Source organism: Uloborus diversus, chromosome 1 (assembly GCF_026930045.1).
Source record: "Uloborus diversus isolate 005 chromosome 1, Udiv.v.3.1, whole genome shotgun sequence".
NCBI classification, from domain to species: Eukaryota; Metazoa; Arthropoda; class Arachnida; order Araneae; family Uloboridae; genus Uloborus; species Uloborus diversus.
Genome location: NC_072731.1, coordinates 72,688,704 through 72,760,792, shown reverse-complemented (window position 1 = coordinate 72,760,792; position 72,089 = coordinate 72,688,704). Strand labels below are relative to the sequence as shown.

General features: G+C 33.7%; 1 protein-coding gene across 1 annotated transcript; it reads right to left on the bottom strand.

Annotated features, from left to right (window-relative positions):
* Positions 1 to 21,570: 21,570 nt before the first annotated feature.
* LOC129225947 (V-type proton ATPase 16 kDa proteolipid subunit c-like) lies at positions 21,571 to 22,050 on the bottom strand. The gene has a single exon (XM_054860543.1). It carries the CDS (start codon positions 22,045 to 22,047, stop codon positions 21,571 to 21,573), a length of 477 nt encoding a protein of 158 aa, XP_054716518.1. The 5' UTR covers positions 22,048 to 22,050.
* Positions 22,051 to 72,089: the final 50,039 nt, after the last annotated feature.

Below are 72,089 nucleotides of genomic sequence, written 5' to 3'. Positions count from 1 at the left end.
GTGTAAACTACTATATAGACATATTCCACAAAATGTCTGCACAAAAAATAAATAAATAAATAAATAAAAAATCAGAATCGCTGCTTGAAAGAAGTAAAAGATCTCTGTCTCAAATAAAAGTGTTCTGTAAAAGCTACATGTGATGATATTCAAATGTGTAATGTAACTAATTGTTATTTTCTTACTGCATGATTTCTAGTAATTTATAAACACTTTAAATCTGTTTTTTTTTTTTTTTTGGAAGCAACAAAATTCAATTTTCATCACTAATTTTATCAACATTTTCTAAAGCTGATGATTTTTATCATTGAAAGCATACTGTAGTAAAATGCATCAATACAGATTGAGGACTCATAATAAAGCAATTTTAAACTTTTTGCTTATAAAAAACCATTGAATCACTTTGAAGCAATTTTATATGAAGCAAGATTTGTGTTACGGATTTAGATTTTTGATAAATTGTTTTTTCTGGATGTAAAGTTTTGCTAACGGTTCTGAATGTTTCTATAAATTCTATAAATGTTGAAAACTTAACAAATCTTCAAAAGCATTGTGAATTTTCATAACTTATTTTTAAATCATAACTAAGTGAACAACTAAAAAAGATTTTATTAATAAATTATTGGAGGGGGGGGGGACATTTAAACATATTTCTCAAGTTATTTGATTTTGAGTTATTTATTTTTATACAATTTTAAGTACTTATTTATTGAGATGATATTTTAAAAATGTTTTTAAAAAGGTATCTATGACAATTTATTATGAAAATGTTGTACTGTATGTTTCTAGACATATTGAGTCAAAATATGAATGAATAAGTTAAAGAGTGTAATAATAAATTATTTTCATTAATTTACTTATAAGTTTTTCTTGTTTTTTGGAAAATTCAATTGTTTCTTATTTATATAAATATTTATTTTTAAATCAAATATCAGATTTTGTTTTAAAGTTTTGGAAGTTGTTGCAAGTTTTATTTATTTATTTTTTTTTACTGTTCAAATGCTATAATTTTGTTTTTAGTTTTTTTTCTTGAACATTTTTTAGAGTAAGTGTGCTATTTAATTTAACTGAACTTTCCTCGACTTAACTTAGTTTGTTGTTTTGTCATTTGTTTCTAACATCACATTTTATTTTCAATAAATAGTGCAATTTGTTTACATATTTAGGGAGAAAAATATTTTAGAAGTTATCTGCATTTATTCTCTGCATTTAGTATTTTAATCTCTTGGCAATACTGTAGAGGTAATTTTACGTAAATATCTCGAGTTTGACGTGCACCTGAAACCCTAATGTTCAAAAACACAATTTCAGTTGAATAGCAATTGTTTCTTTACTCAAAACCAGTTTAGGAAGAAATTTGGCTTTTTGAATCTGCATTCAGAGCTAAAATTTGTTCAATCAAGCATCTGATAATTAAAATTATGGTGTCAACAATATGGAAAGGAAATTAATTTTAATTCTCGGAAATTTTGTTGGCATGAGGCTGAGACACAAAAAAAAAAGGAGATCTGGCCTCCTAGAATGTTCTCAAGTTATTTATGTTAATATTATACAGTGTAGGAGCTGTCATATTTTTTTTTTAATTCTTTTTTTTTTAAGTGTCCTAAAATTTCAAATGTTTTCCACTTTGTCCTAAATATCTTAAATTTTGCATTATTTTACACCTCATTTTTTGTACAAATAGAGAAAATTACTATTAATTTGTACAGATGTTGTTCCTATAGAGTTGTATGTGGTAGAAATAACTTGTCTGTCAAGAAACTGCATCTGGTGGGATCTCAAATCAGTGGATTTGAAACCAGCATCTAAGTGTATGAAATGGTAGACCTGTTAATTCAAATTTTTATTTAGTGCTGGGTGATCGATTGATACTTCAAGCTACTTTATTGTTATTTATAGCCACTTCATCCATCGCTCTTTATAAAAACAATAACGCAATCTCAAGCCACTGTAGTGAAAGGGGTGATGTTGAGAAAAGTATTAGCATATGTAAACTGTTGCTACTACACATTATAAAATAGGAAAAGGAAATAACTTGAAATTTATTAATATTGAAGCAGGGGGGCTTAAGGGCATTTTTGAAAATATTTATTAAGAGAGAAATTTGGAGCAAAAATTCAAATTGTGAAATGTGCACTGTAATTTAACTGTGCAGTGAATACATGGAAAATACATATATAAACAAAATAGTTAAAAATTAATATATATATATATGTGTGTGTGTATGTATATATATATATCTAATTTGAATTCTGACACTTTGAATTCAAATTATGTTTTTTCCCAATCACGAGTTGCGACAGGACCCTACTCATTGGAGGCTATTGTTTCTAGAAACGGCTCATGTCCTCCCAAGCCTGCCCCTCCTCCTGGGCAGTTACGTGTGTGTGTACGTGTGTGAGGACTTGTTTGTGTGTAGACGTGTGGGTATGTAGGAGTGTGTGTATGCAGGACATGGACGCTACCGCCTAGGAGGAGGGGATTCCGGTGGACAGTGCTGCTAGTGGAGGCTAGGACCAGAGGAGCAGCTCCGTCCCCCGGTGGACGGCGGTGCTTCAGAGGCCTCTGGTCCATTCTGAAAAAGGAACCGGACATCAAGGACGGTCAAGTGAAAGCAATAAGCAATCGTGATTGCTCAAAATGTGTTAAGTTTTATATTCAAAGTATTCCTTCAAAATTTATTTTGTGACGGGGTAGAAAAACACAGATTTCCCCATCTTATAACAATTTGAAAAATATTGATTAAAATAACATTTTTTTTTTTTAAACTTTTTTTTGTTTTTTTGTTTCTTTTTTCTACAAAAAAGTGGGCTAAATAAAGTAATTTGCATGTGTCTAGTTTTAAGGAAGTTTTTCTCCACTAAGTACAAAAATAGATTTCTAACCCTGTGATAGCATTTCATAAAGTTTGAATTGTAGTGAGGAAGGGGGAAAAGGTAGATTGGATTCACAAAACTAGTGGTTGTTACTCTTGATTGATGCCCAAGAATTTCGATTTAACAATGCAAGACATATTGCAACATCACACTTATATTTTGCGATAATGTTATCTTAAGGATTGTTTGCTATTTTCTATTAAGAAAAAACGGGGAGGGGGATGGCAGTCCGTAACAAAGTTAGAAAAACAAAGCATCTGCTCAAAATAACTGTGTCTTTTTTTTTCGCTCTTGGCATTTGTTGTCCTAAAATTTTAATTGAAACAGTGTTCTCTTAAAAAATAAAAAAAAAATCTCCATCCAAACTTTGTATTATGCATACATGTAACAATTATGTGACCAAAACTCTCGCCTCTCCAAGTAAAAAAAACTATATTTTAATTTTTAATTAATTTTTACAAAATTCTATATTTTATCAAACTATGATGCTTCCAGGGACATTTAATGCTTGAGGTCATAACGTTACCAACTCAATATTGTCAAAGACCACCAATTGTGATTTCCTTAAAATTTATAACCTGCCCTACCAACAGGCTGTTCCTTCGAGACTGGATAAACCCCGCACAGCTGGATTCATTATTTAGAATACAGTTTAGTCTCAAAAATTCGAGGAATTGGGGCTCGCTCCACCTTGGATTACTGAAAACTTGGATTATCCAAAAAATTCTTTGGGCTACATAAGGTCATGCACTGTTTACTTCCTTACAATGTAAAAGGAAATATTGTCTCCTTGAAAAATTTATCACTCAAATATCAACATAAATTTATGTTTTAATTAACTCTAAACGAGTTTTGATTACTTTTTTCTTGATATCCGTACCTACTTGCATGCAAACTTGCAGGCAACCAAAAGATGCCCTTTTATCGTCCTCAAAGAAGTTTTGATGAGCTTTGTTGTGACATACACAGTTCGTACTGCATCAAGTTTTGCACTTTTTAATTGCAATTGGATATACCAAAAGAGCTGTTTATTCGTTCTTTGAGGCAAAACGATGTTTTAATTTCAAGTCATGTTTTGTGCCAACCTACTTCCTACTTTGTAAAAGTCATTTCTTAATCCATCTCTAACAGTCAATGAATATTTCATGCCTATTGCAAAATGTTATTAACTCAAAAATTCAATATATTTTTATTTCTTTATTGTATGTGTTAAAGAAGTTTTACATAGCAAAATATTTCAATTTCCAGATTAAAACTTTTTTTGTCTATAAATAGTATACCTTAAAAATATCAACAAAGCACCTTGAATTAAGTGGAACCTTGGACTTTTGAGACTAGATTTCTTTCCATGGGGCCTTCTGAGGAAATTGGCATAACAAAACCCAGTTACTCGAGATAGTATATACCCATTTGTTGCTCATGTTCTTTCTTGGACACTACACTGGAATGTGTACATTCAACCTCCTATGATGAGTGCATGCATACTTCAATACAATATATCTTCTGTGGGCATTGTATATGCACTTCAATCTACAAAATTTTTCACAGAGCCTGTTAAGGCTCTTGCGCCATAAAAACAATCAAACTACGAATCTGGATATAGAGTTTACCCAGTCTTGATGGGACAACCAGTGGTGTTCCCATAGGGTATAATACTCCATATGCGGATCGCATATACATATTTTGCATAACTGATTACTGCAAGTATACCCTCAGAAAATTTGATGGGAGCATTACTGGAGACAACTCATATACATGTAAGAAATGTTTCTCAGTCTGTGTTGAATTTCAGCTCTTTTGTTTTCAAATCTCTCATCAATATTGATCTTGTTTTAAGCTGTTATAAACTTTTATTGCATTTTTAGACAATATTGTCACTTACTTAATTTATATTCTTTGTGTTTATTCCTTGAACAAATTTTTAATGTTAGTTTGATATTGAGAGAAAACATGATGTAATCTTGGTAAATATTTTTATTACTCTTTTATTCTTAGTGTTAGATATAGATCTTTTGTTGACGTTTGATGCATTTTTTAAAATATTAATTAATCTGAACTATATGTTTATTTTCTGTATTTTAAAATTATTTTTAAAGATTAAAATTCATGTTCTCACAACGAAAATTGGTCAACATTACAAAAATAATTTCATCCAAGTAGGCGGCATATTTAAAAAAGACATTATCTGAAAAAAATATATCAATTTTGTTGTGTTTAAATATGCTACTTGCCAAGTTTCAGTGGGAGCTGATCAAAAGTTGTTTTGCTTTTTCTATCAAATTTTGAAATAATGACTTTTGATTACAAAAGTTTTCAGTATGCCTTTTCATATCTAAACAATAATTTTGTTTCATGAAAGATTGATCCTGAAGCTTAAAAACTAAACTTTGTTTCAAAAAAGTCTTGTTTTATACATTAAGTATAATAACAGGTTACTATTTTATGCTGTTTTAAAAAATTAGATATTTCTTCACAATTCAAGTGCATTGTGCACACTGTTTGAAATGATGATAAAACCTAAATGTTGAAGAAATTTTGCTGAAAAGTTTAAATTTCATTTAATATTGTTTGTTGTGTTTCTTTGTTAAAAGTATCTACAGTAGGGGCAAACCTAACTTGGCAGCCCCCTTGCTCTGGATTGGGTAAAGGTTTGTAGATCTTTATCACAGTGTTATAACGCTCCACCAGGTTAGGTTTTCCCCAACTGTAGTTTGGTAGTTTGATTGTAGAGATATAGTTTGGTTGAAATGATCTGTTCCTAATGAAAGTTTCTTGGTTGTTTTCAAGTCTCCATGCTTAAAACCATGAATACTTTAAAAATTTGAATTGAGTTTTACATGCAAAATTAATAATATCACTAATGTTATGCATGTTTGTGTGTTCAGCTTTGTACATAGCCCCGCTTAATGTAATCACTTTGGGACACAAATATTTTGATAATAACAACTGATTGATAACAATAAATGAATTACTAAATGGCACAATCTTACTAACAGGCCCAGATCTTTAAATTTTGGGCCCCCTGCAACAAAATCTGTTGTGCGTTTCCCGAGAGGCCCACAATGTATAATTGCAAGGTTAATAATTCTTAGTGCTAATTTTTCCCTTTTTTTTTTTCAATTTCTTGAGTTGTTGGGTCCCTTAAGGACGTGGGCCCCCCTGCACTGCGGGGTTTGTGGCTACGCAGATCAAGACCTGCTTACCAATTTAACCCACATATACTGAGTTTCAAAAGAAAATAAAAAGAAACATTTTTTTTATGTATGAATTGCATCTTTCATCAAAACATAAGCATTAAATTTTAAAAATAAATTATCAACTATTGAGTGTATCCTGTTATACAGAATTTTGCTTGTAAATTGCTCGGAACCATCGTTTTTTAGGTTGTCGGAGGAGTGTTGAACTTCATATTTTAACACTTCAATACATTCTTCGTTTTAGCATCTTACATGATTTGATCCAGCAACATGGCATTCATCATCTAATTTGTCTGTTTCAGTTCCATCCTCCATCTTTTTCCTATAACAATCTGGCACCTGAGCTAGATAATGTAGACGCACGCGCACACGCCGTGCGCGGATACATCCGCGGACGTGTGGATACATTCGCACCGGAGTTGCACGTCATCCGATAATCGTAAAAGTTCTTAAATAAAAGATAAAGATTAGGTTAATTAGTTCGTTTTAAATTGATATTATTCATTTAGATTGTAAAAATTATTAGAAGATAGTATGTACACCCGCGCGTTCGGTGGATGTATTCGCTACTGTGCGGATAAATTCACTCCAGGGACTTGCATCCTGTGATAATTGTTTAAATTCTTACTGCTTACTTCTAATTTGTTTTAAACTGATATTATTTAATTAATTTGTAAAAGTTATAAATAGATAGCATATACGCAAGCGCGTAAGGCGGATACATTCGCTGCTGTGGGGATACATTCCTTGCGAGCACGCGCATCTCGCGACAATCATTCAGGTTCTACTTCTTTACTTCTAATTTGTTTAAAATTTATATTGCTAATGTAAAACGTAGTAATCATAGCTAGATAATATAGTCGGACGCAGATACATTCGCTGTTGTAAGAAAATATTTGTTGCTTTACGGATATATTCATTGCGGACGTGCGCATCTCGCCATAATCGTAAGTAATATTTCTAAGTTTTCACCTGTCCTTTTTTTCCTTCTGTTAAAAAATTACTAAAATGTTAATCCTCCCTTTTTTCCTATGCATCAAGTGGTGACAACTGAGCTGTTCTTTTCATGTGGTTTTGTATTTTCTTGTTTCCTCTTTTTTTTTTTTTTTTTTTTTTTTTTTTTTTTTTTTTTTTTTTTTTTTGTGCTCATATCAAATCACAAGAGCGCCTCTGATTTTAAAGCTTATCATATGGGGCCAGCAAGTTCGCACTTGCCGCATTTTTGGAACTTTGCACCGCACTCGGCGTAAGCGCCGCGCTTTCAGTTTAACAAAAGGTGTGAAATAAAACTTGTTTCTGTGTTTTTTTTTTTTTTTTTTGAAATCTGGAACCCAGATAAAACAAATTAAAAAAAAAATCTTAACTACTTACTGATAGTTAATTACCCTAAATTCGAGAACTACGGACTTTGCCGAATTTTGGATCGCTGTCGGAAATTTTTGTATTGCGCATGAAAAAAAACTTTGAACGATCGCCTTTATGGATATTTAAAAAAGTTATGAACTTACTTTGAAATAATTACTGGAAAAACTCGCTTACATTTCAGCACCTTAGTCCAAAAAACGATGCTTCAAGCAGGAGATTCGGACTTTACAGCGAAATAAGAATTCCGCAAATGTTCCCGATCTTTACTCGAAAATTTGGACATTTTTCCGATTTTAGCTCAATCCTTTTAACTAAAAACTAAAGACATAAAACGCATTCTGGCATAATTTTATATTATCTTCCCGTTAATTAAAAAATACTTGAATTACAATAGAAGCTAGACTGTGCGAAAAAGACGGGCATATTATGAATTCATCAATTTTTTGCATAGTTGTTCGCTTGGGGGAAAAAAGCATGTTTAATAATGCTACCAGATATACCTTTTATGCTGTAGATAGAGTAAAACAACCAAGTAACGTTCATTTTACCTCCTTTTTTTTCGCTTAGGTAACGTTGTTGTATTTGTACTAAGAATGAAAAAAACGTTGTGTTAAGAGTTTTATGCATATCACTTTATATGAATATAGCTGTTAACTTTATTGTAATGTTACTGAAAAACACTTGATGTACTAAGTCTGCCTTGTGTTTTAAATAAGTAAATTAAATTTATTTAAACCTGAGATGCTTAGTAATATATCATTGAACCATTGTGAGGGTGCTTTTACCTATTTCTTTTTTTTTTTTATGTCATTTTTTTTCCTTATTATGTTAATAGATAAAATTAAATTAAGTAATGGAAATACATATTTCTTTGCTCAAATTTTTGTTTTGCAGTTAAGCTTCGTGCATGATAAAATTTATATTTGTACATTTTGGTTATATGTCGTATGTGTTGCTGGCTATTTTTCTGTTTGTTGCCTGTATGAACATTGCTATGGTTCTTGATTTCCCTGCAAAACATGGAAATTGAAATCTCAACTAAACAAAAACTACTACATTAATATTACAAAATAAATCAACATTGCAAAATTCCGAAAATGTTTTGAGTCATTATGAATAGGATTTGACATGGATTCTGCGTGTTGGCTTGTTTCATATCACGTTATGTTTTCCCAAATTGTGTCTGTATGATTATTTCATGCATTTTTACCTTTGAACCTGTTGCTAAAGTTTAGTAAATTTGTAAATCTAAAAGTCAATGAATGGAGCTTTTAATGTTTGTAATAATTTAAGGATTGCATTTGCATTGATCTTCTATGAAATATATGCTCCTGGGGGACCAAATAGTGAAAAGAAAGAGCTAAAACTAACCTTTCTTTCTAAGTTTTAGTGCCATAAAAATGTGTTACACTTGTCTTGAATTTTTAATTTATTGAACTGTGCAATAAAACTTTTCTGATTCATATGACTGGTTTTATTTGTTGAAAACTTCAGTCTGTTGTGTCTTAAATTCTAACTGCACCTTGTAAGCGAAGTGAACCCAGCCAAAACAAATCCAATGCTATTACATGTTACAAGATGTCCGCGCACCTGGAAATTCAGAGAGAGTCATGGATTCCGACTATGATCGAAAATTTTCAGTCATGATTTTCAGCAGAAAAATGCTCAAAAGGAATGGAAAATGCCAACAGGTTATGTATTTTGGGTTCAAAGGTATGTATATTTATCGAATTCTTCAGATAAGGTGCAAAATGAGCGCATCTCAGCCGATTGTTACGCTTTTATGCGTCAGACGTCAGTCTCGATTTTTCACACATTTCGAAATCCGATTGCATCCGCTTCTATAGTACTCGCTCGTTTTTCTTTACTATGTAGTTCTACCGTTTGGACATCTATAGTTTTTCGTTTAGTATTATTTTTAATCCTCCTTTTATCGTCGCCTCAGAGTAACAGCTAGATATCTTAGTGTTGAAAGACACCGCCAACTCAGTCATTCCAGCTGAGGACTGTAGTTTCGTGCTTATTAGGGCTGGGCGATATACCGATATATTGTCATATATCGATATATAACTATTACCGCGGTAACGATATTTAGATTTCTCTCCGTCCGATATATCGGTTGAAACGGAAATACGGGATATAATTACGGAGAAATTGAAATACTGACTCAAAAATATATAACTTTTTATGAGGGATGATTGCTTGAAATTTCAATAAATTAACTGCATTCTTCAATCAGTTATTTTATTTTTAATTATAGTACAAGGGGAAATTAAAAGGGCCGTCGAAGGTCTAGGTGGACCCATTGTCAAATTGGTCTCTAGATCCCATTTCTCTAAAAAATTTTCAAGAGCGGGGCCCTTCTAAGGACCGCGCCCCTAGTTTCCGACTAGGCTGATATGGCCTCTCGTGGGCCCTGAAAAGTGAATGCGTGTTGGTTAATAAAGCATCTTAATGCAACAATTAAAAATTAACCAACGGAGGTATCAACACGGTTCATAATTCTAATTAAACGTAAATCATTGATATAACGCTGAAGAAAAGGTTCGCGAAATATACTGAACAGAAATGTTTGTATTAAAAAAGAAATGAAAAACGAAAAAACCTAATGAGATGATATAAAATACACCGTCAGATCAATCATTTCCGTCCGAGCTGTCGTATCTCACTAAATGGAGCGCAACTCAATAGCTGAATGAAAATAGTTTATCTTCGATAATAAGAGGGAAAATTTTTATTCCGGTCAGAACACGAGCAACACTTGAAATGGTAATCCAATTTTAAAGCGTTATCGCCGGCAACCCTGAAACTAAAACTTTTGAACTTCTCGCCAGACATTACCGTTAATGCGCTGACATAGTGTTTTTTGTGAAAGTTGAACGCATTAACGTTAATGCGATGACATAGTGTTGTTTGTGAAAATTGTACGCATTAAAGATGGAATTGAGCTCTACCATGTACGGGCATGGGTTCTTTGTGAAAGTTCTACGCATTTTCGAAAGATTATCAAATACCATGATTGAAAAAGCTGAGCTTGTCGATTGATGGCATTTATTGGGTGGTTTACCAAGATTCTCTGAGACTGTCGGATGAAGGTAAAAAGTAAGTACAATTTTTAAGCATTTTTTTAAATTTACTAATGTAACATAAATGAATAATATACATTATTCGTGGATTTCAAAAATTATGAAAAATTTCATTGAAATAAAAAATGTTTTATAATTTATTTAAAAACGCCAAAAAAAGAAGTTCACTGCATTAATTTTGATAATATTCATATTTTTTCAAAAATAAAAAATAAATATTTTTTTTAATTTTAATTTTCCCCCGAAATTATTTAAGTTACATATCAAATTGCAGTGCATTTATAGCTGCATTCTTTAAAGATTTATTATTAGTATTTTACTTAATCTTACTGAACTAAAAAGTAAAAAGACTTAAAGCAAAAGCTATTAAATGACTAAAAACAAACTATTTAAGACAGCAAAACGAAATATAGTTCAAAGTACATTCATATTATTGAGACTGCTCAAATTGAAAGATTTAAACAAAATATTGAATTGAATATTTAAAACTTTTTCGTTACGAAGCACTTTTGTCATGCATTGAGCTATACCATTGAGCACGCCCTCCTCCAGGAAAGTTTTGAATTAGAGAAATAATGTTATATTTGGAAGTGTTTTTTTTTTTTCGATCCTTTGCACCCCTCCCCCCCCCCCCAAGAATAAATCGAAAATATCGATATTTGGAGAGCGATATATCGCGGTATTAAAATTCTGATATTGCCCACTCCTAGTGCTTATTAGCACTCATCAGCCCGGCTTAGGAATTGATTGAGCTGGAGGTGGAAAACCTCTTAAGGAAGCCAAGAGTGCCAAATAAACTGGTAGAATTAACACTGACCAGACCAGTGACCGAAGCAATGGTTCGGTTCAACTCGAAGATTGAAGGCAAGGCAGGGCATTTTCAGTAAGTTAGCGCCCTGTAGCCAGTGCTAAGGCAGAAATACATGAAAGACACCGCCGTCAGCGCCATACGCACCAGGTGTATGTCATCGCGAGCTGACGTCACATTCCGGGGTCCACTTCAGGATTTCCGAGCTGTCCAGCCCTCGTCCGTCCACTGCTTCCAAACACGCATGATTCTGCTGCTGTTACGCTGCACACGGGCGGCTACTGCACGATAAGACAATCCAGCTTCACGAAGGCCGACGATTCTGCTCCGTTCTAACTCAGAAATTTGCTCAAATTTTGCTTTCTTTCGTCGAAGAGGGCGCTAATCAGCATATGCATGCGCTACCGGTCTGCAATTCTAATCATTTGCATACCATGCCCTACTTTACATTTCCTGCAATTTTCAGCTCACTCGCGTAAGTCCTTCGTGGTGTTGCAATTTTCACAAACAGAAGTGTATGCGCAAACGATTTTTTTTTCTTTGATGATTAAAATTATTTCTTTAAGTTGAAATTTTGTTGTTTTTTATTTGTTTTGAAAGTTCATTTATTCATTTTTGAATAATTTTTTGGCAAGAAGGGAAACAAACGATTTTATTTATTTATTTATTTATTTATTTTTTGCATTTATAATGTATTTATTTTAATGATCTTATTATTTTTCTTTTTTTTTCTTCTTTTTGAAAGTGATTAAAGATTTTTTTTTAATGGAAAAAACATATTAGCTACTTTGTTTTAAAAAAAAGCTACTACTTCATTTGTTCGTTTATTTACTTTTTTTTTTACGCATCTATTTTCTCAGATGAGCGAAGCATATTTTTTTCTAGAAATCAGGTTAAAATGTTAAAGAGCTACGTTTGAAGTAATTTGATTTTAACTAATTTTGTGAATATTAATCAGATACAAGAAAGTCGATATTCGTATACGAGAAAGTAGGCTCGTTTAGCTCTGGACGAACTTCTTGTTTAAAAAGCAACAAATATTGTAGGATATTGATGAATAAAAAATATATTTTAAAAATCGTCTAACATTTTTTGCATTTTGTACCCTTCACATGCAGGCTATATACGAACAATTACATTTGAAGTTTTTGAAATTAATAGGAATTCGAAACCTCTCATCCAGTCGGGCTTTTATATTTGATCTATTCAATACGATGCTATTCATAATCGAAATCAAGTTTAATGTGAAGGACATAGTGTGTAATTTTCATAAGCTGATTGTAGTATTTGTATTCTCTAATGATAAACCCATCCACGCAATAGATCAATTCAGTTGCAGAAACGGACATCATTAGCAACGCACCCTAATCAGGAGAACCTGTGCAAAAGCATCGGTAGCGTGATGCAAAGTGCTTATGGGAATATCATAGATTTGACAGCTCAACTGTTTAACCCTCAGACGAATTCTGTGGGTGAAAAAAAAACACACACACAAAACAAAACCGACTTGCGTGCTTTCATTCAGCTGTACATTATCTTCGCATTTTTTGATACTCTGATATAAAATGCAATGGTAGAAAATGTATTCTTTTTGGTTAGGGTTTCATGTGGGTTATGAATAGGTGTGTTCACGTGATTTGTAACAATTGAAGGTAGTACTAATGATTACCAGCACACAGAAGTGAGATAAGTAGTCCATAAAAAATATTGATCATGAGAATGGGAGTATATTTTGTTTGATGCTACAGTGAAGGTATTGGCTGTTTTAAAGTGAAATATGTCCTGCTAATTCGGAAAAGCAATCACAATTACATAACCCTCCTGACTCACCTAAAGTAGGCTTTCCAGATTTCTGGAATGTTTGACTGGGACACTAGAATGTCCCCCCCCCCTCCCAGCGCCGCAAGTATTTAAAAGGTTACTCACCCTTGGCTAACTTTTAGGGTATTTTACAAGATAGTTCATTCTCAATGCTATATATAAATGGATACTAATTATGAACCTAAAACTAGGATAATAGAAAAAACACAAGGCAAATAAATTTAAAAAAAAAATTCTTGTATTTTAATATTTACAAGTTAATTTAGTATGAAGAAACCCTTTGAATGAGGAATAAGGAATAAAAAGTTGAACAATATTTACCTATACACCGCCAGCTCAGTCGTTCCAGCCGAGGACTGGAGTTTCGTGCTTATTAGCACTCATCAGCCCGGCTTAAGAAGTGACAGAGTTTAAGGGTGGAAAATCTCTTAAGGAAACCAAGAGTGCCAAACAAACTGGTAGATAATATGGAATCAGCACTGACCAGACAAGTGACCAGCCTTATCCCTGGCTATAGGGCGGTAACTTACGGAAAATATTTACCTGTACGTTTCATTGGCTAAGACTTTTTTAGAAATACTTATTCAATTTTAATCTGTTGTAAAAATCCTCATATGCTAATCCGATATTAATTTTGCAAGTCAATGTTACAAATGTTACAAAGTAATAATCCTAGATAATCCTTCCCAGGTAATTATTTTTAGACGTTTTTAGTCACCTGTAATCAAATTTAACTTTTCTCCGGACATGCAGTAAACCGGCTGGGACACCGTAATTCGGTCAGAAAACCGGGACGTCTAGCAAGCCAACCATCAAGTATGGTCCGGCTCTACTTTTTATTTCCTTTCACAAAAATGGAAGTATTGTAATCGCGAAAAAATGTTCACTCAAAAAACGACTTTAAGTTCGATTTTGCTCACTCCCGAATGAATGTTGAGTTTTTTTTTTTCGACTCGATCACACGTGGATATATTCATTTTGACGATTCCCGAGTTAGTTACGACTAAGGCCTCTATATATACGAGCCGACGCATCAGCTTAAGATCAGCCTTTTTGGATCGGAGCGCGTGTTTGAGTGGTTGTTCACTGCGAGCGATTATTAGCGGCACGTGAATTGTTTATTAAATAAAGTATTATTTTCGAGAAATTTGGCGAAATCTGAAACATTTGCAGTGGACCTTGGCAGTGCAACAATGAAAAATCTGATCCAAAAAGGCTAAACTTAAGCTGATGCGTCGGCCTGTCTATATAGCGGCTCTAGTTACGACGAGTTGTCTCGTGACGTCTCTATGTACGTATGTATGTATGTGCGGATGTGCGTATGTATGTCGCTAGCTCACGTACGGTATGTCCTAGAAAGTTGAAATTTGGTACGTAGACTCCTAGTGGGGTCTAGTTATGCAGATCCCCTTTTGGTTGCATTCGGGTGTTTCTAAAGGGGTCTTTTGCCCCTTTTTCGGAGGAAACCATTGTTAATTTCGATGTAAGCTCAAGTGGTGTTACAATTTGGCGGACACTTGGCGATAAATCGCCAATCTTTTGCTCGCTAAGTTTTGTCACCAACTTGGCGACAAATTTGGCGATTTTTTTAATTTTTTTTTTCTTTTTTTAAATCTGGTTTCAATTTGGTCATTGTTGGTGACATTTAGAGAGTAAACTATTGAATCACAGTAAAAAAAATTTTGAAAAAAAAAATAGAACCGACTTCAAAATTGCTCTAAAAAGTGAAAAATAATTTTATTTTTTAAACACCAGCGATAATACTTTTAAACATAATTTTTGAAGTTGGCGCAAAAACGATCGATAAAATCATTCACAGCCATAACTCAACTACAAGTATAAATTTAACCAGATCTAGTTTCTTCACTACCACATGCATTACGCATTGATGACAGCATATTTGAGTAACGATATAAATGTTTCGTTCCTAACTTTGGATGATTTTTTGATAAAAATATGAACGAAGCATGGTTACAATGGATTTTACTTTTTGTTTTTGCGCCAACTTCAAAAATTATGTTTAAAAGTATTATCGATGGTGTTTAAAGAATAAAATTATTTTTCACTTTTTAGAGCAATTTTGAAGTCGGTTCTATTTTTTTTTTCAAAATTTTTTTATTTCATTCTTTTTAGTGTAAATGCTTTAGAAAAGCCTTTATTCAAAATTATCATTACAATTACTATTAATGTTACTGTTATATGGCACCTAACTTTTATAACAATGAGTTTCATATTGTCGCGTAGATGAAGATAGCGAAGACAATGTGAAAGCCAAATGAAGCCATAGGCGGATTTACGGGGGTGCCAGGGGGTGCGCCGCACCCCCAAAATTTTTGGTTGGGTTTTGAAAAAAATAGTTTAGTATATTTCACTCGGAAACGCAGTTGGGGGAAAAAATTCATTGCTGCTATACTAGTAAATTTACTTGAATCCAGTGTATCACCACACGTCGCTGGTGCAAGAAAAACATATATGTGCTCGTATTAAGAATTAAAGTAATTTTATCAATTCGGAAAAAAAACCTAATAAATAATTTCATGCATTTCTCAAACAACTTATTGTTCAGTGCTGTGTTATTGTATAGAATAATTGCATGTTCTGTAATGGGGTATTTTTATTCGTATATCAATACCAATTCTTCTATTTTGAAACAACAATGGCAAATAAAGTTCAAAAAAAAAAAAAAAAAAACATGGCTACTGCAAGAAACTTTATCAATAAAATCTATAACGAAATCAACCGAAAACCAACATTTTCAAGGTAAATTTTCAAAAATTTTTGAAGGAGGACTCCCGAACATTTTGCTGCAGTGGTGTATCTAGGGGGGAGGGGGCTCAAGACTGGTGACCCTCCCCACAAAATGCTGAGTAGATGTTTTTTTTTAAAAATGTTATTTATTATTGAAGAGAAGAAAAGATCTCATTTTGGGATAACGCAGTTATTTTACGGAAACAAAAGAATGTTGGGGGAAAATCTTAATTTCTTTCAAAAAGAAATATTGACATTTAAATTTTTCAACAGTTTCAGATTATTGGCGGCGAATTGGATCACTCATGTGTTTAAGACTTTAATTTTGGAAAATATTCGAACAAGGACCTCCGACCACCTTTCTTAGTTGGTCGGTTATTTTGATTTTGAAATCCACTATTTCGAAATATTTAAGTGGGAGAATCCTTTTTTTTTTTTTTAATACCATGGAGTACTGCAGAAGAACTTCATTTTTAGGACTTCAATTTCGAAAATTTTCCAGGGTGAGAGCTCCAGAACACCCCGTCCGGTAACAGAATCAAAAATTGTCCTCCGTAGTATTTTTGAAACTTCAGTTATGAAAAGTTAAAGAGGTAGCGTGGGCGAGGTGAGGGGGGTACGTATTTCTATCTGCTTTTCAAAAAATCGATTGGAGACAGTCTATGAGTCTCATTCCTAACCCAAACTATAAATATGGACTATAATCACATTTATAAGACTAAAATTTCTAAAAATATCCTTGGAGCAACACGTACCTTTCTTGCCCCTAAAATATCACCAAGAATTGCAAAACTGCGTTTTCAAAACTACTATTTCAAATTTTTTCTGGGGCGTGAATCCCATTCCAAACCAGTAGCTGGATTCACCCGTTGCTTCTAATATCGACTTTCGTTTAAGAGTTTTTCTGCAGTTTGAAATGTTAAGAATTGCCCATCCCCTAATCTTACTAAATATGGTTTACATCGCGTTTTTTAGACTTAAAAGTGTGTCCTGTCCTAAAATTATTTATGATTTCGCCACTGCCTTGTTATTCCGGGTATACCACCCGCCCCAGATCTCTGTTATTGTTGCACCCCCAAATATTTCGGCCTAAATCCGTCTATGAATGAAGCGAATACTCGTTAGTCTCAACTCGAGATCTTTATTCAGAACCACGAATGAACGTTACATCTCCTTACATACAACTTGAGAAAGTGCTGGAACTTTCCAGACTTGGAAAGATACAGAAATTAATAGAAGATTCGAGAAAATACGGGAAACAGTAGAAACGAAATTTTAGTAAAATTCACTTTGTCCTAGTCGGGATTTGAACCCGGGTCGCTCGTGTGGGAGGCGAGAATTCCACCACTGAGCCACCGTTATCCACGGATGAAAAGTGCGAACTTCGCTACAATATCATTTTAATCATTTAATAGGGAAATTGCATAAAATTTACTGCTTTTTTGCCCATAACTTTTTTTTTAAAGAACAAATATGGTCAAACAATGTAATGGTACCTAAGTTGAGCCATTCCCTATCCATTAAAAAAAGAATCATCAAAATCGGTTCACTAGGTGAGACGCTATGAGTGGACAAACAAAAAAAAAAAAAAAAAAAAAAAAAAACATACATACGGTATGAATTGATAACCGCCTCCTTTTTGAAGTCGGTTAAAAGTTACCAATAATGGAAAAATGACATTGAATTGAAGTAAAAGGAAGTCATGTGAGACACACATCAGCTCGTTTGTTTTTCAAAACCATTCTTCAAACAAATGTATGTAACGTAAACACACCAGTGGTAGTCAGTGTTTCAGTAGTGGCCACTTCAAAGGTTACTTTTATACTTTGAAGAAATAAATGAACAATGATGATTTAATTAATGTATTGGTACTTAGTGTAACTATCATATTGAATCAATTTTATTCATCATTTTTTTAAATTTAAAGTAAGTAATGTAAATTCTTCGGATGGGAGAATGTCAAATGACCACTACTGAAATTTTCAGATTTTGGAGTGGTCACTTATGGACCAAATTTGAAGTTTGGGAAAAAAATGGATAAAAAATTGAACAAATTGAAATTCTGGCATTTTTAAGAAATGGGACGATTGAGGAAGAGTTGGATTTCAATTTGCGCCTTGAGGTTCAAGAAAGGTAATTAATATTGTAGACCCACAGTTTAAAAATTTACTTCACTGTGGCCACTACTAGTGCGTTTTAAATCTTGAAATGGACACTACTGGTGTTTACCTTACACAGTGTGATCTGAAAATAACCAAATCGTTTAGTAATAGAATAAAATAAGTGAGGTGTAATATATTTTAAAGCTAATATTTATTCAAAATACGATCCATTTAACTCAATACAGGGTCATTCTCCAGAAAATGTAGCTTTTGAACGCAAATATTTTTCTCAATTTCAAAACTTTTTTTTTTTTTTTTTTTCATTCTTAAATGAAAGTGTTACCCATTAGAAATAACCATAAACAATGGTCCAGCTAAATTCCAATTATTTTACTCATAAATGAAAAAATAATAATAATAATAATAATGCCTTGCTGAAATACTGGCAATTTATAATTTTGGTAGACTGTTTAAAATTGATGTATTTCCCCTCCATCATTTATTCTCGCCTCAAAAATAATGACATTGATAAGGTCTGTCATGGAGGTGAGGAATTTTCCATTAATATTGGGCTAATGAATACATTTTTCAGGGAATTTTTTTTTTTCTTCGTTGCTTCAGTCTGCACTCGTTAAGCATATGAAAACATGTTCACTTCTTTTTTTTTTTACTTTAATTTACATATCTGAAGTTCAAGTACACGGATGTGAGAAGTCACAATAACCACACTTAGTTTTTAAAGCAAAATCTATCTTCTTGTTTTACGACAAAAATATCACAACTTCTTTATGGCTGAAAATAAACAAGGGGGCTCCCTTGTATCATGGAAAGTAAAATTTAACGTCATTACAGCAACGTGTTAATGAGGAATGGCATTTTGGGTTTAGGTAACGAAGGTGAGAATTTATTATGTGACATGACTCCTTATCCTACTAAAATGAACTAAAACACAATATTAAAAAAATAAATATACTTAAACAATTAATTTTTGAGATACTTGTGAAAGGAATAATAAATAAGTATATACTTTTAATTAAACAAGTTATTAAGCAACATAAACAGTCACACGAGGGGTTTGACATGCCACGTACGTGAGAATTCGCATGCTGTGAACTAAATCTTCTATACATATAATAAAATAAGATGTTTGTGTGTGTGTGTGTGTGGCGCGCATCCCGGGAAAACGGTAAGGCCTAGAAAGATGAAATTTGGTATACTGTTGCAGTTTTTGCTGAAAGATGTGCACCTCGGGCTACGATTTTTGATATTTTTAATAGAAAAAAAGTTATTTAATGTTTTATGCGTTTTTTTGCACTTTTCACCTCACAGACCCCGAACCAATCGCACCACACAAATATTTTTTGTACTATGGTGTAAATTTAATTTTAAATATGATGAAGGAAAAATTTTTGAAGATGGAGCAATTTTTGTATTTTTTATAAATTTTTGAAAAAACTTTTATTTTGCATTTTTTTCTGGGTTTAGTTTTTTTCGAAACTCATCCTGCAAAAAGTATTGAGCCCTCAATTCCAAAATTTTAGTTAATAATAGTAAAAACATTCCACCCCCTTCAGAAGAAAAAAGTTTTTAAAATACGCAAAAGTTTTTTTTTTTTTTTTTACAGTTTTTTAAATGCAGAACACGACGCGATCTGTAAGCATTGCCGGCCGAGTTCCGCACTTCCTCATCACGTGACCTAACTGATATCGTTTGCTTTCTCTTCACTTTTTTTTTTTAACGTTCAGAGATTTCTCCCAGATCTTTATTTTTCTAACTTTTTTTTTTCTGGACTGTTTGCTATATTTATTTTTGGTCAAATATTTTTGCGCATTTTAATTCAATAAAAGCGGTGATTTTTTTAAACTTTTGCAAGCGCTGCTTTTTGGACACTACAGGTAACATAGAGCCTTTTTTTTGCGTGTAATTTTAAGTAAATAAATAAAGCCCGCGGTTTTTTGCATGATTTTTGTAGGGACTGGTGGTTATGTTTGGTAGATAGAGAGATGATAATTAAGTGGGCAAAAAATGTTTTTTTTTTATATATAAAAAGGATTGTTAATTACTATCAGAGGTAGATAGAGAGAAAGAAAGGTGGACAAATATAGAGGTGGATACAGTAAATCGACAGTAAGAAATAGAGGAACTTCAACGGGTGATCAATAGCCCCCCACCCCCCCACACACACCATGACTTTGAAAAAACAATGCTTTCACATAAAAGTGGAAATGCTTTTTGTTATTTTCCGACAAAAGATGCATGAAGAGTATGCCTTTTGTGCCTTCCCTCCCCCTCCCTGAAAAATATTCCAAAGGACATAACGGGAGATCTAGAAAATACTTTCTTCAACACAAAATTTTATTAAGCGGCCGCCGATGGCGGCAACCCTTGCGTAAAAAGGCAAATGTTAATATTGATGTATAGAGAAAAAGATTGATTAACACCATCGACAATTTTTTTTAAGCAGCCGCCGAAGAAGTCAACATTGGCGTAAAAAGCGAATGATAATATTGTTATATAGAGAAAAACATTGATTAATGTTTGTCTGATACATCTTAACGATCTGAATCTAAATTTCAACTAAAACATTAAAGTTAATATTTAAAAATAAATATTTTTTACCCAAAATTTTGGATACTCGTTACATTTTTACAATAACTCGAAAAGTTTTTGGCGTATAGTAATAAATAAGGTATCAAATTGTTCAGAATTAAACTGTGCATAACATATATTTTTTCCAGAAAATCGAAAATTTTGAAGTTTAAAGGTCCTTAGACCCCTTAAAAACCCCACGTTTCGTGGCCACTACCTTTGCCCCTCTTTTTCAGATTTCACACTTTAGTGGAAATATGAATATTCATTAATGGCTAATTGTATTTTCCGCGGATTATTTTAATCGAACTTTTTCGTTAGTTAGTGGCTTGTTTTTTCTTTCACGAGTTATTTTACATTTAATGGCTTAGTTTGATTTCTTGGTGGATTAATTTTCGTTTAATGGAAATTTTAATCTTGTAAAAATGCTTGTTTTGCTTAAAAATTCATTAAAAAAGACAAAGTAAAGTATGGTATCGCCAAACAAGTAGTATCTTTGCATTAACAATGGCGGCAGTGAATGAAATGAAAAATAATCCCTAAATACGGGAAATCAGAAAAGTACCAAACAACGATGAAATTAAAATTCAGTGACCTATCCTGCTTAGTAAACAGTCAGGAAATCGGTTTTTAATGGCAATGACTATAAAACGGTGATCGAAACTTTAAGGAGGTTTAGAGTATTGCAATAAATCCTTTTACTCGTTTTGGTTCGGAAGGTGTGAAGATTTCCGATGTTCTTCGAAATCATTCCAAATTTTCTGGCGATAGAAATTTCAATTTGGTTCTTAAATAGACTGGTATACGGTCTGGAAATCTGTTTCCTCTAACAACTGTTATAGTTGGCAAACGAAAGTTTAGCGAGATTCCGAATGTCGCCAACGACATTCACAAGTGAATGTCTCTAAATATGTATAATTTATAGTAATATATTACTATTAGAACAAAGAGATGAAAATAGTTGACCAAGAACAAGCATTATATAATCTTTGTTGTAAGAATAAGAGCTACAATCAGACCATATAGTCCCAGAACTTCTGCGAAGATGAGGATGAGTAAGAAACCTACATAAATACTGGATTCTTGAGCTACAGCTCTCACTCCTGCTTCTCCAGCAATACCAAGTGCATATCCAGCTCCAAGGCCTGTTACGCCGACTGTTAAACCAGATCCGAGATGGAGAAATCCAGTGTACATCGTATATCCTTCAACCGAAGGTTTAATGCCATCGATGATCAAAATTGAAGCAATGAGCCCATAAATAGCAATGATGCTGCTCATTACCACGGGAATCAGTGTTTTCATTATTACATGTGGGGCTATTACCGTGGCAGCTGAAATTGCTGATCCTGCTTTCCAAGTGCCATATGCGGCACCAAAAGCACTTAAGATCATTCCTGCAGAGGCTCCAAAAACACCAAAAAAGGGTCCGTAAATGGCGTCTTTCTTATCCATCAAAGTCAAGTTTAGAAAAGCGCAAAAGAAAATGGCTAAAACCAAGCAGAAAATTACTCGACGTTAAATCCCGGTTATCACAGATTTGCCATTTCAACTGCGCTTGCGTGCGGACAGTAATTAATTTTAGCAAGATTTTGTCAGCTAGCATTTTAAATTTGTTAATAAATATGAGATGGCAACAGATAAAAATTAGAAATCACAAAGCTTTCTCTGATTTAGTTTTTAGGCCCCGGTAAAGATTGACTTTTGCGTCTTAATAATTAATGGATTCTGATTTTTCTATCAAACAAAGGCCCTTTTCAGGACCAAATTTTTAACCCCAGAAGAGCGTACTAGAATTGCAGCATCACTTCTAATACAAAGCCGAACCCCCAATTAAAAAAAAAAATGTATAATACTAAACTGTTTACACATATCGTAAATTTTTTGCAAAAGACGGACTCATATTCCAATCATTTTTGAAGTACACAACGTGTTTTACGTTATATCCAAACTTGTATATTTCCAAACCAATAAATATTAAAGTTTCATTTTTTTCTTTACATTATAAAGATTATCAGTTATTCATATCCGTAGTTTTATATAATATACTAGCAAAAATACCCGGCGTTGCCTGGTTCAGTAATACATGTGAGAAACAATCGCTACTTGCTTTCGTTTTCTGTTTTAACTGAAAGAACACAAAACACACCGCTTTGACGTGATTAAAAATCGAGCTTCTTCCTTACCCATAAAAGTAAAATAGCAATAAGTATTATGAACGAACGAATATTCATTTAGAAAAGAAAGCACGAATTTAAAAATATAAAAATTTGAAGAATCTGCAAAATATGAACTAACAAAAACGAAGATCACTAAAAAAAAACCAGGCGCTTTATTTATTTAAATAGTACGCACACACACCAAAAGAAAAGAAAAAAAAAAGCTCTCTACTATGTTTCCTTAAGTGTGCAAAAAGTAGAGTTAATGTTTAAATGACTTTAAACTCTTGTTTGCTCCGGAGAGGCCTTGATTCAAAACTTTCATTATGATTAACTTTTAATATTGCTGTTGTAAGGCAAAGAATTTTCGAAACAATGGGTTTAATCTTTAACCATTTGATGTGGGAATTACACGACATTTACTGTTTTCGACCACGACGTTTTTAAACTAAGTCTTTTAGCAATAAATTATAGCCTAAGTTGTTCCCCGATAATGTAGCTATCTATGGTGAAAAAATGGTTAAAATCCCTCCAGTAGTTTTGAAGTTTACCCCGGACATCCGGACAGAGATTAGTCCTTTATGTATAAAGATTACGAAATCGCTGTGAAAATTTCCTAATCGCATTCATTAATTTGTTGGGATTCTAGCTCAGCCTAAATATAAACAAGCAACACAAGCAAAGCGAAATCTTATGACAGAAAGCACAAAAAGCGTCTGTAACTGCGTTTGTACAGACGTATAAGTACGTATGTTTAGCACATAAAGCAGAAAAGGTAAGCCATACAAAGAAATTTTGTATATAGTTTCTGTGTAGAATCCAGTTGTGTATCTCCATCTTTAGTTGCAATCGGATGTTTCAAAAGACTTTTTTCTTCGTTTTTTGTGCCAATTTCAAAGCAAACTGACGTATCTTCATACGTAGACAACTACTGGACGATGTATCGTCAAGTCTGACAAATGTGACACCAGAAACTGAGATGTCGAACCTAGTGTCAGTTAAGCGATATTTAGCAAGATCCCCATTGTGTTTAAGAGCTCATGGAAGTTAAGCTTCTGTGCTTCTTTTTAGTTTTGCATGAATGTTTAGATAATAGAAGGAATTAGGAAAATTAACTCATGAAAATAACTTTCTAGCACTATAAATATCGCGCAGTTCCTTTGTTTGAAATTATTTCCTGTTGTTTCGCCGATTTGCCAATTAAGAGTTTCATGACTCCAGTGGCTGAAGTGGCAGAGCACAGTGATCTTTGACAATGCTCTCGAATTATGAATCCGAGGTTGAATCCTGACCAAGGCATGCCAGCTATACTATTGGTACGGTATTTATAAGTGGTTAGGAACTCCTTTTTTTCGGCGGTGAGTTTCCCAGTGATCGAAAGAGGGCACTTGGCATTCGGTATGCTTAGCATTATACAGGCAGACTAGACGGTCAGTCCTGTGGGTTTCACTACGTGCAGTGGATGGTCAGTTGTTTGTGTTGCAACCAAAGTACAAATCGTTCTAGATTGGATGTACCCAACCTTTTTTTTTTCGCGGGCCGTGTGTACCTCATGTTTAGATGAGTCTCGCGGGCAGAACAAATATAAAATTTAATTATAGTGTTTAAATTTTATCTAGATACTATGGGAAAATAAGGGAAATGAAAGACAATTACAAACCAAAAATTGCTGTCATCATTCCAACTTGCTTATTTAATTAGTACGAAATTTGCATCTATTTAAAGAAACCTATTTACGACTACTTCTCTTCAAATTTCTAACAATCATTCATAACACCGAATAAAAAAGATCAGTAGTTTTGGAAGGTTTCAGGATAAATGTTTCGTTTAACATTAAACACCACGATAGACCACATGAATCAGCATTGCTGGTCGCCGTAAAGCATTAGTACACAGTCTTTGACGTCAAAACACTTGGTGACGATTGGAAAAACTGCCAAGAGTCTCAGTAATTGAAAACTTCCCGTAAGTTCGTCGAAGTTCAGGGATATCTGAGTAATACGTAAGGGCTAAGAAGGGTATACGTTTTAAAGAAGATGTTGTGCTTTAAAACGTTGAAACGACAGGCCTCTATGGTCTATTAAAGAAAGTCAATAATTTTTAATCTGGTACAAGACAAAACTATTCGTATGCAACTTTTTCTGGTGATTTATAGTTTCCAAAATGGTTGCGATTCAATCCTAAATTATGTGCAACTATTGCATGTAGGGTAATGAATCAACTGCTTTTTTTTTTTCTTTTCAGCAAAATATATCATGTTGACAACGGTACTTGACGAAAATGCGTCGCAATATAACTGTTTAAAACTCAAGATAAACCATGCTTTATTCTACGGAAGATATTAACTTCCTGTTTTGGTGAAAACACGTGCCACTATCAGTCTAAAAATCAAGACTAGTCTGGTTTTTGAATGTGAAATAAACTTAAAATGTAGAATTAAACATAGTAAATAAAACGGCAACGATGCAAATGTCGAGAAAAAAATGGTTTTTTCCTTATTAAAATGATTATGATATTTTCCCCCTTTCCCTTCACCTCCGTTCTTTTTTACCGTAAGGGGGAAAATGTTCTAAAGATGTATTTTTTCCACTCTTTCCAATAAAACCAAATTTCAGTTGATACTATTTCCATTAGAAACATTCATTTTTGGTTAAAAAAATTTAAATTCTAACAAAAGTAAGACCTGTTCATCTTTTTATTTCGAAACGTACTATAAACCTTTCCAGTACCGACCTAGACAAACTGTAAAGCTTTCAACGACATCGGGTCAGAAGTTGCCAAGTTACTTCGGACATAAAAATTTGGAGTTTGTATTTTATTTATCTAAACATGTATGTATTATTTATTAATTAGTTTGATTCACTACTTATCTTTCTTTTTCCTTCTTTTCAATTTCAAAACCTTCTCCATTTCGAGAACAATTTTCAAAGTACATTAAATGTGAATAAGAAAAAAAAAATAGTATGAAAGCATTCATATATTTATCTTTAGATATTTGATAAAATTATGTATTATAAAAGTTTTCTCATAAAAGTAAGAATAGTTTTAATGAACAAAATAATATGGCTGGTTTTATTATTAGTGATGATTACGGAAAGTTGAAAGACTGGGAAATTTTCTTGGAAAACAAGAAAAGTCTAGACAGCTGATCAAAGTAGAAGTTTCTTCAGAAATTCCGAGAAAAGAGCGAAAGTTAAATATCTTTAGAGGTATTGTCAAAGAAATTAGAGCATTATAAAAATATGTATGTAAACGAAGTTGAAAATTGTTAGCTTATTCAAATGTTAAATCCAATACTGTTGGTTTGTGAAAACAAAAGAGAAAATTGAGGTGATAATTATATTTTAGAAATTTATTTGAATAGCAGACTTTTTTTGGTGATATTTTTTTTCTTTTACAAAACTATTTTTAGTTTTATTGCTAGTTAATGATTTTTTCACTAATGCAATCAAATAAATGTAATGTAAATAATACAAAAAACAACTATTTCAACTTATCGAAACGCTGTGGTAGTTGCAAACAGTTTTTAAAAGCTGGGATGCTAATTGTTCATTATGTTTCCGCTGTCTTGCTAATTCCCGTCACTTTGAGTAAATAGTTTCATATTTTTATTTAGCATACAGAAGATATCCGTATGGATTTTTTTCTTTTTTTTCAACATAGTTCAGCTTTTAATTTTTCCACATATCTATTCTAAGTCTCATGCTAGTCACAGTGATTACAACAACAAAATGCTTCCTGAAATATGAGGAAAATAGTTCATCATAGTGGATGTAGTGCACTAGATTGTTTTAAAAAAAATAAACGTTTTTAATACGTTTACTTATTTTTTTAAACATTCGGTTTTAGCATTTGCGCTTAACGTCACAGTTATTTGATTACTATATTAACATATTTTCTAAAGTCCAGTTAATGTCGTAAGGGTGGAAATTTTGCATTCACGACTTTTGCTGAAAATATCTTTTTTTGGGAAAACAAAAAGCCACGGCAACTCAAGCCATATGAGCTATATTAATAAACAAATACTATGTGCATAAAATTTTATTGAAATATTCAAGGAAGTCGAGGCATGTTGGCGAACTTTTTAAACTTTATTTTTCAAAGAATGTAAATGCAGTAGAAAAACTTTTTTTATTGCTTGGATGATTTGATGAGTTGATTTGTATGTTGAAGTAAGTGAAGTATCTCATCAAAAACAACCCTGTTGTAAAAATTTCTCCGCCAAGGAAACCTTTAACTTTTCCGCACAAAAAAAGAAAACCTGCATCCTTAACCCAAAAACCCTCAGCCATAAAAAGTTATGATATCTAGTTTGCCCGCCAAGTATCTGCCAAACTACCATCCTCCCTCTTCTCCTTTATCATCACAGCTACTTCCATTAGAACCTCCTCCCACCTTCAACTCCTCAGAAATATGGATAGATCTTTTAAATTGTTTATCTTGTTTGGCGAGAAGCTTTTTGCTCACCAAGCAACCACTTCACTTTTAAAAATATTTTAAATGTGAATGTGTCAGAAGATCTATACAATTTTACTCGATGTCAAATCGCGGGTATCCCAAACTTGCCATAGCGAATGGAATGCGCATGTTGCGCGCGGACTAAGCTCATTAAAAGTCTTGCTTAAATTAATTGCAAAAAATTTTTCAGCAAACAAATTACTGCAAAGCACGGATATCCACACACGTATTTCATATATTTTCATTTCATTATGTGTTGTTTGTGAAAAATGCATTAATTTAGAAAATAAGCAAACCAATACAAAAGTGCTATTTTTCGCTTTCAATTAAAAAGTTATATGTGCCATATTCTTATGCGTAGTTTCATATAATTTGTCACGTAAAATGTTGTAATAGTTTAACCCCAGTTCCGCGCCGACATTTAAAATTTCTTCCCTCCATAAATATATCAAAACTGAAAAACAGGGGGAAGGAAATTTCGTATCGGCAAGACTTGGGGTGGGGGGGGAGGACTGCTTTCTAATCTCATTCATTAATTTGTTTCTCTGCTTAAGTATAAACAAACAACGTAGCTCATTGGGCTTTCTACTGCGCGCATGCGCAGTCGCTGTGGCAAATTTGTGATATCCGCGATTTAACGTCTAGTTGCAATTGTTGGATATGTTTTATTAGTCTTGATTGAATTTCATTTCCAAAGACAACTTTTGAATAATTGTTAGATCTTAGATCTGTTCTAGCATTGCAATTGCAGTCAGAGATTAACAAACCCTATAAGCTGAGTGTAAGTACACATGAATTTAGGGGAAATTAGTGATTTTCAAACTTTAAATATTCCGGCCCATGATGTCCCTGGGGGTTGAATTTTTGTATATGTACTCAATGGTCCCCCAAGAATATGTATACAAAAAATCATTACCGTAGTCCCCCGGGGGGCAAGGCCGTATCCAGAAATTTTTTTCGGGAGGGGACCGGATTAGCACATTTCCCTAACACGCACACACATATAGTATACATAGACACACCAAACGCATAAAAATGTTATCATAGAAGACTTTTTGTCTCGATTTTTAATGATTCCACTGTTTGAACTGTTGTTATTTTATTTTAATTTCTTATTATTTTTCTTATTCAGCTTGTAGTAGTAAGGATAACAGGAGAGTGTCCCTTTAAGTCGGATGTAGAACATCCATAATTTCAGGGGGTCCGGGGGTTTTCCCCCGAGAAATTTTTGAAAAAAAAAATCTGTATTTTGAGGCCTTATATTAGGTAATTGAGACTACAAAAATATGAAAAAAAAATAGGCAAACAAAGTCTTTCAAAAGTTATACATTCTTTTGCAAATCAAGATCAAACAAAATAAAAATTGCTTGCTCGTCAAATCATGGAAATTAATGGACAGAGAGGAAAAACAAGAGAGGAGAAAGGAGAAGCACCCCGTCATCTGCTCATATCGGCTTTTAGTGAAGTTCGTTTTTGATCACTAACCCTACTCCCATTTTTTTTCCTTTAATGCCCTACATTATGAAAATTCTACAAAATAATTTAAAAGAAATGGCGTAGACATTCAGAAAATAAGAACAAAAGAGTAATATTCTGGCCACTTGGACAATTCATACTTTATTTTCTTGATAAGATACAAAATTGAAGAACTTTTCAAGGAATTTCAAAAACTTAAATAATTTTCAAAGACTCTCGAACAGTTGAAATTATTTGAAGCTCTTTATTTACACTTTTCAGAAGTTGATTGCACAGTCTTACAAAATGATTATAACTTTGTAAGACACACCCGTTTTAAGTTAAAAAAATAAATGCAACGAAATATTTCTCGAAACAAACTTTTTTTTTTCAATCACAAGTAGTGCAGAAAATGGAAGAAAGTAGAGTAAGTGTTATTTTTTTTCTCATACTTAAGGTATTAACATTATGCAGTAGAGGTAAGAAAAAAAAAACAAGCAATAACAAAAGAACTCCCATGATACTGAATTCGGCATTAAATAAATGCAAGGCATGAAACATATCAGTCACAAAAATGATCTTGAAAATTATGCTACAGAAACGCGAGAATCGTGATTTTTGCATTTTTTACTCAGGATGTATCAAGGAGCTAAATTTGGCACATCTTGGTAACAAGATACTCGCCTAATCGGAAACTAGAGGCCCAGCCTTTGGGGAGTCCCCGGTTCGAAATCAGTACAATGTAAGTTTTATAAAAGTTCTAGGGAGAGGAGGGCAGGGTCGTGCACACAGGGGAGAAGGGACACTTGACCCGGGCCCGAGCTTAAATGGGCCCAATATTTTTAAACCTAGGGTTGAAAATATGGGTAAACAATATGGAGGGGGCACAAAAAAGACATTTGTGACAGCCCCAAAATTTCTGTGCATGCCCCTGGAGGAGGAAGTGCACAGAAGTCAGTTTGGTAGACTTGGAAAACAACAAACTGACAAAGGGCCTGCCTTAACCCTGGACTGCCCTGAATTGAAACGGGAAAGCGAGCAGGAAGTCCTAATTAAAAGTCTAAATTTCAAGTGTGCCTAGCGGCTAATGAGAACTAGAACTGCTTTTTCTGTATTTCTTCAAAATATTATAAATTTTGAATAGTAGCAAAATTAAGAATAAAAAAAAACTTCGTTATTTTCCTTTTTTGGCATTAGGAATTAAAAAAAAAATTTAAAAAAACCTTTTGTTTTACGGTACAAAAAGTTTTGGGTTTCGGGGGGGGGCGGGCCCGTCAGGCCCCCCCTCTGGATACGGCTCTGCCGGGGGGCTGTGATAGAACCCCGGGAAGGTACAATTTGGGGGGTAAAAACGAGGGGGGAAGGGGAGGGGGTCAAATGGCACAAAAGGCACATCAGTAGGGCACAAGGAATGTGTGTGCGAAATTTCAGCTTGATTCCTTTTTTCGTCTGGGCTGTAGCCCCTGTCAAAGAAAGCGAAAACTTTTTTGAACAGCGATTTAATAACTTTAATACCTCTTTCCCCTGATGGTCCTGGGGATTGTATTTTGGTTTTCGGCGTCAGGGGCCACTAGAGATTGAGTGTACTAAAAATCAACTCCGGGGGTTTTCATGGGGCTTAGATACAGAGGGGTGAAAAACCCCAATTTGTTCTGTCGTGTAATCTTGTTTTTGGTCGTTTTTATTATCTTGCTTCTTTGGCGGTGGATTTGCTTCTGTTAATTGCTGACGTTTGGTTTCCTTGGCGGGGCGGGACGCTCTTGCGTCCCATGATAAGGTAAGTTAGCGAAATGAGAAAACTCTAAAGTAGACATTTTAAAAAGGAAGGTAAAACTTTACAATGAGTAAAATAAAACGAAATTAGTTTTGAAACTTTTTAAAAGTAGGCATTACGCCATAGAAAAAGTTTAACTTCAATTTTATAAATATTGTTGAAAAACGCACACACTATGTTGATTGAACAAAGGTTATATTGATTTTTATAATTCAATATTTCGAAATCTAAGATAATTCATTCAGTAGTACTCCTATATACATAATAACCAACATTACTGATCGAGTAGCGCTCTAACGTCACCAACAATGAAAATTGAGTCTTAGCATATGTGTAGGCATTATTTCATTGTTGGAGCATCTAAAATTCAGTAATTTCAAGTAAAAAGGTAATGGTCTCACGACGTTTCTTCATATTTAATAGCTGCCAAATAGTAAAATAAATTTTCCGTCGATTATAAAACGATCTGCTAAAGCGTAATTGTGTTATCGAATTAAAAAGCTGATCACTATTATAATAGAAGGAATTTAATTTTGTTTAAGCTTTTTATTTCTTAAAAATTCTTTTCAGGAAGGTTTCTTAGCACGTGTCATAAAAATTACTTATTATCATTTTCCAACAAGATTTCTTTTTGAAGTTTTTCAGCATTGTAAACAAAAAAAAAATGTAATTTTTTCTCTCTTTCTTGCAGTCCACGAAATGCAGTTCTGAGTGTTTTACAAATTTCTACTTGAACGCTAAAATTCTTTTATATTCATGAACAAAAAAAGCGAGAAAATGGTACTTGACTTCAAATTTGCAGCTTGTTTTATTAGAAATCATGAACATAATGAAGCCAAAACTGAACAAATTCTGGCAAAGAAAGTTCAATATAATGCTTCTTTTGAAAGCTATAACAAGCGGTGGTTTCTAAAATTTCAAACATACGGTACAAATAACAAGACAAATAATGAGAAAAATAACAAAGATAATCTGAAAGGAAACATCATTAAAATACCATAAAAATACAGCAAAACAGATTTGCAGATCTAGCACAAATGCTTTGAGTTATTCAAAAACATCTAAATTTGTTTGAAGCAAAGAGGTATGTAATTCAAACTAGTACGTGCTTTTGATTAAAAACTTGAGCATTCACAGCTCATTAAAATGTAGAGATAAGAAATTAATGTTTCCGTGTTACTAGTAATGATAATTTTCATTTAGGCATTATATCGCCGTTATTTACTTTTGAAAAATAGAATTATTTTAATGAGTATCAATCTACCGTATGCCATTCAAGATATTCTTTCCGCCCGAGATCTTTTTGTACTGCATGGAAGTATTTGAATTTTGACATTTTTTATAACTTATTTTCTTTTTTGATTTACATGCATTTAGATTTGTATTTTTCTTCTGCCTATATTGAGATATAATAAGGATTTTTCTGTTATGCTGCTATTGCTAAAAATAGATGAACTCATAAGAAGAGTATTCACGAAGTGATACACATTCTTTAGGTTATTAGAATTTTTTCTATGATGACTTTTTCATGATTAAAAAAAATAAATAAATAAAATGTATTTTCCAAACGTCTAAGTACAAACACTGATAAGGCGAAATACAAAATGATTGCAATAAATCAACTAATTCTTAGTGAGCATAAGTTAGCTTTGAAAAACTCTTAATTAACCACATATATAATTGTATATCAAAAGTAGAAGTTCAAAGGCTGGTTCAATATCTCACAATTTACGTCTCACACTCATAGCTTCTATCTTTACCTTACCGGCAAGTATATGTTAAAAATACTTTTTCAGAAAAATAAAATGTGTCGCCTGGTAGTAGAATTTTTAAACAAATTATTTTGGGGAAAAATGAATTTGACATCTTGAATTCAAGTTAAGTTTTTCTCAATCACGCATTGCAATAGGACCCTACTCGTTGGGCTTATTGTTTATAGAAAAGGCTCCCGTCCCTCAGAATCGACTTTATTTTTGCCGTGAGCAGGTAAAGGCAGTAACTGCAAAATTTTCATTCTTATTTTTTTGCATTTTTTGTCATCTATTGTGCGTTTGTTCATTGTACAAGCTTGCTTATTTGTTTTCTTTTGAAAAAAAAAAAAAGTCTGATTCCAACATTTTGTGTAAGCAAGTGACGTAACTTTTGGCACAAACATTTCGCCCTCTGATACTTGGACATCTGTTTTACAGCTATTCAGTAACACAGTAGAATAAAAAATAATTTTTACCAGTATGATGTTGCATTAAACATCACACTGCAAATCGAGCTATAAAGAGAGTTTTGATGCGCTTATTTTATCGATTTAAATTAAATTTATTTCTAAAATCCAGTTACATTTGAAAAAAATGTGTTTGATGAGCCATGCAATTTAATACTGAACTCTCCGATTATTTTCTTTAACTGAAAATTCATTCATTTTGCAATTGAGCTTTTATTTTCACTACATTTGACGATGACTGGTTAAAACATAAAAATAAAACATAGTTTAAAAATAGAAGTAACTGCTACTGGCTATCACTAACAAGGAAAGGAAATATATAGTATAAGTTTTTCCTCATATTACTCGTATTTATTTTAGCTAAGATACAGTTGAATCATTTGCTAACGACGATTTTATTGGTTTAAAATGAAAAAAAAAAGCTATAATTTGAGGCAGTAAAAGCAAGTCCCGATTAATTCCTAATTTTTACTTTTCTACTCTCATATAGAAACCAGAGGACATAGAAGTAAATCAGTGATACAAAGAAATGTTATTCCAGTGATATTTTCCACTGGCAAAGCACCAGACAGCTGCTCAGTTTAGTTACAAAATTAGGAGCTTCCTATCCTTGAATTGTTTACCGAATTTTAAATTCATCGCAATGTTGTAGGTGTAGTTAGGGTGCTAACAATAAAAAGACGTCGTCTAAAAAGTTCCCATAAGACAAAAGCATATACTATTGCATTTATATGACACGTCTGAAATTTATTGTTCTTATTATAATAAATAATCAGTTTCTTAAAGATACGGCCGCACAGTGGTTCGAAACGACGAAAAAGCGGAAAAAATTCAATAACTTTGAATATTCTCAAAAAATGCTTTGGAAAATTGTTAAAATTGTTGCATGGTAATATTTATCTCCATGCTTGCTGATCGTATTCACTGTGAAACCCCGATTTTACGTCCCTCGAATCTACGTTTTCCCCACATTTTACGTTTTTTATCATCAGGTCCCAGTTTTTCCGTACACTAATAATATTAATTTAACCCGGATGGAAAGTTTATTATTTATGAATTTCCCGCATTTTACGTCTTTCCTTGGCAGTTAAAAAAAAGAAGAGAAAAAATGTTTTAAAATTAAGAAAAGTGTTTCCCTCTGTGCATTTTTAAACATAATCCACTCTGTTGAAAGTTAATCCATGAAAACAGAAACGCGTCTGCTCCATCCGTAGCTTACCTTATGAACTTTTCGGCCGCCAATGAAGTTGAACAAGAAGAAGAGGAAACACAACTCGTTTCTTCTTTCAATACTGCATTTAAGAGCTTAATAATATAGTGAAAAACTGTTTTCTTTATCATAAAGATCAGAAAAAAAAACTTTAGAAGATGCTGTATTTACTTTGGATTCAATGACTCAATATTACTGACTATTTTCAACCTAAACGCCCGAATTCGTTACTTAATGTGTTAGAATAATCTAAAGTGGTGTGTATAATAATGTTCTTTTCGTAAAATATCGTATTTTTACATTTTATAAGAGTCATCGTAGCAACTTTTATTACTATTTTTGTTTTCTTATCTGATTTTTGCTTTTTATACATTTCCCGTATTTTACGTTTTCCCATATTTTATGTTTTTGGGTTTGAATTGACGTTTTCCCAATTTTATGTATTTTATGTTTGATTCAGGCCTCTGAGAAACGTGAAATCGGGGTTTCTGTGCAGTTCAAATTCATTTCTGTTTTTAGTGAAAAATATAAATTAAATCTGTCGTATGCCACACGCATGCATTGCATGTATATTGTAATTGATACCCTCGAACAATATTTTCTGGCAATGTTGACAAACTGAGAACAGCTTTATACTAGAATGATTTCGAAAAGGAAATCAGAAATTTCAAACGTCTAATGATTTTCTAATTTCATTGTTTTGCGAACAGAATGGTTATTTAACTTTTTATATAGAATTCTGTATGGGTTTTAAAAATTTCTTTCTCATATGTACCTTCTTTAAAGCCAAACGGGTCCGAAAATTGTTATTTTCAGGTTACTACTGCATTGCTTGTAGAATAATGCTCCGCATTAAGCCATAACAACGTAAATCTGTTTTAAAAAATCCTCTATATTTATTGATGAATGTTTCAAAAGCCCCAACTTTCGGAAACAGTAAACAAACGTTTTTAGGCTCTCCTGAAAGGTAGTGAAATTGTGACATACGTTAGTCTGGAGCATGTCAAATTGGATGACCAATTTCTTTGATAAAAAAGCAATTTACCCCCGTCATATCGCTACAAGTTATTTTCTAACTTATTATATTGGTATTCGTAAATAGCGAAGATCAAACAAAAACATCTGCCACGACTGCAGTCGCAGGTGGTCGCAGCTAAAATGTTGTTGTTTATTTACAGGAAGGATTAAACTATTGATGTATGTAAACTTTAGCCCACCGGATGCCGCCGATAAAAGTATATTCCACAATACTTTTCATTATATTTTTAAGAAAATAATGTTTTTTATTTCATGTAGTTTTCAATTTTGATGAATTTTTAATTTTTAACTACAATGTAATATGCATCCTATAAGTGTGAAAAACCTATCAGAAATGACTTTTATTAAATTTTAGTCCTCCTTATTGAACGAATGAATTAAAACTGAAGTATAAGGCGTACGTCCGAAAAAAGTAAAAACATAATTGTTCAACAATCTGGGCTTATTTTTGTAAAAACAAATTTTTTTTCTCAAAAAACTCTTATGGAGTAAGTTCTACAACTCAAATGCTAAGTAATTACGGCAAGAAATATTTTTTATCTTAAAACTTAAAAATGGCTATTTTTCCGCCCTTGAACTACTGTGGGCCGTACACATTCTCCCTTAAGTTTGTTAATGAATACATTCAGAATAGCTGAAGCAGAATAACTTGAACTCGCTCTAATAATGTCGTTCCAAATTCCTCTGCTAAAATTCAAGAAACATATATTATTTACTTTTGAAGTGAAAGCAAAAAATTACAGTATTTTTAGCTGCACATATTTATTATTTTTTTTATTGCATCAAGAGTTTTTTCGAACAAAGTTTGTTTGAAGCAAAGCCACTTTTGAGTTCACGATTTATATTGACCTAAAGTTTCCCCGTAGGCACAAATTTTAAAGGTTTTTGAACAGTTCAAAACTCAACAAAAAATTGTACAAATCAAAATATTTTTTCTATACTTATTCTTCATCGAAGGCTATTTCCTACATAGTTTGTTTGAAGTAAATCCGTCATTGAATCTATATTTGCCTTAATTTTCCAGCAGGCACAAATGGCATTTTTTTTTTTTTTTTTTGAACTGTGTGAAACTGAACAAAAAAAATTTTCAAATCAAAATGATATTTCCCATACATGTTTTTCATCAAGGGCTATTTCTAACATAGTTTCTTTGAAGTAAATCCGTCTTTGAGTTCAGATTCTATATTTGCCTTAAATTTCTCCGTAGGCAATATTATAAAGTTTTTTTTTTCTTTTGAACTGTTGCTCAAAATTGAACGAAAAATTGTTCAAACCAAAAATATTTCAATCGGGTGAGCCCGGAATACAAAGTTCCAATTTAAACTGCAGCAATCCGGAACAATAGAAGACATTTTTGCCCTGTTCTCTGACTAAAAGTGGGGCGGGGTAGTTTCCTGAGATATGTGTTATTTTTACTATTTCAGTGGTTTCAAATTTAAAGCAACGAGTTTTGAACTTATTCAGTTTAAGGAGCCAGTGAAAAAGCACGATACGTCCGATTAAGTGATACAATGAGGCGTGATATAGCGAAAGGTTTCTGCATACCCATCTCCATACCCGAATTTACATTTTAAAATCAACTATTGCAGTGAAGTTCACGAAGTACAAAATGCCTCACAATGATATGGTAATGTCAGAATGATAATTCTAAAAGATCTAAGCCAGCTCAGTAACCAAATTATTTGTGACTGGAGTTATTAAATTGTTTAGAGCGCTGGAGAACAAAATTCCTGTGCAGCATAAAAAAAGTCCAAATTGACCAAAGTTTCCCTACTTCTTCTTGATTAACTTACTTCAACTTTTCTACAATCTTTTGCCATCACCGTAAGCGTGGAACAAACCGGAATTGCCAATAGTAAGACGGGCAATGCTGCAATTCTGCACCCTCTAAGTCGGTGGGGGTTCTCATTTGCAAACACCAACTACCTCTCTTTTACGCAGCTGGTTATATGAATTATGCTAAATATGCGGACATATACTTGCAACACTATCTGAAACTTTTGAGTACATTAAGCGATAAAAAAAATTTGATGACATCAAACATCAGCTATCCAACGATCTAACGCAGTGACAAATTCAGGTGGTCTAGAACCTGTAGTGATTCAACGATAGAACAAGTCTTGACGAGAGCAATGAGCAATACAACAATAGAATGCTAAATATTTACACCTTTTTGTCTCTCAGTTTGGAAATCACAATCCGTTTCTAAAGCCCCCAGAAGTAGTGGTATTGCTCGCTGATGATAAGGAGAGTTGCGATGAGACCTTTAACGTTCGGGTAGTAACATCAAAGGATATTGAAGGCAAACAATTTTGTGGCATTTCTTTGTAAAGGAGGTAAGCAGTTATGTCTTTAGCTTCTGTTACGAGAGTAGTAACTATCTGTAAAGATGTGTAAGCCCAAACCATCTTTTACACCGAATAGTATGAACAGTAAAGATGGAATAACAAGTTGCTAAGAACTTCTGGTACGAGTTATGCGCTGATCCTCCATCAGTATTCGATGAATCTGGTTTCAGGAGGAAAGAAATCCTGTATCGTTAAAGTACTATTATCTGAAGCAAAAGGTTCATCAAACATCACAGAACGAACAGCTGGTGTCATATATGAGGCAGTGAGAAGCAAAGGGATGTAAGTGGACATTTTCAAGTTGTGAATAAAACGCGTTTAAAGATAAGATCCTAGGTAGGCTTTCATTGATTTTCTTTTCTAAATCATGCTGTATAGAAGCAACTACCAGGTTTACTAGTACCATTTCTTGCCTCAAGACAGAGGAGAGGTTCACCAACCATTTGTACTGGTTATCTCCAAATTTTTAATTTTGCCACTTACATCCCTTTGCTTCTCACTGCCTCATTTGTAATAGATGGAAGATACTGCTTGATCATATTTTTGGTAATGATATGTAGGCTTCAAGGAAATAGCCAGCAATGCAGTGTATAGGTCACTTGTAAGTATGGGAAAGCTAGTGTCATTTTTGATGGGTGCAAAGAAAGCACCACAAAAATATAATCTGCGTCCTATTACAACAGCCAAGCCTTCTGCTCTAGAAGACTTTCTGCGTCTCAAATCTTGTGCTTGTTCTGAGGGGTTCATTGGATATAGTAAATGTTTGAAAAGTCTGAATGAGGGACTGAAGTACTCAATTACATGCAACATCTTGATAACGAAGACTTTTTGTTACAAGCTTAGGAGAAATCATTTGAAAACAAAAAACAGTTCAGCGCTATTTTTATGACCATTTAATAAAATGTGCACCATCAGAGGGGGTGGGGAGAAGGATAATATTTTAGTACATAATTTCGTTTTGGGGACGTGAGCTACTGTTCTTATGGGGTGGACAGTCCTGATTTAATGCATTTTAGATTTGCATGAAATAATACTTCTACTTGAAATAAAAGGGGGGGGGGGGGTTGAGGATTTATTTTATTTGGCAGAAGGGGGGGGGGGTGCTGTAGCTTTGAGAGGGGGTGCACCATCGCTCTTGGAGAATGGACACACTTGATTTCTAGCAATTTTCTTAGCATAAAATAATGTTTCCATATGAAATGTATGGAGAGGGGTTCGGGGGTACTGCTTCGTTTTACGGGGATAGGGGAGCTCTGTTGCATTGGTGGTTTATGTCATCCCTCTTGGGGGTCAAATGCCTTTAATTTCATGCTTTAAAATTTAGTATAACATAATATTCTCACTTTAAATTTACTCTAAAAATTCTGGGAAAATATTCAAAACAGCAATTTTTAGATGCCCCCCATTCCAAAACCCGACGCACAATGGGGTGGGACTTCTTACCTGTTCTTATTGGGAAGGTAATAAACAATTTGCACCAGGTTTAACTTTTTTTTTTTTTGGATGTTTGGGTCCGACCCCTATTTTTACTGTACTACTCTTGAAAACCGAATTATGTACAAGAAAATATCTAAAGAAGCCAAACAAAAGCCCAAATGCATCAAAATCTTTTTATGTTTGATTCCAAAAGAACGCTTGAATACAATAGCGAGGTTGCACAGTTTCACGTTTATTATTATTTTTTTTTTCCATTTTAGTTTTGTTTGAATATAGCCATTTAAAGGAAGGGACTAGTATTAAACTCGCGTTTCTAAATTTTATAAAAATAGAAGATTAGTTTAGAATTTGAATAGCTTTTTCAGTGAATGCTTTTGTTTTTCTTAGAATTTTAAAAGAAGCTCACACGATTCCTTGATTTGATATTCAATTTCACTTGTAAATAGTCATAAAAATCAATAAATAAGTTTTAGAATTTCATAATCAATTCTTTTATGAATCAGGATCATAGAATTGGCATTTTTTATGCTCAAGGTTAAAGTACTGAAACCATAAATTGGAGTTTACTTGAAAAAAGACTTGCTTTTTAAAAATAGTTTTTTTAAAACACTTCCACATTTCTTTGATGCAGTTTACTTCGTCGTTACGGATTTATTTCTTGACACATCTGTTTCTGGGAATAGTTCTATGTTTCTAAGAATGTGTTTGAACTGAAACACTTTTAACCGTAGAAAAGTGCCTGTAACTTTAATATTGGCAATAATAAAGTATTTATTATAATATGAGCAAGCAATATTAAATAGACTAGAAAGTCGCCCGACAAGGTATGAAAAGTGAAAATTACTTCTAGTCTTCTACATTTGAGTGAAGCCTTTGCCTGTTTGGTGATATTTTGATAGTTGACACTGTAACCCTAACTCCAGTGGATGAACCCTAAACTCCAGTAGATAGCGTTCATTATTGATCATTTTTTCGTTTCTTTATTCCCTGAAATGAGTCTTACCAGTAAAGCAGTTAAGTTACCGGATCGAGTTCAGCCTTGTTACAATAAAGCCTTCCCCCGCATGTGAAACATTACCAGAAGATATCATCAAATTATCATGCCGTGGGGCGATTTTATTGTTGAAACACGCGCATTACTCGATCATCGGTTATTATATATACTAGCTGCGTGCCCAGCGTTGCACGGGCTACCTAAAAAATGTAAGAGCAGTCCAGTTGATGCTTTTGTAGTACACTGACACTAGTTTCTAACGCGTTAAGGAATAAATAAATGCGCGTAAAGCAAGGTTTGCAAAACACCAGTAAAACATATTTTTGCCAAAAACACCTCATCAACGTTAATAATCGTTATCAGTGATACAAGTTATGAGTACATTTTCAGTCAGCACAAAAGGGGAAAATATATGCATTATCAACTATAATCTTTACTCACGTTAAACTGAATTACATCTGATAGACTATATCGGAAATATTTATGCACAATAACAATCCGCTTTTTTACATAAAATAGTCTACTACCCGGCGTTGCCCGGGTGTTTATTAATGCAACATACCACTCAGATAAATATTTGGATGGATTCTATCCACATGGTCGTACAAGAATTACATCAATCCGTTTTCCAGGTACAAACCCTCAAAGAACTCAAATAACTTGTAAATCACTCATTTACTTTACGACGTGCACGGTCCTCCTCGAAAATGAAAGTTATGTCATGTGACGCGTATTTAACAATCAGGCTTGAACAAAAATATAAAAAAAAACAGAAAAATTTTGCGGCAGATTGCGGAAAACCCCCCCAAAAAAGTAAACAATTTAAATCCCCTGATTACAGGAAAAGCCTCGAAACAAAAACAAGAATTTTACCTGTTCATATTCGAGAAAAAGAAATGGCAACAGATCTTTCTTTTCAATGATTTTCTTCACGCTGTAAATTTTAATAAAAGCGTTCATCCGGAAAGTTGAGTTGAAGCACTGAATAATAATTTGAATGGACGAAAGCCTTCGAAAAATATGGATTTTATTTTGAAATCTAAGAGTCATAATTAATAATTTTTAATCGATATCTCCGCTAATTATTATCGGAGGATTATGTTAAATAGCCAAACATGAAGACGGGAAGATGACGAATCCATCGATACCTGGTTCGATGGTCAGTTCACTGTCGTTCGGGAGAAGAAGCTTGGACATAGATAGATAGATAGATACTCAGATTTTATATGTATAAGACTAGCTGCGTGCCCGGCGTTGCACGGGCTACCTAAAAAATGTAAGAGCAGTCCAGTTGATGCTTTTGTAGTACACTGACACTAGTTTCTAACGCGTTAAGGAATAAATAAATGCGCGTAAAGCAAGGTTTGCAAAACACCAGTAAAACATATTTTTGCCAAAACACCTCATCAACGTTAATAATCGTTATCAATGATACAAGTTATGAGTACATTTTCAGTCAGCACAAAAGGGAAAAATATATGCATTATCAACTATAATCTTTACTCACGTTAAACTGAATTACATCTGATAGACTATATCGGAAATATTTATGCACAATAACAATCCGCTTTTTACATAAAATAGTCTAATACCCGGCGTTGCCCGGGTGTTTATTAATGCAACATACCACTCAGATAAATATTTGGATGGATTCTATCCACATGGTCGTACAAGAATTACATCAATCCGTTTTCCAGGTACAAACCCCTCAAAGAACTCAAATAACTTGTAAATCACTCATTTACTTTACGACGTGCACGGTCCACCTCGAAAATAAAAGTTATGTCAAGTGACGCGAGTTCAACACTCAGGCTTAAACCAAAAAAAAAAAAAAAAGTCAGTGAAATTTTGTGGCAGATTGCGGAAAACCCCCATAAAGTAAACATTTTAAATCCCCTGATTACAGGAAAAGCCTCAAAACAAAAACAAGAATTTTACCTGTTCATATTCGAGAAAAAGAAATGGCAACAGATCTTTCATCTCAATGATTTTCTTCACGCTGTAAATTTTAATAAAAGCGTTCATCCGGAAAGTTGAGTTGAAGCACTGAATAATAATTTGAATGGAGGAAAGCCTTCGAAAAATATGGATTTTATTTTGAAATCTAAGAGTCATAATTAATAATTTTTTAATTGATATCTCCGCTAATTATTATCGGAGGATTATGTTAAATAGCCAAACATGAAGACGGGAAGATGACGAATCCATCGATACCCGGTTCGATGGTCAGTTCACTGTCGTTCGGGGAGAAGAAGCTTGGACATAGATAGATAGATAGATAGATAGATACTCAGATTTTATATGTATAAGACTAGCTGCGTGCCCGGCGTTGCACGGGCTACCTAAAAAATGTAAGAGCAGTCCAGTTGATGCTTTTGTAGTACACTGACACTAGTTTCTAACGCGTTAAGGAATAAATAAATGCGCGTAAAGCAAGGTTTGCAAAACACCAGTAAAACATATTTTTGCCAAAACACCTCATCAACGTTAATAATCGTTATCAATGATACAAGTTATGAGTACATTTTCAGTCAGCACAAAAGGGGAAAATATATGCATTATCAACTATAATCTTTACTCACGTTAAACTGAATTACATCTGATAGACTATATCGGAAATATTTATGCACAATAACAATCCGCTTTTTACATAAAATAGTCTACTACCCGGCGTTGCCCGGGTGTTTATTAATGCAACATACCACTCAGATAAATATTTGGATGGGATTCTATCCACATGGTCGTACAAGAATTACATCAATCCGTTTTCCAGGTACAAACCCTCAAAGAACTCAAATAACTTGTAAATCACTCATTTACTTTACGACGTGCACGATCCTCCTCGAAAATGAAAGTTATGTCATGTGACGCGTATTTAACAATCAGGCTTGAACCAAAAAAAAAAAAAGTCACTGAAATTTTGCGGCAGATTGCGGAAAACCCCAAAAAGTAAACATTTTAAATCCCCTGATTACAGGAAAAGCCTCAAAATAAAAACAAGAATTTTACCTGTTCATATTCGAGAAAAAAAATGGCAACAGATCTTTCATCTCAATGATTTTCTTCACCCGCTATACATTTTAATAAAAGCATTGTTATGGAAAGTTGAGATGAAGCACTGAATAATAATTTGAATGGAGGAAAGCCTTCGAAAAATAGGGATTTGATTTTGAAATCTAAGAGTCATAATTAATAGTTTTTAATTGATATCTCCGCTAATTATTATCGGAGGATTATGTTAAATAGCCAAACATGAAGACGGGAAGATGACGAATCCATCGATACCTGGTTCGATGGTCAGTTCACTGTCGTTCGGGAGAAGAAGCTTGGACATAGATAGATAGATAGATAGATACTCAGATTTTATATGTATAAGATGAGGATAACTTGTTAACCCGTCAGGTTTTGTGTGTGTTTAAAATGCAGCATCAGTAATATAAGAAAATAACCAGTCACATGGAAACGATGTTTTAGTAACGGGTAATTTTTGAGTCTTTTTTTTTTTTTTAAGGAACATTGAGACAGTCGAACAGTCAGTTTTATCCTACTTTCCCGTAAAAGTCTAGAAAAGAAAAAAAAAATGCATGAAAGAAGTCATCCCAAAAGTATTGCTAATAACAGAAAAAAAAGAAGTCATAAATTAAATAATCTCAGAGTACTATATCTCGTACACTAACATTGACGAAGTCGAGAGATAAATATGATTGAATCAAAATGAAATGAATTCAAAGTGTAAATGTTTTTGCCAGAATTGTGGAGTTAGAGGGAAAGTTACTAACTCCCGACTCCAATTCTTCGAATGCGACGCAGCTTATATAACAGCGAATCTTTCTTACCTGCTGTAATGTTCTTACGCTGAAAAGTGTTGGTCCTTTTATACTATGACTTAGGTCTGGCGATCACGGCCTCTTGCTCTATACCCGTTAAAGGCAGACTTCTTCGTGGTTTCTGTCTGATGAAAATAGCAGGGATGATAGTGCCGTCTGTCTTTGCTCAAACAACTCTCGGTAAATACTACCAACAGGTACCAACAGTATATTTGTAGATCCAGAACAAAAGCCGAACAACCCTGCTTCACTACTCTCAGAGACATTGATTTGTTAGGGAACACGTATACTTTTAAACCACTGTTGATTTCACGTGCACCAGTCAACGTCTATTGAAAGAACATCTTCAACCGGCTAGTACCGAAACTATGACTCTTCAGTCTTGAATGCAACGCTTTATCTATCTGCCCCCCCCCCCGGTTTCTTAAAATTCAGCAGAGTGGCTATAAATTTTTTAGTGAGATAAAAATTCCTGCAACACAAATAAACCGATAGGTTTTGATTTAGAGGCGCTGAACTGCTCATAGAAGGTTAATCGTATGTGGCCAACGTTCGATTAATAACAAGAATAAATATATAACTAGTCGACCCGTGCGGAACTCCGCACTGTACTTCGAATCGTTTCATAAGGCATTTCGCTCTTTAAAAATTTCAAAGAAAGATTATTATGAAGAAAAAACGAAAAAAGTAAGCGCAAAAGAGAAGGCATGTAATTTGAAGATATCAGTAACAAAACCTCGTTAAATATAACGTTGTGATAATTTGATCATCGCTCCCCTTTTGGTTGTACGTATTTTCAATGCAAATATAAATATCATTAAAAGTGTGGCTGAGTGACACGTGAAAAATTAGTAATTTTGCATGTGAAAAAACAGGTTGTGGCAAATACAGTCCTGCCCATGTGAGCATCTGACGAAAAAAAAAGAAACATTAAAGATATATTTAGTAGCACGGATTCGAACTGGCGCCATTCTGATGAACAGTACGACGCTCCAACAAACCTAGCAACTGTGCCTTCCTTTTCGAATGCTATTCATTGAAGTAATGCGTAATAAAACACAGTAAAAAAGTTTTTTGCCGAAAAAAGTAATAAGATTATGCGTCTATGTTTTGTCATTAGCCAGCATGATACGATTTAAAATTATTCGTAAAACATGGAATTTGATTAAAGAATGAAGAAGATCTCACGTAGCGATTGAAAAAAACATTCTAGAGAAGTAATAATTTCGGTTGAAAAAATAAGTGTTTTAATTTTTGAATATTCAACATTTTCCCATGGCAGGCTTCTTTAACCTGTACGGCTTAAAAGCCCGCACTTGTTTTTCTTTTAATCGAACACTTAAAATTCAAAACCAAAACCAGTTGAACTGAGTCCGTTTTTTAAGTGTAATTTTTCGAACGTAGACAAAATGTTTTTTTTTTTCCAGCCGAAAGCAGAGGAGAAGAAAATGATTTCTAACTAATGAAGTTGATAATAATTTTAATGTTTTATATCGTATTAGAATAAATAATTAAAGATTTACTGGTTGAAACTCGTAGTTTTAATTTGGCATAGTATTTTTTCATTTGTGCAAAAGTTCGAACACTTCTATTAGAAAAATCTACATTTCAGCATATAGTGAAAATGTTTTTCTGCACAAAAAGGATTCCCTTGAGGTATATCTAATTCTTTTTTTATGCTTACATTATGCTCAGTGGTCTGGACGAAGTCAAAGCTTAAAGAAATAAAGGGAAGAACACCCTTCGATTAGCAGTCAACTTATCTGAATGATAACTGTAGCCTGCATAAAGGAGTCAAAACACCAAATAGCATTCCCACTGCAATTTATTTTATTACATGTGTTATCTGTTGTATGTTATGAGTACATGTAATGCGTAATATTCCTGTAAATTTGCTATTATATCAGACAGTCCGAACTGGCCCGAAGTTCATACAGTTTATAGCCGAACGCTCTACCGAAAAAAAAAAAAAAAAAAAAACACAGGTAATTTTAAATTTTTTTTCTTGCCAAGAAGTGTTTTTATCTTTAATTTTTTTTTTTTACAATTTGTTATCGCAGGCTGTTTGAATCGTTATGACTTAGATGGCAGCACGTGTTCATCATTTAACAGCACGGTTAAAATACAAAACAATTTGAACTAAGTTCTTTTTTAAGCGTAGCTTTTCAAATGTAGTAAAAATGTGATACGCTATTTGTTTTTTTGCAGAAAGAAGAAAAATATATATATATTACCCTTTAAATTGAGGTAGTATTTTTTTTATTTGTACAAAGAGTCAAAAACTCATTAGAAGAATCTATATTTCAACACACAATTTATTATATTTTACTGAACAAAAAACAATTCCAATGTAGTCTGAAATCTTAAACCTGATACTTATATTTTCTCTTACATTATGCTTTAATTTCCTTCCCGGAGCCAAAGCTTAAAAAAAAAAAAAACCCTCACAATTGTGTATTAATTTAGCTCCGTGTTGCATCAAGTTTTCATAACAGCTAGGAACGTTTCTACCTCATGTGTTCCCTCATATTTATTATTCATTGTTCATGTAATGCACGATATTTTTCTAATTTTTTGATGCAGATTGTCCGGACGTGGGCCCGAGCACGCATTCTCCTGGTTACGAAGAGAACGCTCTGCCGATCAAGCTAGTCAGCTCTGTCGGTCATAGCGCAAATTAAAGTTATAAGGTTAACTGAAAACCTCATTCTGGTTCTTTAAAACAGGTTTTTCGGCTGAAAAACACAATTTTTAGACCGTGGGTCTATTTTTCGTCAGTAGCCAGCACCATAAGCTTTAAAATAAGGCGTAAATCAAAAAAAAATCGATCAAGAATTGAGGAAAATCTGGCGTAGAAACCAAAAACAGGCTACAGAAATAATATATAAGGATCTGGGTCAACCAATCTCGATCCAGCAAGTGTTGAATATGGATGGGAATTAACTTTGTTCTAAAAAGAGCACTTGGTTCCTGAAAGTGGCATAAAATTGTGCAAGAACAATTGCAATCCCTGAAAATTCCTTGACTGGCAAATCACCATTCAGATATCTATATTACTCTAATCATGACGCTTAGGAATATTTATGGGGGGGGGGGGGGAACTGTTTAAGCAAAAGCTGCGTAAAACTTTAACGAAAAACAGTAATGCATCAGTGTTTCCCAACGTGAGGATTACGCTCCAACAGGGGATATTTTGATTTTTTCAGACATCTATCCGAAAATTATAAATTAATTGTTTTTGCTTGCCTTTTTTTTTCTTTTCCTCCTTTTGATTCTCACATGTTCTTTGAAGCTTGTTTGAACCAAATTAATTTTATTTTGCGGTTATTTCGCGTCAAAAAGAACTCACGTTTTGAGTAATATATATCACCAGGAGGTCATCGCATAGTAAAATAAGAGACGTGGCCAAATAAAAGTAGGAAACACTAATCTAATCATTTAAGGATAAATAATAGTCATTTTATTTTGATAATTAACAACTTTTCATTGAATAACAGTCTAGGAAAATGAATCGATCAAAACTTTTCTAATTTCAGGAAAGTTAACGCATAGAAGCTTTAAGGACAATAAGTATAGATTGCAAGAGCTGAGAGTTCTAAAATGTGATTAGTTCAGATTTTAATTTAAAGCTGGCTTAAAGTATGGCTTATGTTTTGCAAAAGCCTCTTTTCTAATCCCTTTTTAGAAAAATGAAGTACTGTAGCAACTGTCTAATCTTGCGTAAAATATCTGTTATTTTTTGTATTCTTCTAATAAAATAAACTATTCAAGTTCATTAAATTAGATAATACATTTGATTTTCATTCTAAAGTAATGAGTTTAAAATATAACTTATTTCAATTTTATTTACATAATTGTTTTAATTTAAAATGTTTGTAATTTAGCAATAGCGTGTAACTCTAAGTAAATGCAAATTACGTGGTCTTGATTGGTCGATGAAGTTGTCATGGAGCATTATTTTATAGTTTAGTTTTAGTGGGATTCAGTGTGATATGGGACAGTACACCTTCGCTTGAGGTTTTGGTCAAAAAAAAAAAAAAAAAAAAAAAAGCGGCTGCTTGCTAGTGTAATAAAAGCTACGTAAAACAAATTAAGTTTTTTCATTCAAATAATTTATTGATAGAATAAAAACTCTATTCACGAAGAATGCTTCTTGATAGAAGTGAAAAAAAAAATTGCAGCATATATAAATAATTTGTTTGTAAAGTTAAAATTTAATTATACGCACTCAGTTTGTTTCAAAATTAAGAGAAGGGAAATATTTTTTGGAATTAATGTTATAAATTAATTTTAAAATAACTTTTTACTGTCATTTTTTTTGTACATTAAACAAAATGCATTTAGAAAATTGCTTAAAAACACCCTATTTTTAAAATGAACAATTATTGCATTATAAGCTCAGCTTTAATAGGTTCTTTACACAGTAAAACCTGTCGATAACGATACTACAGTTGGGACCTGAAATAATTTTGTTACAGACAAGTTATCGTTAAAGACAGTTGGAACATTTTTGCAAATATCCCCCCCCCCTACATATCCAGAGTATTATAATGTATAGAGTTTTATTTAGAAAACTGGACTTGATCCAAGTAATTTAAAATTTGAGTGATTTATAAATGCACATTATTAAATTAGTAACGGCTAATTTTACCATTTAACAACTTCAAGCGTTTATAATTAATAAAAATAAGAATTGAAAACTTAATATACATACTAGACAAGGACATATTCGTTATTATCAGCATTAGGAACAGTTTTGCTCAGTTAAAGTTTGGTCATTTTTAATATTGAACCTTTAAAACAAAATAATTGGATCAACTTGTTCATTCTTTATCAATTGAATGCTAGTACAGTTTAGTTTTTACCCAATTTTTATGCATTTTCTCTGCATATTGTTTCCATCTTTTGTTATTTCCTATTCGATATGTAGTTTCTAAGATAGAAAAAAAGCTGTGATAATTAATTAGTCCGGAGGAATAACGAAAAGATTGTGCATTTTGAGGTAAAAGCAATTTCTTTCTTTTAATTATGTTTTAGGGTCATTAAGGATCATTTTTAGGCACGGAGGCATTCGCTACGTCTTTTGGATTGTTTTTTATAGCGTCCCAAAGTTATCTTGCACGCGGATAGGACTTTTACCTCAGGTAATTTGTTACAAATAGATGTATTTCGGACAATAGTGTGTGTAATTCCACCTTTTCATGTCTCCTTGTAATAAATATTGTTAAAAGCAGCGAGTAGCAAGCGTGCTTGGGAACTAAACGCCGGAGGGTTCCGCGTTCAGCAAACCACCTAATCGGAACATCTGCCTAGAGCCTTTGGTAAGGAAGATTGAGATGGGCAAAGTACGCCTTGGCACCCATGGGTTATCGTGCCACTGAGTTTGGTTAAACGCAGCGACAGAAAGGCATTGAAAAAATTGTTCCTGAAAATGTGTCTCAAAATATAGCACAATTTATCTTCTACTTAACTTTTCGAAAATAACCGAAGTTCTGCCAAAAACAATTAAAATTGATTAATTAGGTGTTTTTTTTACAAAAGCAGAGTTTTGCTGGGACTTATCTCAGCGGGTCTCATTATTTTCACAAGAACATTTGCACGACGTGCAAGGGAGACTAGCAGGGGAGATCAGCAGGGGGGGGCAGGGGGAAGGGCGGTTATAACTGCACTGGGGGCAAGTGGTTTTCCGTTCAATTTTTGTGATACAATTTCGGGAGTTAGTTTTTCTGAAAGTAATTGGCACCAGGAAAACGTATGTTTGTCTTGCCAACCCCAAAAATGGCGCAGGGGACAAAGGGGAAGGTAATAACTGCGCTGGGGGGCAAGTAGTTTTCCGTTAAGGTTTTGTGATACAATTACAGAAATTAGTTTTTCTGAAAAGTATTGACACGAGGAGAACGATGATGTTGCCAATCCCGAAAATGGTGCAGATTGGCAGCGGGCTATAACTGGAATGGGAGGCAATTGATTTTCGTTGCAATGTTTGTGAGAATATTATTTGGGTTAGTTTTACTTATAGGTATTGGCTTGAGAAAAATAAGTTAATATTGAATTTGTACCTTTTACCCAGGCTCGTCATTTGGGGGAGTCAGTGGGAACATTCTGAAATTGAAACTCTAATATTTTTACTTATAATTAGGCATTGTTTTCGACTCCCCTTGTCCGATCAGGGTGCATTCATCAGTGAACGATAAGTTGCTTCTCCTACCAGCAATTTATTCATAATTTATGCGCGCACGACAATTTTTAATACCTTAAAGCACGCCTAATAGAAATGTATACAATTACGAATGTGCTGTAAATTATATAGGCCATTGATACTCAACTTGCGGGTCGCATTCGGTCCACCTTTCAATTTTGAATGGCTGGAACATAGCTCCTCAATTTCTAAGTTACGAAAAGTAAGTACATGAAAGCCAGGTAAACCATTGCAGATTGGTTTGAGAGCAATTTGTCTTTTCCTTTTACTGCTCCCTAACAATGCACGGTGTTCTGTAGCATATTACGGGGTATCGCCAAAGAACCAATACAAGAACATCTGTATCTGGCGAGTGAATATGAATAGTAGAGGCATCTCGTGAAGTTGCATAGCAGCATGTAAAATTAATTTTGTGTCAGTTACCTCGTGTGAGCTTCGTAAGTGCTCGACTGGAATATGAGTTGCTGCCGCTTCTTCTCGCCGTGTCACAACGATAATTAATTTTTAATCTGAAAACCGACAAATAATTTTAGAGATCTAGGAAAATAGGTTTGCTTCTCTCCATTAAAATTGTTAGCTTTTCCGAACACTAAAATAGTGACCAAAACAAGATACACGCTTCTCCCTTCCCTTAGTTACGCCACTGGTTACCCTAGAGCCGCTATATAGATAGGCCGACGCATCACCTTAAGTTTAGCCATTTTGGATCGGATTCTTCATTGTTGCACTGCTTGGGTTACCACAGCAAAGTTTCGGATTTCACCAAATTTGCAGAAAATAATATTTTATTTTATAAACAATTCATGTGCCGCTAATAATTGCCTACAGTGAACAATAACCAACGCGATAACTCGCCAGAAAAGACAACCACTCAAACACGCGCTCCAATCCAAAAAGACTGATCTTAAGCTGATGGGTCAGCTCGTATATATAGGGGTCTTAGGTTACCCCAAGCAGGTCAGTTATTTCAAATTTTCCCCAAGGAGCGAAGGCATTTCCGAATTTTTCAGCGGGAACTTAGGGTGTGTTCTCAATGCAAATTTTATAACAATAAAAACCACGCCCACATATATGTAAAAACAGAAACTTTTCAAAGCTTGGAGAGGGGGTTATACACCCACTCACTCCCCAAATGACAGGCCTGGTGAAAGGATACAAATTCAATAGGAAGGGAGGAGCATATTGAGAAAAGGATAAAATTAAAAAATGCAGGTGCATTATTTTTCCAAAATCGGGGAGAGAGAAGGGGCTCCCTCTCAAAATTATTGCCTAAATAATGGTTTTGAGTACAAGGAACTGGTTATCAATAGTAAGATCACCCTCCGCCAGATTCATTTTCCTTCATCTATTCACATCTTATACATTGAAAAGGAATTTCTTAATAACTCCGAAATGCAATTTAATTCGGATGTTTATGCGTTATGATGTTGTTGTCAATAGATTTAAGCATTTTATGCTTTGAAAACTTGTTGTCAACTAACTAATGATGAAAACAAACTGTTTTACATTTGCAGTTATGTAGAGCTATATATTTGCAGTTATATACAGATATGTTATGTATGCAGTCAACTCTCGATAGCTCAAAGTAACAAGGGACCGGCTAAAACGTTTGAGTTATTGGTAGTTCGAATTATGGGAGGTTTCAAGAACAGTGTCCAGAGTTTGGGACCCAATTAAAACTTCTAGATAAAGGAACATTCGAGGTATAAACTTCGAGTTATCAAGATTCGACTGTATTACCTATGTACTTCAGGGGGCCTGCCCCTGCACAATTTTCGGGTTGGCAACCCCCCAAATTCGTTTTCCTCGTGTCAATTCGCTTCAAAAAGTAACTCGAAGATTTGTACCACAAAATTGAACGAAAAACCACCTGCCCTCCCCCCCCCCCCAATGAAGTTATACCCCGTGCAACAATTATCCCGAGCAACAATTTCGGGGTTGGCAACATCTTAACTCCCTTTCATCGCGCAAATATCTTTCAGGAAAACTAACTCCCGTAAGTGTATCACAAAAATTGAACGGAAAAACACTTGCCCCCCAGCCCAGTTATAACCGCCCTTGTCAATTTCACCATTTACAGGGTTGGCAACATCCAAATTCGTTTTCGTCGTGCCGATACCTTTCAAAAAAACTAACTCCCGTAATTGTATCACAAAAATTGAACGAAATCCCACTTGCTCCCATCACAATTATAACCACTCCCTGCCCCCTGCAGCATTTTTGGTGTCGGCAACACCTAAATTCGTTTTTCTTGAGTCAGTATCTTTCATGAAATCTAACTCCCTTAATTGCATCACAAAAACTAAACGGAAATCCACTTGCCCTCCAGCGCAGCTATAACCACCTCCGTCCTAGCCACCCCTGCCCCATTTTCGGGGGTGGCAACATCCTAATTCGTTTTCCTCGTGCCAATACCTTTCATAAAAACTTACTCCCGTAATTGAATCACAAAAATTGAACGGTAATTTACCCCCCACAACAGTCATAGTCACCCCCCTGCACCATTTTCGAGGTTGGTAACCTCTAAATTCAGAAAAGCTAACTCTCATAATTGTATCACAAAAATCGCACGGGAAACCTTTTGCTCCCGTACTTGTGGGTTTTATTTGACTATTCAGTATTCACATTAGAGCTTAATATTAAACATCGTAGTTCGAACCTTTTTTTTTTTTTTTTTTTCTATTTTAACAACCCATAGTAAAACTTGAAAGGCTTCCATAATATAGCAGATGTAGAAATGAATGTATGAAAAATGAAAGGGGGAGGAAACGAGCTTAAGGGCCCTCAAATCTCTTAGGGATCTAAGGGTCGAAGGCGGGAGATATTTCTAAATAAACGGGGTCAAAATTGATTTAAAACCACAAAATATTGCAAAAAATTGCGAGGTTCGAAAAAAAAATAAATTTTTAGAGGCTATATCTCGAAAACTACTGATTCTAAAAACTGATTTTGGACTGATATTGCAATAAATTTAGTCTATTTTAAAAACGCTTATTGAAGGTATTAAGGAAAAACTAGTCATTTAGGGATAAAATCGAAAAAAACTACTAATAAGTATAAAATTTCACTGTTTTTTCGATTTTAATATGTTTTTGCGTTCGGCGCTCGAGGTCACAAACTTTGATTATTTAACGGACCAATGTCCAGCAAAAAATCAGAACTACCAGATTTTCCGTAAGGTGTTTTCAGGCGACAAGGTTACTGAACTGCGGACTAAAAAACACTAGTTTTTTTTTTAAAGCATAAATTATTGTTATGGACAGGTTCATTATAATTGCGATTATCACTACAGGGAAAAATAAATGAAAAATTTATTTGGTCAGCTCTCTCGCAACTTCTGGTTGTGTTGGTGAGCTTTTTGCACTGATGAAGAGGCTCCATTGTAGCCTTGAAATAGCTATATGTTGTATTTTCTCCAATATTTGTGCTTTATTTACGTTGTTTTTTCACCCTAATCACTGCAGGGAGGTTGAAAATACATTAAAGAAATGAGAGTTTGGTTGAAACAAAGAAAATACTGTTATAGACAGGTTTATCTTTATGAACGGTATTATTATAGACAGGTTTCACTGTATTGCACATTGCAACCCGGCCGTGTGCTTCTGCATTGTGTTAATATTTACGCCTCCTATGTAAAAACTTTATTTATTTATTTATTAACTCTTCAAGATTTGGTGAAATATTTAGAGTATGTTTATAACATATTGATGGAGTTGTGCAAAATTTTGCTCTTTATGCTTAATTTACTTAACGAAATTTAATGTTTACTGAAAAGTGAAGAATCTTTTTAGATGAATTTCAGATGTTTTTCAACCAGTCGAAGGTTTTTCTTTACATAAAAAGCAATAATAAAAATTGCTTAAGAAGAATATTAAAGTTTAAAGTCTTATGTCAAAACATTTAGGGGTATTATTTTGAAAACGAGCTTTTTTTTTAAAAAAAAATCCTTCTCTATTTCTTCGTATAAACCGGTTTTTAATTACGTGTGTCCTTAGAACACAGTATGAACAAACAGGTGCAAATTAGCCAAAAAGGTGCAAACGGAAATTAATCATCTCCTTTGTTGTTCCATCGGTTTATTTGAAGTTATTTGCGATTTCAAAGGTTTGTCTTCGATTGCTTACTATAACGTAATTAATGAAAACAAGGACTGTGATAAAAATATTAATCTGAAACCTAATTAACTACTTTTATGTAAATATTCTATTTGGGATTAAAATCAAAACATAGGCAGCTTCTATAATTAATGAAATAAAACTTGTTAAAGCTATAAAATATTTTAAGGATGAAAGGGTCTTTTTGCACCTTAACCTTTTTTTTTTTTTTGCTTTTTGCAGAGAATGTGGTGCTTATAGTTTTTAAAAATGAAAGCAATTCATTTGTAAAACATTTCTCTAAGTCTCAATTGAATATCAAACAAGGCGATCCTAACACCCGAAAAATATATTCATTTGACTTAAGTAAATATTTTTTTAGCAATAAGTGCGTTCATAAAGGTTTTTATGCTAGTTTTGAGACAAAAGTTACATTCATATGTATTGATTTTATTTTGCCGTTTTTTTGTGCGCTTCACTTTTAATACTTAGATAGTATATTCTTAGAATATAGGAAAATAAAAAGGAATATTTCATTTTAGTTTCTGCTCGATCCAGCTCCTGATGAATTCGTCAAACAATCAAAATGCTAAATTTCTTTTCCTGAAAATCCGAATACAATTACTTACACTCATTGTTCCTTTGTGAATGGACTTACATTTCTTATTTATCGTTACAATTAAATGGAAAGCAATAAAAAATCTCTGTAATTGTCTCAGCATTTATCTGAATGTATGAATAAGAAAATCAAAGGAATAATGTTTCTTGAGAATAAATTTTCACTAAGCAAATAACTTGATACAAAAAAAAAAGTTTTATTATGACCGTTTGATTAATTTGACGTGCATTTCTCAAGCTTTAACGAACTCTGTCGCAATTATTATTCTCCAAATCTCATTAAATCTTAGCAAAAGTTTTTGTAGTTCTTGTTTAAAAAATATCATTACTTTTGTTTTTAATAGGCAACTACCAGTATATTTCGTCCAAAGTAATACTTTATTTATGAAGTATTCACGTAGAAACGTTACAGCAGAAAAAAATTGGATTTCAGCATCAACTTCGTTTCTAAAACCTGTTTTCTAAATTTCTTTCCTTAAAGCAAATATACACCCCATGTTTGTGAAAATTGCAACACTATGAAGGAAGCATCATAGTTGAATGAAATTTAATACACAGTTGAGTGGTAATGGCACAAATAAATGATTACATTTTCAAGCCAAACGAACAATAAAAATAGATAGAAATTAATATTTTGTGTGGCCACCACGCGCCGCAATTAGAGCTGCTCTACGGCTCGGCATGGAGTGAAACAAAGTTTGAATATCTGCCTGCGGAAGAGTAATCCATATTGTTTTTATGCGCAACCAAAGTTCATCTGTCGAAGCAACAGGACGAGGATCACTAGTGAGACGCCGCCCAACGAAATCTCACACATGTTCAATCGGTGACATATCCGGGGAATATGCAGGTCAAGGAAGAAACTGTACCTGCTGCGAATCAAGGTAGGATTTGACAGTCCTGGCGGCATGTGGACAGGCATTATCCTGCTGGAATACAACCTCTGGCAATCCTTGCAGGAAAGGAATAGCTTTGGGCTCTAAAACTTCATTTATGAATCGGGTACTGTTCAAGTTGCCCACAATTCGTAGCAATTGTGATCGTCCAAGATATGCTATGGCACCCCAGACCATAACTCCGGGAGTTCGTTCACTGTGGCGTTCGATAATGCATTCCGGAATATGCCGTTCACCGACATAACGCCTGACACGAATTCGGCCATTATGGTGCCACAAATTGAAGCAAGATTCTTCAGAAAAGATGACCTCCTGCCAATCAGCACGCCAGCTCCTATGCACATTGGCCCATTGTAGACGCAGGCGGCGATGGTTTTGCGTGAGAGGAATCCTGTATAAAGGAATCCTTGCACGCAGCCCATGCTGCAGCAGACGTCTCCGAATTGATGAATCACACAATGAAACACCTGTAGCTGTTGACCAATGTGCTGCCAATTGTCTAGAAGAAGCTGTGTGGTCCGTCAGCGCCATATGCACCTGGTGTCTGTCATCGCGAAATGTCGTCACATTTCGGGGTCCACTCCCGGATTTCCGAGCTCGTCCGTCCACTGCTTCCAAACACGAATAATTGTGCTGCTGTTACGCTGCGAGCGCTGCTCAGCATACGCATGCGCTACCGATCTGCAAGTATAATCATTTGCATATCATGTCCTACTTTACATTTCCTGCAATTTTCAGCTCACTCGCGTAAGTCTTTCGTGGTTTATAATTTTCATAAACAATAGTGTACACACACACACACATATATATATATATATATATATATATATATATATATATATATATACTGGTATGCAAAAATTAAGGACGAGACGGTTTTACAATATAACTTTGTACAAAAGCTTTCCAAATCAACGCATTTAATACCGTAAGATCCCCAATACGTAAGGACATGTGTAATGTAAGCAACACTTACTAAAAGAGAATACAGAGGGATAAAAAGAAGCTTTATTGAAAAAGAAGACAACATCCGGTCTTTAGTAGGGGATATGATCTCCCGCGACTGCTAGGCAGGTTTCACAGCGTCTGCCCATGCTGAGAATGAGGGTGTCAATGAGTTGTTGAGGCATTGCTGCCCATTAGTCTTGCAGCGCCAATCGAAGCTCCCGAATCGTTACTGGTGGTAAGGTACGAGCTACCAAGCGTCTGCCTAGAAAATCCCATACATGCTCGATGGGATTGAGATCCAGAGATCGTGCCGGCCAATCCATACGTTCAATTTCCTCACTCTCTAAGAGAGCTTTTCGGCAGCTACTGTGCGATGGCATGGTGCATTGTCGTCCATGAAAAGGAACTGCGTACCCATAGCGCCTCTAAAAAGACGCACATATGGAAGAAGAATCTCGTTACAATAACAGGTCCCGTTGACTAAACCTGCGTCGTAGATGTGAAGGTCTGTACGACTACCAAGCATGATGCCTCCCCAAACGAGAACACCTCAATACCTGTCCCTTTCAATGATGTTCGAGGGATGATTGCGGCTTCCCCGCTCTCTCCAGATGAGTATGTGATGAGAATCGCTACTCAGACTGAATCTGCTCTCATCTGTAAAGAGTACTCGTCCCCATTCATTGTCTCTCCAATTCCGATGTTCCCGGCACCACAGAGAACGCCTTCTCCGATGGGTAGGCGTTAGAGGTACAGACTGTATAGGGCGTCGTGCAAAGAGACCACCACCGTGTAGTCTTCTGGACACGGTAAAACGCGATATCGGTCGTCCAGTCGCCTGTGTCGTGTGTCTGGCGATTTCTCCCGCTGTCTGCCGCCTGATTCTTCTGGCCTGTAAAGGGCAGTTCACTTATCAGCCATCCGTTCCGTCCATCCCATTTTTTGACGTGACGGACTGTCGACGAAAATAGAGTAGCATTCACATACGGTTACCGCACATCGATTACATTGATGAATTCACCCACCAGGGAAAAGAGCACGCTGCTTGGCGGGAACCAATGAAATGCTGTCCTACTTATGACGGCCGTCAGATATCAAGGTTCTTCTGATCGAAACCGGTCCCGTCCAAGACGGCTTGCTGTCATGGCAACCAGCAAAGAAAACCTGTTTCGGGAGGAAAGAAACGTGATGGACGGAACGGACTGCCGATATGTGAATTGGCCTAAGACAATATACCGGTCATCTGCGGGTGTGGTTCGTCGTGGACGACCACTACTGAACCCCCGGATAGCTGTTCCTGTAGTTTGAAATTGTCTCCGAAATCGTGAAACGATGCTGTGACAATTCCGAACTCTGCAGCCACACTTGTCACACTGCGGCCTTCCTCCAACTTCCCAATGATTCGACTTCGGGTAAAAGCATCCAGATTGATTATTCGCCATTTCTCGCTGAGGCAGCAACTCGGTGTGATTTTAACTGCTATACGGCGTGCAATCTCTTCGCCAGAAATACTGATCTTACACCGACAACATGCTTTATACTATTCAGACACTCCCCCATTACGTCTGCCTGCATATCTGTTATCTGCGCATGTGCTACTGTACATCACCTTACTTAATCTCCTGATTGGTCTTTCTGTCCGCTCTGCCTCTTCGTTCAGCTGATATGCTAATTTATATATATATATATATATATATATATATATATATATATATATATATATATATATATATATATATATATATATATATATATATATATATATATATGAAAAACTATTTCTGTAAAACACAAATAACCCATTTAATACGATTGAAGTGGGAGATACCTTAATAGAAATTTTGATTGAAAAACATGACTTTACTGAGAAAACATACGTAACACCTATCCTACACTGTTAATCGGCAACTGTATCTATCTATCCGTCTATGTATGTGCGACTATTGGTAGGACTTCTGTTGAGTGTCATGGGACTGTGACGAGGATCACGTGATAATAATGACCTATGAGGTTCAAAAATGACCAAACCGGACAACATATAGCGATTTCTACGCGAATTTATACCAAAATGGCACCCAATACTGATAGCAATTTGATGATATCACTTCAGTTTTTCGTCAAGCAAATAAAATCCCCGCAGTAACTGACGAATGTAGCCGCAATAGGCGGTAAGTATAACATAAAAAATGATTTGTTTCAAATAACGTAAAAAACATACAAGTGACGGGATTTTACATTAGTTTTGTGAGGCGCGTAATATTTAATCCGTTGCATCGATACAAATATAGAAAATAACTGTGTGTACAGTTTCACTCACACACACACACACACACACACACTGAAGTGCTAAATGATTATCAATGTACTGCAATACGAACTACAGATGGATTATGCTTGCTGTTATCTCAGTCAGATATAATGTATAGTTCTACTTGTGTGTGGAATGGTATTTCGAGAACTCTCAAAGAAAGTAATTTAACGGATTCAAATCCCGAGAGAAGTTCTGGATTTCATAAAGCCACGCAGAACCAGATCATGGTATTCAAATCTACTAGTTGTGAATTACCAGTTGTCTATCAGCACGAGATGTTTCATTGTCTTCTACAAACATAATAGTGTTTGAAAACAGCCAGAGTTCAAAGGTGCCTGCAAAAACTGAAGCACACTTGCGCAAAAATTTTCGTACAAATAAACTTGAGCGTGTCTAGGATGAATCTGCCGTGGGAAAGTAAAGCGTAAATTTTTCCTTTCTGTTTTGCAATTTCTCATCTATTGTACTTTAGCTTTACCGTACAAGCTTGCTTATTTGGTTTCCGCCGAAAATAAAGCACTAATAAAACGTCAAATTCCAACATTTCCTTATTGTTAGTACGGAATCCAAATCGCATTTCTTCAAATGTCTCAAAATTCATTTCTGCAGACCCTGCACTTTAACTTCCCATCGTAAAAATGTGTTCATAAATCTGATTTTGCCAGCATAGCGTTTGTGCAAAACTATCTACTCCCTCTCAAGTTTGTTTGTACAAACATACATGTGAAGGATTGTAGACAACCGATTGAATTGGGCATATTCAGATTAGGGTTCGGAACCTGACCTCATCAAATATCCACCAAGTTCACGCGCAGTATAGCTTATTCATTTACAATCGATTAGTTACGAAACTACAATTTTATGGTCTAACAACTTGCACTTCAAATTTCTTGCTACATTCGGTTACTAAAATATATGTATCTTACAAAAATGGATTAATATATCTGAATTGTTTCTGTTAATGATTTACGGTAAAATACAAATATAAATGTGACGACCAGTAACATACTCTGGGCTCAGTTAGGCCTAAAATTCCGTAGTACATTCCAAATGAAAATATTTTTAAATTTGTAAAACTTTTAAATTTCAAATTTGTAAATATAGTTGAAAATTAACAAAATTGAGAAGCTATTTGTAAACATTAACGGATGAAAATAAAACTGTTCTTTGCAATCCAAAGACATTGGTGTCCTTGGATTGCAGAGAGTTTGAAAAATAACTCCTCAGTTTTGAAATGAAATAACAGCAAAACCGGATGAAATAGAAAGGTGAAGCAAGTTGTATTTTGTACACGAGCGCTTTATGATTTTTTATACACCGTTTTTCAAAAAATTGTTCAAAAATTCAGAGAGCGCTGTAGTCAAATCTTTTTGGATTTTGTAGTGTATAAGTAAGGACTCCCCTACTTTGAAATGACTTCACAGCCAAAACCGTATGAGGTAGAAAGGTGAAAAACAGAGGTATGTTGCATTTGGAGGCCCGGAATTTTTTATGCACTGGTTTTCAAAAATAGTTCGAAAACTGTATATCAGAGAGCGCTGTAGTCAAATGTTCTTTAATTGGTGTATAAAAGTGTGCTTATTGAACAGAAGTCAAATCTCATTCCCACATCGAACTCATTGGTTCGATACGGCTCTCTGTCATAGCTACAACACTATAGTACAATCAAATGGTCATATTACTGCTGTGAAATATGGCCATATCGAACACATTGCAATGAGGTTTAATCTTTGTTCAATAAACACTTGTATACACTAATTTAAAAACATTTGACTACAGCGCTGACTGAATTTTCAAACTATTTTTGAAAACTGGTGCGTAAAAAATTCCAGAGCGCTGGTGCAACATACAGCTTGTTTCATCTTTCTATCTCACACGGTTTTAGTGTTATGTCATTTCAAAGTAGGGGAGTTCTTTTTCAAACTACTGTATTATACTTTAAAATCATTTGATGATAATTATTTGAATGGTTTCGATTCATAAAACCGTTGTCGAAAAATGTCGTAGTACATTCCAAATGAAAATACTTTTAATTATACGCTTAAAATCTGAAAATTTGATCTTAAAATTAATAAAATTTAGATGCCATCCACAAACAGTAACGGATGAAAAAGAAACGCTCTTTGGAATCCAAGGACATTAAATTATTATACTTTAAAACCGTTTGATAATAATTAGCTGAAATTAGATTTCAATTTCATTGATCATTTTATTGGTATGACTAAAGTTTTAAATACATAGAACCGAGCACGTGTACGGAATTGTAAATGCAGTCATTATTTAGTCTCTAGACGATTGGCTAGACATTTCATTTAACCTTACAATATATATCCGGCTTGGGGGCATTTGTATAGGGTAGGAGTTGCATAGAATGATGTTAAGTTAGTTAACAATGACATCTCTTATCAAGTTTTTGGGCATGGAAATTTTGAAAGCGATTCCTTAACATGTATGTCATGCATGGCGCTTTTTCTGCTTTAACAAATGAAATGCTTCCTTTCGGAAAATAAATGAAAATTTAGCTCGTAATTAGAAACCAATACAGAACATTGTAAATTTTAAAAGGAGGTCTCTTCAAGTTTACTTTATTGGAAAAGAGATCAAATGTGATGTTGCGATGAAAAATATTATGATTTTTTAATCATTGGACAGAAATGCAAAATATGTAGAAATTTAATGAATAAGGTTTTGTTTTGTATTTTTATAATAGACTAAAAATTAGCCAAACAATAAATATTAAGACTACTGTATTAAAAATTTTTATTATATTTCAACCATATTTCAAAGACGATTTGTTGGTTCAAACTATGTGGATTAAAAGATTAATTTTACAAAATAATGTTTTGGAAACAGATGAAAAGGCAAAGAAAGTTTGCGACGTATTGATAAAAATGTTGTTCACTATAAGAAATACATAAATACATTTAAGTTATTGGAAAAATGTTTCGGTGTTGCAAAGGTTGAAGTTTTCAACGCGAAAAGAATAATGGATGTAAAGGAGGGTGACTCAAAGCGAGTAGGTTTTCGAAGAACGCTTGAAAATTGTAGTTTTTGGATTTTTACCGCAACAATTTCGGAATTGTTTTCCTAGCAGGGTTCTTGAACTTCAAAATATAAAAAAATGATTTTTGTATTATTTCAAACCCAATATTTATTTGTTATCAAATTTTACAAACATTCAAAAAACCCGCTTTGCCCTACCAGGGAGCCCAAAGCGGGTAAGCTTAACTAATTGTGATTTGGTACATTTGCCAATCAAATATGAAGTTATAAATGACTAAAATAATTGACTAGCTACCTGCCATAATAAATATAAATACATATATATATATATATATATATATATATAAAAGTTGTACTAATCCAATTTAAAGTCAGCATATGTGTTTAGAGAACATATAGAAATAACTAATTAAATTAATATACTAATTAATTGCCATCCTAAAAAATAATTTTTTAAAGTTATACTTATCTTATCGAAATAGAAAATCTAAGTTAGCACACGAGTCAAGAAATTATAAAGTAAATGTATGATTAAATCCTTTATCCGCTTTGCCTGACCTGCTTTGTCCAAAGGCACGTTTTTTATTTCAATAATTATAACCTTAAATTTATAAAAGAAAGAAAATTAATTTCAATTCTGAAATTTTGAATTCAAATTATATTTTTCGCAATCACGAACTGAGACAGGACCCTACTCATTGGAGTTATTGTTTCTAGAAACGGCACCGAATTCTAGTATTCTGCCGATATACTAGTTATCGTCATAAGAAACTCCGTAGTATTTTCAATGGCATATTATTTTTTAAGGTTTATTGATTCATCAAACGAATAGTGTTGTGCATCCTTTTGAATTAAAATGTAATATTGAAAAAAAAATCGAACGTTTTTGCAGAATGCTTTTTAATTCCAGATATCACCGCAAATGTTTGAATTTGTAAATGATCATTCTTGCATTTTCTGAAACATATGGCAGCAATGCTTATTGTCACTGTATCATGTAACATCTTCAAATGTTTTCCAACGAGCAGTCATTACTTCATTTTAATAATAGGTGGAGATGTTTTTTCTAAAAAATAGAGACTTTCTCCTTTGTTAAAACTGTATTTCTATTATCTTAATTCTTAAGCTTGGATTCTTGTGTTGAATGCACATTCAGCAGAGTACTTATTTTGCTTTACTCCCCTTTTTTCTTTTTTAATAATTCTTTAAATTGGAAGTATCTTTTTAAAGACCTTTAAAAAAGTATTTTTCTAAGTACACGGAAGGTCTACAATTTAATATTACTGGTACTTTTCACCCTTTATATTTTTAATAAATATAGAATGCCTACATATTCAAAATTGTTCATGAAAATGTACATTAAATTAAATAAGTTTCAAATATTAGCAGTCATTTTTAAAATGTTACGTTAGTCACATGCAAACTGTTACGTTAGTCACAGCTCAAATGTTACGTTAGTCACACTAATTATTTTATATCTACTGATACTAAAAGAAATATTTTGCACTTTTAAGTAGATATGACACAGATATAAAAAAATAAAAAGTGCTGTTTGGTTCAATGATCTGGTTTAATTTTTAAGCAGAAAATAGTACATTTTCGTGACTAACTTAACGTAAATATTTTCGGTGAAATAACCAAACTAATTAAAACACTTCTCTTATAATGTATGCAAAAAGAACAGTCAATTTTATTGGCTCAACATCTAATCATTTAGAATAAACATAGTTCTCTTCAAAATGTGCAAAAATCTTTACATTACACAAAAAAACGTAGACGCATGTTTTTTGAACATGCTAATCCTTTTCTACTACCTCGCACGTTTACATCCATAAGAAAAACACCGAATGAAATTCTTGCAAACTGTTACTGGAATTATGTACTAGGAAGTATGCTGAATGAAATGATAGGTCACAATTAAGGCTTTGTGGAAAAAAAAATTTCTGAGGTTGAGGTTGACATTTCTATGGAATGACCCAGTATTATGGCAATTAATTGGGAAATGCTATTTTTTTCGCTTTATCACACGTAAGCGAACTAATAAGCACTCAAATTCAGTTTAGAGTTCAAATGGCAGTTATTGTCAAACTAGTAGCTGTTGTACGCATCATGTAAGTAGCAGGCGCATAAATTCTTCCGCCAAGTAGCTAGTAGTTGGCAGTGCTAGTTGCTCGCTTGTTGTGGGAGTAATCAGAGTCATAGATATCAGCCCTGAAACACATGCTAAAGTGATTGCACATAAAGAACACACTTGTAAAGCTATAGAAGAAATAGGCTAAGTATGTGGAGTGAGTAAATCAAGTGTCGGGAGGATATGGCAGCGGTTTAAGACAACAAGGAAATGCTGGAACCAACGGTATTTTAAAATACGGCCAAAAAAGATCAACTTCAGCTCGTGAGGACAAAAGTTTACATCAAATGAGTGTTATGCATCCTAGATTAACAAGTTTTGAGCTATCCAAGTGCATTGTGGCAGCTGATGTTGACATTGCACCTTCGGTAGGCTTTTAGAACGTGGGCGGAAAGCAGGTCGACCGTACAAGAAGCAGCTTCTCACGTCTCGCATGAAGAAAAAAAAAAAGGTTACAATGGGCACGGAAATAAAAAACATGAACTGAGAAGGACTGAGAAAAGGTTTTATTTACTGACGAAACATATTTTGCCGTTCAGGGATTTAGATCAATGTTCGTGAGAAGGAGCAAAGGACACACCACACTTCGTCCACACCACATTAATCTAGCACCCAAGTATTCGCTCAAAAATATGTTTTGGGGTTGTTTCTGCGTTTCAGGGATATAATCCCTTGTTCCGTTAAAAGGAATGATAAACAGTGACAGTTGCGAATCGATATTGACTGAAAATGTGTTTCTAACCATGTCTAAACTTTGCCCGAACGGAGATGGTGTTTTTCAACAAGACGGTACGCGATGTCTCACATCGAAGGAAATTGTCAATTTCTACTATAAAAACAAACTTACTAAACTGGATTGTCCCAAATACTCACTGGACTTAAATTCGATTGAAAATTTGTGGGCTATCGTTAAAAAACATCTTTATAAGTTTGACAGTACTACGATAGAAAAGCTAATTTCGACTGTTATTGACATTTGGTATTTAAATTAGAACTATAGATGCCAGTCTGTTACACTTCATGCTAAAACGTGTCTGTGATGTTATTAAGTCTCGGAGAAGTCATGTTAACTATTAGTTTCGAATGTATTCATTAATAATTTGAAAAGAACTGTCTTTTTTTTTTTGGAATAAAAGTGTATTTCATTATTAATTGCCACAATACTGTAGTTTTAAACTGTTGTTAGCCGCTATGTTTTCCCCTAAAAGATACTATTTACTGCTAGTGTAAAGTGGTGTAAGTCGTAAGAAAACTGCCTTTCATATCTCGCTGAATATTGGTCGTACTACTGTCAAACTTCGTGTGGCCGAATTGTTTGTTCACGCATTTGTTTGCCTAAATGCACTTATGGAAACATAAAAATAATATAAAAAGTTAGATTTCATGTTTTTTCACTAAATTATTATTTCCGCTATAAACTTTTCATATTTTAACTCTGTGTCTTTATTTTCAACATTTTTGAAATTGGAAGTATGCATCAAGATGTAAGGTTACCAAAATAGACGTCTTACAGGTTAAACGGAAATACGCTGTATGCCCTATCAGAAAGACCAATAACTGGTGCCACCAGTTATCTCCACCTCGACAACTTCGACACAAGGTTAAAAGGAAGGTGTGTTTTTATTTTTAGGGTAAATTATCTAAAGACTGCGATTCACATTATTGAGTTTCATATTGGTTTTTTCAATACTGTAGGAATCTAACAGTAAATTATTCTATATTCTCTGCTAAGTAATTGAAAGTCAACTTGGTGTAATGAAAATTTCAGATTCACTTCTCGAATTTAAAAACCTTGTTTTCGTTGTGGAAAAAATGAGCCAAATTTTATCTGTTCGTAATACCGCACCAGCTTAAAATCAAAACTCATCCGTGAAAATCAAAATAAAGGTGCAAATTTTAACCGTGTATAAACAAATCTGCGTAAAATGAAGGGTCAGTGTATTTTAGAATCTAGCTACGTACACTGTTAAAAACTCAGGAAATTTTCAGGTAAATATTTCAGGTAAATATTCAGGTACTGCAAAACGGAGTGTTTGCAGCAGATTTTTTTAACCATAAATTGCACCGGGAAAAGTAAGCGGTTATAGCACCAATTTGTACACCACGTGACTTATGGTGCGAGGCATATATGTCTCCATACTCACTCACTTACTGCGTACCATTTGGTATAGGGGATAACGAAACAATGTCGATGGATACCAGTACTTTTCACCGTAAATTTTCAGGAAATTTTCTATCCATGTAAAATTGCTCACTGTTTTCTTTTTGAGGTTACTTATTAGGTAAAGGAGCGCTAGAAATGTTTTGTAATGTTTACGACTGCGTATTTGTAATTTATAATTTATTGGAAAGTATTAAGGGAATGAGTTAATGATCAATAAATACGTTGGACACATTTTAAAGAGCTCAGAAATTAAAACATTCTTTCTCTTTTAAGTATTAGCAAGTTTCAGTAATTTCTGCTCAAATTAAATTCCTTAATGAGTTCTGAAGAAGACAAAAGAATAAAAAAGAAAACAATAGATCAAAGGCTTGCTTGGAAAACAATCAATGATCAAGAAAAATGTGTCTGCTTATGGAGGAGAAGTAAAGATCTTTTGATTAATTTTTCCTTGGAAAATTGATTAATTTCCTTTTTGGAAAAAAAAAAAAAACCACGCACACAAAAACAAATGTAAAATATTTTAGCCTGAGATTTTTAAAAATATTAGTAATAAAAGAAATGCTAAAAAGAATCTAGAAGTTATGTTGGAAGAACCAAAGTGGCGTTGTGTGTAGAGGAAACTACAGATAATTAATAGATTGTTTAGTATTAAACAAATCTTTATGATCCGAATCTAGTAAATTATAAAAAAGAAATACATATGATTAAGTTTAAATATGACCAGTTATTAAAAAAGGCAAATTTTTGTTCACAAGTACTGCTAAAAAAATAATCACGCGGAATCCTTAAAACTGTTTTGTTTAATCACGTTCAAATAAAAGAACAAGCATAGTTTTTAAAATTGTCTAACAATAGTGACCTTTTATGTAAAAAAGGTTTGTTAATCCTGTTCTCCTCGTTCAAGATTCTTTCTGTAGTGCACATCTAATATTAGCTTATCTTCGGGAAAACAAGTATTTTTGGTTAAACGTTGCGGTAAAATGATTTTGATAACCGGGCCGTCAGCGACTTTTTTTTTTTAAGTTGCGCTTCTTTTGAGATGATTTAGACAATTTATCTTTAAGTTTTTTAGAATTCACCTGAAATCTGAAAGAAACAATTCTATACTTCCAAAATGAAGATCGTTTAGTTAAGGTCAATCCAGTAAAAAATGAAAGTTGAACAGAAAATTTGAAAATTTTTAACAAAAGTATAAATCGTAAAATATGTCAACAAATAAATTAAATCTTGGTAGTGCCAGTTCTAATCATTAGGAACCGTAAGTCCACATTTGTCCGGACGTTCTTGTTGTAAACAATTCTACCCTTCTTGAAAATGCCTGCCAGAAGACCGCACCACTTTTAACTATAGATTTTAACATGCTCACATTTGTAAAATAACTGCTTTTTATTTACATTACAATAAAAATAATCTATAATTTTTTTATAAGTGTCACACAAATCTGAATATACGAAGAAAGTTTCATACGCTGTAATACATCTTACTTTAAACTTCAATCTTTACTGTTGCTCTCATTACGAAGTTGGCTTTAAAATTTGTTCTTTTAATTTTTAGAAAAATACGTACAATAAATAATAAAGTACTTAACATTCTGTTTTGACTCCTTCGATTATAATAACATGTAAAAACAAAGAATCAGTGTTCCAAAATTTACTGGAAAGTTTAAAAAAAAAAAAAAAGCTTAATGAAAGAGATGTACGTTTAATTTAGCTCTAGCAACAGACATTTCTATATTCCGGTGATTCTTGAAGTGATAATATTCAACTACCCGTAATAACTAATATTGAGTTACTAATTAAAAAAAACTCAGACTTAAAAAATGTATCGTATGACTGATACATTTCAAACAAAACGGAATAAAATTTAGTTTATCTTGTTCCAATATATAGTTCTTGATTTTAACGTAAAACCTGACAACGGGCCACAAAAATCAGCTTCAGGGGACCAGAGGATAGGCTTCAGTGGCTAAGAACGCTTTAAAACTCGTAAGAATTTGTGATTACAAATTACATCCGAAAACACAAAATACAAATGAAAAGATATACTTATAAATTTCTGTTACCGGCATTCATGTCACTACGTGAATCATCGCAACATCGTTCAGACTCGAAGCTTCTTTGAAATTCCGCGCAGAACACAACCGTGAACTGCAATCTTGAACGAGCGAGCAAATAAAATGAGATCACCCATTATTCCATTCAATTCAGGTTATATCCAGGTCACAAGTTACGTAGTGCTTAACATTTACATATCACTAAATTCAAAGAAATAATAATACATCAGTGAATTAATTTAAATGAGGTAAATGCAAGCAGCTAGAATGAAATTTATAGTTTGAATTTTTTCGAAGTACCTAACCGCAACCATATCACCGGGGGCAATTTCAAAATGAAATGAACAAAATTTTTTTCCCCCGTGCTCTGGAGGGGCAGGAACAAAATATTGCTAACAAAGCCCCCCCCCCCCTTCTAGGCACGCCAGCACACGGAAAAAGGAAATACTGTAAGACATGAATAAAACATAAAAATGTGTTACAGTGCATACCGTTTGTGTGCACAAATTATAATTTAAAGATAATGGAATAATTAAAAATATCAAAAAAAAAAAAAAAAAAAAGAACCACTTAAGAAAAATATGTCAATGCAATTTAAAGAATTACAAGCTTAACGTAAATTTTCCCTAGAGAAAGGTTTTGTAAAACAATCAGCTAAATTATTTTTACTTTCAACAAATTTAATTCCTAATTCATTTTGATCAATCAAATTCCTTAGGAAATGGTACCCCACATCAATCTGCTTAATTCTGTAATTTCCTATTGCAGAACTAGAAAAATCGATCGCAACTAGATTGTTTCAGAACAAAGTACTATAAATCAATCTAAAATTCTGAATTCTTTTCGTGACCAATTCATTTAAAATTCTTTTGATCTACATAAATTCCTTAGATAGTTAGTTCACTGTTTAAAATATACTCTGCTTCCATCTTTGATAGTGCTACACATTTTTCTTTGAATGTACCACCATATTTTACGTACCATTTCCAAAACAACTATAAGGTTCCCCCCTCCCCCACCCCGCCATTTAAATCTGGTCGTCGTGATTCGAGGCGTAATCTGAATAAGAATAGGCACTTATAGTGACATTTTCTATGGCCCCAAAATTTAGTTTATAGTTTTTTTAGCTTACTTTCCCAGTAAAAATCAGAAAAAGAAGAAAAAAGCATGAAAGAAGACTTAATGCATCTTAAAAATATCGCGAAAAACAAGAAAAAAAGTCAAAAATAAATAAAATAATTAAATAAATATCAAAAAATTAAAAATTGGAAAGTAGATGGGAAAAAATGTCTGTCGGTCTGTCTGTCTGTCTGCCCCCCCCCCTAATAACTTTTGAATGAATAGTTAAATTCGAACAAACTTTTTTTGTTCGCAAGATCTCGGCGAGGACACCTCATTCCCATATTTCACTTTTTGATTTGAACTATTTTTTGTTCAATTATGAACAGTTCAAAAAAACTTAGCATTTGCGCCTACGAGAAAATTCAGGGCAATTCCGAACTGTGAGGCGAATTTGCTTCAAAAAACTTTGTAGGAAAAAGCTTTTGATGAAAGACTTGTATATAAAATATCTTTTTGATTTGAACAATTTTCCGTTCAATTTTGAACAGTTCAAATCCCTTAACAATAGCGCCTACGGGGAACTGAAAGTCAATGCAGATTCCGTACTTGAAAGCGGATTTATTTTTAACAAATTTTGTTGGAAATAGATCTTGACGCAAAACTCCAGGCTCTTACTCCGAGAATTTAGGGACACCTGACTCCGATTCCGACTCCTGTGCCCGACAATTAATCGGACTCCGACTAACCGACTTCGACTCCCCGACTTCGACTCTGACTTCGTAGCTTTGGCAAAAATTTATACACGGAGGACAAATGACTGACTCCGATTCTTGGATATTCGTCTCCGACTCCTTTATCTCAAAATGAGGTTGACTCCGACTCCGACTCCGCAGCTATTGTTTTAACAGTGAAATAATTATTGTTGATATGATTTGTTTTCATTTTCACGCTAAAGTTTTTATTTAGATATTCCGTTTTCGGCGAATAAACTCGAAGTCATTTATGTTTCTACATAAAGACATGCGCAGACGATTTTTTTTTTTTTGACAGTGAAAAGTATTCGGAACTCCAGCGCTCGAATACGCTACCTTGCGGTGATTTATAAAACTGCGTCTGCACCTAAAACATTGCCACGTTGCGCATCACGTGTGTCTGTTGACGTAAACACAGGCAGTTTGTTCTGAGTATTTATTAACGCAATCGATGTGTCTTAGTTTGCTTTCAGCTACAGAAATTAATTCGTCCCTTAGTAGTATTCTCGAGCTTCTCAAAATAATGTTAGTTTTTCTTATTTCTTTCAAAAAAGTATTAAATGGTGGAAGCGTAAACAAGAAAACTCTGGATTAACAAAATTGGATAACGTTATACCAGGTAAAAATTTTTATTGTTTTGTATGAATTTGTAAGAATATGAGTTTTTTTTAATCTTAAATTAATTTAACTAATCATATTTTACAGCAGCATTTAGTTGGAATGGACAGTATGCAAAATATTTTCTTGAATATATTATCGTAGAACAAAATGAATAACCGAGAAAGAATTTACTTTATTCCTTTTATTCTCAGCTGAAAGGTTTCGCCAAATTTGTTTAGGGTTATAGTAGTTTTAGTATTGTGCAAGCAAAGTAGCCTTGGCGAGTTTTCGCGTTTTTAGTTAAACCATTTTTAATTTTTATCATGAGTGGAATAAAATGATAGTAAGATTACAGAATTCGATAAGTAAAAAGAAATAATGGTCAATCAACTGAAAAGAAAACTACCACCATATATAAACTGTGAGTACACATTTTATTTATTTTGTTCTGAGTGAATTTGAATAAATATCAGTTTTTCAATTCGATGAAAAAAAAACGAACTTAACAACATTGACTGGACACTTTTCTTTAACCTAATTCCACATAAATGATTTAAATAAAATTTGTTACTACAGTATCCTACTGAAATAGACAGTATGCAAATAAATTTTCTTGAAAATATTTATCGCAGAACAGATTGAAAAATCCAGAAAGAACGTTAAGAATTTGAACAATAAAAAATAAAAGTTCGCCAAAAATCTGTTTATAGTGTTATGGTTTTAAAATTATGTGAAAGAATAATGTATCTTGACAAGATTTCGCATATCAGGTAAATTATTTCCATGACGAATGTATTAAATGCATGATTTCTTTGGATATCCAATCATATAGTCATAGAAATAAATTATCTAGTGTTAAACGTTACTCTTGACAGTCTGCCACGTATGTGCACTATGTGACAAAAATGTCAACAAATGCTGGAAATGTCACGAAACTGAACTTAATATGTACTAATGTATAGAAAAAACGGTACAAAATGAAAATGCCGTTCGAAGCGAACCAAAAATTTATGAATTCCGAATTCAACATCGTGAAAATGGCTGCTTCAGAACAACTTACTGTGTGTTCTACATTAATTGTTTACTTTCGTAATACTTTTTGGTTTCTAATCTCTTTCTATATGGGTCAGAATGTCCACAAGACTTTGAAAAATCTTTTCAAACGAATAAAGCGAAACAATCATACATACGAACAAAAATCACAACACTTTTAGCATTTTCTTCGCTACCACATGCGTTTGTTTTAGTTTTCAATTCCGCCATTAAACAGTGACTGCAGTGCCCCCTATAGTTCGTTGGAGTTGCGAATTTCTTTAAGTTGTGTGTGTGTGTGTGTGACATTTTATTGTTTTTATTTATTTTGGTAAGTGCATTAATTCATTTAAAAAATATTTTTGGCAACAGGCGATAAAGAAACTATTTTTTTTTTTTTTTGATATGATGTATTTATTTTAATAAGCGTATTAATTTTAAATATTTTTTCGTTTTGAGAGCTGTTAAAGAATTTTTTTTAATGGAAAAAAGTGTATTAGCTGCTTTGTTTAAAAGGTGCTGCTATTTTATTTATTTATTTATTTATTTTTTACGCATCTAATTTTTTTAGATGAGTGATGAATATTTTATTCCTAGAAATTAGCTTAAAATATTTAAAAAATATGTTTGAAGCAATTTGCGATTTTAGCTATTTTTGAGAATATTGATCAGGTACTAGAAAGTATTATGGGTATACGGGAAAGTAGGCTCGTATA

Coding starts and splice junctions, on each gene's coding strand:
- LOC129225947 (XM_054860543.1), bottom strand. CDS start 22,047: ATGGATAAGAAAGACGCCATTTACGGACCCTTTTTTGGTGTTTTTGGA.